At 36.7% G+C, this 65,430-nt stretch overlaps 1 protein-coding gene across 4 annotated transcripts; it reads left to right on the top strand.

Annotated features, from left to right (window-relative positions):
* The first annotated feature begins 16,920 nt into the window (after nucleotides 1-16,920).
* On the top strand, nucleotides 16,921-58,863 carry GABRA1 (gamma-aminobutyric acid type A receptor subunit alpha1). Of its 4 annotated transcripts, none has more exons than XM_083799092.1 (10): nucleotides 16,921-17,112; nucleotides 20,547-20,634; nucleotides 24,379-24,491; nucleotides 33,051-33,118; nucleotides 39,428-39,648; nucleotides 41,391-41,473; nucleotides 45,754-45,897; nucleotides 50,238-50,390; nucleotides 52,980-53,182; nucleotides 56,043-58,863. In XM_083799092.1, the coding sequence occupies exons 2-10, from the start codon at nucleotides 20,561-20,563 to the stop codon at nucleotides 56,349-56,351; spliced, it is 1,368 nt and encodes a 455-aa protein (XP_083655218.1). In that variant the 5' UTR covers nucleotides 16,921-17,112; nucleotides 20,547-20,560; the 3' UTR covers nucleotides 56,352-58,863. The 4 variants fall into 4 exon arrangements, with proteins under 4 accessions (XP_083655218.1, XP_083655217.1, XP_083655219.1 ...); XM_083799091.1 differs by lacking the exon at nucleotides 16,921-17,112 and adding an exon at nucleotides 17,989-18,355; XM_083799093.1 differs by lacking the exon at nucleotides 16,921-17,112 and adding an exon at nucleotides 18,441-18,531.
* Nucleotides 58,864-65,430: the final 6,567 nt, after the last annotated feature.

Genomic DNA, 65,430 nt, shown 5'->3' with positions numbered 1-65,430 from the left:
TGTCATGCTCCAGGCTCAAGGTCACAGAAGAATATAACTTTACTTTGATAACCACTCTTGGCCCCAGCTCAATCCTCAAGTAGGTGGGTGAGTAGGCTTCGTAATCCCCAGAGGATAGGTGTCTCCAAGCTAACTGCACAGAAGTAATGAAGTCACCAAGAAAGAGGCACAGAACAGGTCTTTGGTCCCCCCTGCCGCAGGGCCTGCTTCACTATCCCAGTCAGCACAGCAAGAGTGACAGACTGGAAGAGCAGATGAAAACATCAAGACACCATAGATGTCTGCTTCCATACTCATAGGTACTTATACTTGATAATGCTAAGCACAGAATAGGAATGAGACTAGCAGCAAAAAAAGAATAGAAGCTTAATGAACACTACATTTTAAAATACCCACTGATATCTTTTTTTTAAGTGTAATAAATATAGACAATACAATCTCTGGCTAGGCCCCCTTCATCCCCCCCCCCCCCCCCCCCTTCAAATCTATAGTTAGCTTAGCAAGAGAACAAGAGTAGAAGCAGAACTGAAAGTGGGTATATATTTTAAGAGAACTAATAAATCATTCATCAGCCTTTAATTATCATACTCTATAATCACAGAATCAAGCAATAAGTATTTCATATCCAAATTGAACACTTCTACCTGGCCATTGACTAAAAGTGGGAAGCACTTAAACACTTTTGTTTTAATTATAGGCAGCTCAATTTCAATCTATCCATTTATTATATCATTTGCATCTCATCCTGAAAAATACATATGCATTTCATCATCTTTAACTGTGTGATTAGACCAATGACACTACTGTCTGCAAGAATGTCTCTTATTTTTGAATAATATTACTCCAGTGCCAAAACAGATTCCTTCTGAAAATATTCACTCACATTTTACTGTATTTTAGGAATGTTCTTCAGTTCAAATTTCAGAAAAAATAAAACAAACCCCACCATCTCCCTTGACTCTTCCTTCTTGTGAAGATCTATTCTTTGAAGCATGTTATTTCTACTACAAATCAAGAACTCTACCTGGGACTCCAGGGAATCTATTCTGTTACCATCCCTGGAGTAAACAACCTGCTAACAAACCTGCATGCGCATGGAAGAAATGGCTACAGCTAAAGATCATTTTGGTGTCAGAATCCATGCTCATGGTTTTTTGACATGGACAATATTACATAAAGAGCTGGGTAATTAACATATAATTGGGACATTTTGTTAATTCCTAGAAAAAGTTAATTAAGGTAATACAAACAACAGAATTGTTTTAAACAAAACACCAAGCTTAAGACCTTTACCACTTCTAAGCAAACCTCGACCTGAGCAATTTTTCCTACAGACAGAATATATTAGCAATGTGTGGGTTTGACTATCTTACAGTGTATTTTTCCACTTGTTATTGTCATGCTCTGGCGCTGTAAAGAAATCCTTATGTAAAAGATCATTCAATTTTAAGTTTGAAAAAGAGACCAAGGCTTTACTCTAGAAGGACAAGAAATACGTGCAAGACCCCCCCCCTTTTTTTAAAAATGTTAATTTAACTATAGCATATAACATCCAAGACATTTAAAGTTTTACTAGCATAGAATTTGAATACATAATTTTGATTGCTTGCCATTTATAACATGACATACAGCTTAAATAAACAGACTATCAAGATCATATAACTATAAGCAATGCTTGATATCCGATTTAAACAATCGGAGTCAAAGCACTACAATTTCTGTAGTATATTTAGCAGGAGTATAAAAGTACTCTTTATTACAACATCTAACACAACTTAAAAATATTAATTTATTGGTAATTAGATGTCCCTTGTAACAGGATATTTTTTTTTCCCCAGGAACTTGATGAATACTTGCACCCCAAAATGGATTACATTACAGTGCCCTCACACATGACCTTGGTTGACTTGATATTTTAAGAAGGGTGAAAATAAATCATCCAAATCTGTCTTTGGTATCAATTAACTTTTTCCTCTTGGTTTCAGCTGTATTGGAGACATGATTGGTTGGAAGTCTTCAAGACCTAGAGAGTCACAAGACTATTAAAGTTTCACCAGTCTCATCTGAGAGACCACTGAACATCCAGCATAATGCTAGAAGCATCTATTGTGAGAGAACAGCTTTGGACCTTATATGCATAAGAAATATGATGCCTAGAGATGAATCTTGCCATATACCCAGAAAACTGTGCTTCCCTGTGAGCATGTCTAAGCATGTCAGATAAAAAAAAAGAACCCCACAGAAGGGTTCTTCTTTTCACAGAAGACTAGTAGCCATATAACTCAAAATTAAATACAGAAGCAAGCACAGAAATACAATAAAGTTAAATCTCGAACCACGTATTAAATTTCATCAAAAGGTTCTGTTCTCAGGTTCTGCTCACCGCTGCCAAATTTCAAATTAAATATGGTCCTGAAAGGATAAACTGGCAAGCCAACTGGGAGAGTACATGATGGGCTCCAGTTACACCCTTCAGGTTAAAAGAAAAAGCTCCAGGACAGGGAGGGGTCTGACTGTCATGTAGCTATGCAGCACTTCTCCACTGTTAAAACTTATGCATCTCCATGTGTTAATACAAAGGATATGCTTGCACTTCAGACTTCACAGACTTCAGGCAATGAACGGCTGGATGTGTAATTCCAGATCCTGATACCACAAGGTTTCAGTTCAGAGTTTGTTTCCAACATGTCCCCCCCCACCCCCTTTCTTATAGGCAAAGAGCCAATCTCATCAAGGAACAATAACAAACAGATTTCAGGTCCTTATATTTTACTAACAACAGAGAGAGAACATTTTTCCCTTCCTATTGAAATCTTATTCATATTATCTTAGAATATAGTCTTCATTCATGAAATCTATCCAAAATAACACCATCAAATAAGCTTGCCAATTCATGGAAGTTTTATATCCTGACATGCAAATCAGTTACTGGCAATCAATACTTTCAATTACGTATCAAGTTTTTTCCTTGAACTCGATAAACATACAGCAATCACATGGAAAGTCAAGGCAAGAAAAACAAAGGTCAAACATAATTGTCATCGCTGTTCTCTAGATGTAAATTGGCAAGGGACTGGAATAGAAAATGTTTTTCATTGCTTCCTGTGCTTTAACCCCAACTACTGACTGACTGGAACTTCAGTGGCTGGACCTCATGCAATAGGATGTGAAGGTCGGGTGGTCTTGTGGTACAGATGGGAAGAATCAAAAGGGCTATATTTAATTTTCCTCTTTTTGATTTCAAAGAATTCCTATAGGTTGTAAACAAATCTGCTTTACAAGACGATGTTTGTTTTTTTAAACTGTGGTTTACTCATTTGGCCAAAAGCTATGTTAGTAAAGTATAGATGCAGTGCAGTATTTTTTTACTAAAGATAAGGATTAAATTAATGCTGGTGCTTGTCTTGTTTAGTGTTAGAAGCTATGAATTGAAAGTGATAATACTGAACAAAAATAAGGGTATTTTGAGTGCATGTCTTTTCATAGGCCTCTTCATAGTCTTAAAAATAATTATAATACCTGCAAAACCTCTCCTGAAAGACACACACATTTTACCTGGGGAGATTAGTTCTCTCTAGTCAGATCTTATGCTAGTCTTCCACAGATATTTGAAAAGGGCTTTGAGATGGGAGAATGACAAGTTTCAAGATCCCAAACAAAGCTTTATTTTAATTCCTCTGAATTCTGACACAGGGTTTTGGAAATTTCCAAAAAGGACAAAATAGAGAAGACATAACTAGTCATTAAGATCAAGAACATATCCCTTCACTGCCTAATGAGTGTCCTAGATGAACAGAATTTATGGAGCTCTCTGAGTTATGATTTAGATACTAAATTACCTAGGACATGAGTTAAATGCAACTTTAATTATGCCATCAAAAAAAAAAATAATAGTGAAACCACCACCACCAAAAAACAACAAATGACCAAGGATAAAATCTTGATACTTTGTAATGGTTAGGCATACTCTGTTTTTTTGCAGTAAGACGTTGATTTTCAGAAGCCTTGATTTACTAATTTGAGTAGTTTCAGTTCTGAACAAACTATTGAAAATTCTGAGTTAAATGAGAAGCTTCACAATACAAATGTTTGCAATATTCAGTTGCTTCTTATGGTTTACAGTTACTACATTTCTAGCCCTGTATAAGAATGTAATTCAATGTATTAATAGTTGAGGAATGGTGCTGGGAGATTAAGATTAGTAGTTGAGAATATAATGCATATACTAAAGTTACATAATGCTAATGCTCTTTTAAAGCACAGTTTCTGTAGAGGAGCAACAAACATTACGTCTCTTGAAGATGATAGATGCAGAGTTGAAGATCAGACCCATTAACAGAGTGGCATTTTTTTTCCTAATTCATAATTGACAGCATTTCAGTGTTTCGTAGCTTTGGCTTTCAATTCTCTCTCTTTGGTTGTATCAAGATCCACAAGAAGTTTTGCTGGTTAGATGGATTCTCATCTTAGCTTAATTCAGAAGCACGTACTATCCAGGGATCTAGCAGCAGTGTATAAGGACCATGTTATTTAGTGCACGACTACCTGTATTGTCAAAGGATCAACAGCTACATCAGGACTGTTTCACCTTGGTTCCCCAGCTGTTGTGATACACCTCCACTTTCTGTGTATGTGTTGTCTCTTTTCTTGGTACACCTTTAACTATAAAATTTCTTTAACTTGGCAAACTCTCATCCCATGGTTGCGTGCTTTAAAAGTAAAAACACGCACACTCACTGTCAAAAAGTTCTTTCCACAATTGTTACAAGCTCAAATCTACACTGTCCACCTTTGCAAAACAAACCCACCTGAACAGACCAAGCTATGGGTTTTTGCCTGTGGTGAAACAAGAAAAAAGCATCCTGTCAAATGGTTGAGCATAAAGACTTCCTTTCATTCCCCTACTGAATGTAGGGACAGGTGTACATGACACTACAAAATCCTATAGAATTATTAAGGAGTAAGATACATGTGGGTGCTACAATTGATGGTCAGAGATGAAAAGGGTAACAAATGAATAGTTACAGCTTTCATTGACTTAAAATTTCTTCCTTCACAGCAGTAAGCCTGTGTTAAGTCAAGATGAAGGGATTTTGCCTATTGTGCATTCCTATTAATTGCCTGTCCCCTGTCACTTGACTGGGGAAGCTGTCTTACATTATTATAACAATGAGAGAATCCATCAAATTCAAAGATTCAAAGTAAACGTAATTCCTCTGATTTATTTTTCCTAGCTTTTAATGTAGAATAAAAACAGTTATGTGAAATACCTTTTCAGGTCTGGATTCTTACTTAATGGCTTTACTACATACTGTAAAGCACACTTTCCATATTACTGCATACAAAAAGCCTTCCAAGCTACTCCTACTGTATTAATGATATAAATTCCTCTGATGTTGATATTTAATTCTTACCATGATTACATAATCATCACTATCAAATAAGATGGTCTTAGATTATTTGTTTATTACCCTATATGAGGACAACTGTGTGCATATTTGTATTTTCATGTTAAATTTAGCATCAGGAATTCCACAAGGATGAGATGTTTTATGAACACATCTCACAGTTCTCCACAGTATCTTAAGGCTTCGCTCAGATTTCAACTGCAATAGTTGCTATATTATAGGTGAAAAGACGGTTCTTTTAAGGACTTCCTGGTTACACTGGATGATTCTCAGCCTCTGAAATCTTTAGGTTTACAGTTTCTCCCTCCTGTAAAAAAAATAATGAGGTCCCTTCTGTACTGCTCCAAATTGTCAGTCATTCTCCGTTGCAGTGGTCCTTTAAATAGCTTTTCTTTCAGCAATGTTACTCTAAAGGTTTTTTTAACTTGGCATACTGAAATAAAGGCATTCACTCTCCTAACTACAAAAACTGCTTCTTTTTATACATCTGCAAAATTTATTTGGTTGAATGATACTCTAAGTTACAATTTCATTTTAAACATGATTTTTTCCAATCAGTATTTTTCTGTTGGATGTTGGAAGCAATATTGTTCACTATATAACATTAATCATTTGACATACTTTTTTTTTCATTTTTGTGTAACATCTTTAATAACTCATGTTGCAAAAGAAATAGAATAGGCTAAGAGTTGTAAAACTGCATATGCCATTTCTTCACTAAAGACACTAAAACTAAACTTTTGACACATCTATTTCCCTCTGACTTTGTGCTAGTAACATTAATATTTAAGTATACACAAAATATTCCAGAAGGTATAGTTGAAGAAATTTTATATTCAAAATAATTTGTCGTACTGCAGATGTAAGGGTCAACTCGACTTCTGTACGAGTCCAAGGCTGTTTTTCAATAAACACTTGCTTTGACTAAGAATTTGAAATATACACACATACTGAAATCCAACAGGTAAGAGACTTACCTTGTGATGTAGCATCTAGCCCTATAAAACCTGGTTGAGGTCAAGAAACATTTTAAATTGTTCTACCACTTTTAAACAGTACTATCATCAGACTATTTTCAGTAACAGGTCTTACTCTAAGAATAGATTGTACATGAAGACATGTAATTTGCTGAAGTGTAAGCTGTGTTCTTCCCTCCCCCCCCCCCCAGCCCCCCCAGTTTAAATGATTTAAATCAGCTCACAGTATTTAAATGGCTAGTGCATGCTACATTTTAATTTATACATTTCAATATACATAGCTGTCCTGGTTTTAGCTAGGACAGAGTTAATTTTCCTCCTAGTAGCTGGTAGGGTGCTATGTTTTGGATTAGGATGAGAAGAGTGCTGATAACATGCTGATGTTTTAATTGTTGCAGAGCAGTGTTTACACCAGGCCAAGGACTTTTCGGCTTCTCGCTCTGTCCTGCCACCGAGCAGGCTGGGGGGTGCAGAAGGAGCTGGGAGGGGACAGACCCAGGACAGCTGACCCAAACTGGCCAAAGGGGTATTCCATACCATCTGGCGTCATGCTAAACAATATATAGGGGTGGCTAGCTGGGGTGGGGGGCCGGCTGCTCGGGGATAGGCTGGGCATCGGTCAGCAGGTGGTGAGCAATTGTATTGTGCATCACTTGTTTTGTGCATATTATTATTATTATTACATTTTCTGTCCTAATAAACTGTCTCTATCTCAACCCACAGGCTTCAGTTTTCTTGTTTCTCTCCCACATCCCAGAGAGGGAGGGGGGAGGGTGAGTGAACGGCTGTGTGGTGTTTAGCTGCCGGCCGGGTTAAAACCACAACAATAGCATACAAATGAAGGATTTTTTTTTTCCTTCTAAGAGTTGTTTTTTAGTTTTTCCCTATGTGTAAACAGTCACTGTCTCACCATTGGTGTCAAGTTCTGTCAACAAATTTCCAGAAAATAAAAATAACAAAAGGAGACCCTTACAAACCAAAAGAACATTTGAGAAAACATTTTGAAGTCCTAAACTTAACTAAAGAGGCACATGAACATACATCAGGCATTCCTGATTAATTCAGCAGCACTGCTAACATGCTTAAGATAGATAATTGCAAAGCATTTGTAGACCAGTACATAAGAGATGTTTCTTGTCAGGTGCTGGAGTTGTTGGGGCTTTTGTTTTGTTCAAAGTATTTTCCTCATTTCTAGTGAGACTAAAGGAAAATAAAAGGAAAGCATTCCATGCATCACCAGAAAATGAAACAACAGTTTACAGGAGGTACCCTAAATCACAGGATTGCATTCTAATTTATGCATTTCAATCATTGATTAATGACATAAATGGTTTTATAGATAAATTATGCAAATGTTCATAGAGAAAGAGCAGGACAATTCTTCACCTTTCAAGAGGGGCTTTGTATTTTATTCCTGCTAATGGACTGTGTTGTTTTAATTATATTTGAAGCTCATTCTTTCTTCTGAGGTCCTGATTCTCAGTACACACTGACAACCAAACCAGAAAATACTGATTCTACAGAAGGACCTTTTGTCCTACTCTGACAAGGTAAACTGAAAGGTCTGTTTCAGATAGAAAGTGGGAGTAAAGCACCGGATGGGCTACATGATCATTAATTCCTTGACTTGCTAAAGAGGATGAGCCACCAGTTCTGAGCATTCGACTTAGCTAGTTTAAGAAGTTATCCAAGTAGTCTCAGTTCTTAAAACAACAAAACCACTTTTACAATCAAGATGCAATGAATTAGAAAGGAGTCTTGCTTCAACTGCTTGACAGCACTTGCTCAGTAACTTCACCTGATTAACCTTATTTTTCCCCTATAATCTAAATATACAGCAGGAAAGGGAAAAAAAATAAGTGATATTAGGACCCTATTGAACATTCTGTACGTTTAATGCTTAGGACAGTGAGCAGATCTGATGATGCAGACAATACTAACTATTCTACACAGCCACGCTGATTTATGCGGGGAAAAAGACACAGACAATTCCTAAAATAGGCATACTTGCTATGGTATCAACAAAATAAAGACCTTCAAGCTTTAATGGGAAAATCTGAACTCCTGTGTATAAAGCAAAATATTCAGGGAAAAGTTTCAGTATTACATGGTAGAAGTAGCAATGCTGAATGAACATGCATTTTCCAACCTGGGAAAAATACGAGTGGCTTACATGACCAATTATTATTTCATCTATATAACTTAATTCAAAGGACAAGAAAACAACTGAAACAAGAAAGACTGTTAGAGAACTGGAGGGTGGGGAAGCATGCATATTTTGCTCTTTGAAAAAAAGTGGTGAAAAAAAGTATAGTAAGTTATATACAGAATTATTTCTATAAGCACCTTTGGCTAATTCTTCTAAAAGACAAAAATCTGCAGTTTTGTACAGCAGATATTTTGTTCTAGTGAACTTATTAACTTTATGTTACTTTCTTTACTTTTTCTTTCCATTTTACTTCTCTACAGGGAGTGGTAGGAGACCAAGGATGAGCCGGTTTTAATCACTACTTGCCAAGGATCTAGCTTTAGGAGGTTCCCGTAACCACTTTGTTCACTTAGCAGTTCTGTTTGCAGCCACGTGGTGGACTGCTGTCCCACCTGCTTAGTTTGGATCATTGTCTACAGAGAGCCTTCACTCCATGCTTTGTTTTATAAGAGAAACTCTGAAACATTTTAGCTACTGGAGCAAATCAAAACTGAGCTACTGGAGCAAAATTGTGTTATCAAGAAGTACCAGCAGCTTTGCAGTCATAGGGCTATTGCCATCCCTGACAGATGAGAGAAGTTCATGACACTGCTAAGAAGTAATTAAACATCTTGCTGCACACTACTAGGACAAGTACATCACATGCCAATTGCTTTATGATAGAGACTTAATCCACTTGAACATTTAGGCTTCTCAAATTTTTGCTTAAATTATGTATGTTTGTAAATAACACTGCATCTATAATTCACAATGCAGAAAATCTTTTCACCGTTGGCAAGTTCTCATACACCAATGTTCACCAATCCCCACCAAAGAAAGAACCAAAACAGAGTCACAGCATTGTACCTGGCTTACTATCAAAATATTGTGGTGCTACATATTTTTCTTTATTGTACCTTGAACTCTCAATCAATCAGATACAAATAACAAATTGTGGAAAAAGTCTAGACCTGTTACAGAACAGCAACAATATTCTATAGACCTGACTTTAGAACCCTCCATTACGTTTCTGTAACTAAGTTTTAACTAAATATTTATTAGTATTGTCTAGCAATTCACTATAGGACCTTGATTGCCCATTTTATTAAAAGGGAAAGACAGAAGCCATAGCATTTCAATGGGTTTAGACAATTCCATACTTTGTATATAATTATGCGCATACTATATGCTTATATGCCACACTTTAAGTATTTTTACGTACAGAAAACTGTATCCAAATAAATGGAAAGCAGACCTCTTACTCTTGTACCAAATGCCTTAAGAGACTAAGCAATAAGCACTCTTCTATATGATATCACTTGTATTGAAACTGACCAACTACTGAGGCCAACAGAAAATCTTTAAGTGACTTCAAGAGAAAGTTTTAAAAGCCATTTTTGAATCCACTACGTCTATCCTTGGATAAATTATAACTAAACAAGATATTTTATGTTTACTCCTGTTCAGATAGCATCTGATCGAATAAATGTCTAATTTCTAGTTGGTTATTAGGAGTTACGCTTCTTGGATTACTCTATAGCCACTAGAAAGTAAAACAACCCTATGAAAAATGATTCATTCCATTCCAACAATCTCTTAAAAGAGTAAACTGAGTCATCGTACCTCTCTGATTACAAATGGTGTCTAGAAAAAACCTTATGAATCTAATTAGTCATGGCTGAAGAGGTGTTAGATGAACTCTACCTTCAGTGACCTGAAAAACAGAGTTTTACTTTCAAAAAGAACAGCTGACTCCTTTACTCACTACCTTACCATGAAAAGAGAAAGTCAGACAACTTTCTTGGCAGCCTGTGAAATATTGTTAACAATAATACTTATTGTTAAGTATTAATACTGTTAATACTTACTGTTAAGTATTAACAATTAACAGCCTGACCCTGCTAATATTGTGCACTCTCGTTCCCTTCAGTAAGGGTACACAGTGGTAACTGAGAAGGTGGTTCCAAAACCAGGCTCTGAATTACTCTTAAAAATACAGAGACCGTTTCCTCACAGCAGAATTGACTCAAGAAAGGGGAAAAAAGGGATGTTTCCCTCTAACTCACACCAGTGACTGCTACCCTGGACAACGTTCTAACCTCAGTAGATTTTCTCTTGATTTGCAGCAGTAGGAAAAATTACTCTGATGCTTCTTTTTAAAGAACCACCACTGACTAAAGAGATACTGGCTGAACTCTAAAGCAAAGAGAAATTAATATTAGTACACAAAACCTCCAACGAGGTAAGAGTGCACACCAAAATGATTAGGTAAACATTAACATTTTTATGAAAGAAGCAAGTAAATACTATGAAAGTTAAAAACAGCCTCATATTAAATAGCTGACTTTTCACATATTACCAGAGCGAACCTAGATGTTTATAGTAATTGCTTCATTTGTTTAAACAAGGTAGTAGGCAGGGACCAGATCCACAGCTGCTGCAACAACCCAGCTGAACCGAGCACAGCTGTGCCAGTTTGTGTGCTGGGCACCCAATCCAGACATCTACAAAGTTGTTTATGCTATTCAACTTTAAAGTTACTGGTTTCATTCTAAAATAGCATTTGGATCATTATGGATTATCAAAGGCCTTCAGAAATGATATTGTTACAGCTTTCCCTTAGTGAGGTAAAGCACAGATTTTGATTACAACAACACAGTTTCAATTCTAACATCTACATTCACTGAGAGTGTATGTAAAACAAAAATAGTTTTTTTGTTTGTTTTTTTTTGCTTCTATAGCCCAGAAATTATTTCAGCTCTTTTTGAATGAAAACAATAGTTTCCCAATATAACCACAAAGCCTACTGTAAATGCAGATTTCATACAGCAAAGACTGGCATATAGATATAGCAATTGGGAGGGATATTTCAATGAATGAATTATGTAAAACAGGAAATGTTACAACAATTAAGGAAAAAATTAAGTTCATCAAGCAGCACCACTCACATCAAAACTTCAGCTCTGCCTAAGACTGGAGAGCTCTGCAAAGAAAATCAAAACATATAAACCAGGTTCTAATCTACAACAGTAAAAGCAAATGAACAAGCACTAAGAAACCAAGAATAAATCAGAAAAATCCCACCTTAGAAGCCTATTGCATAGAAACCAGGAGCCTAAGGCCAGAAAAGAGCTTGCATGCAACTCACCCTGCTCTTAGACTGCCTGTAAATGGATGCCACTACCTGGGCCTTCAATCATCCCAGCACAGCAGTTTTTAGGATATTGTCAGTGTAATTCTCAACAGATATCAAACCAAACATGAGTAATTTTAAAATGTAAGGAAAATACAAAAGAGCTGTGTTAGGACCATTTGGATAAGGACCTTAGAACAGACAAGCACAAAAGCTGTACATAAAATTGTACCATTACAACACCACCACTTTGTTAATGATTGTCCCAGTATATTCCCATTTTTTTCTACAGCAGGCTTCCAACTCAAGATCAAGACAGCGTATGCAAGAGTCCTTTGCCTGTATACTGCAACTGGGCAAGCATATCTCTGTGCAGCAACATCAGCAGGCAGGAAGCATATCGTGTATCCAGCTGAAAGGCAAAGTCATCAGAAGAGCCTCCTGGCCACCGTCTTTAAGTGGGAAAAGGTGTATAATAGAGGACAGGTGAATCAAACACGGTGTGCTTCTACAGCAGTGGGAGCCAGCACCTGACAAGCATTACAAGTTACATTACATTACAAGTGTGCATTACATTTGCTTCTCAAACTTTTCCACAGTTCCTAAACAGTATTTGCAGGAAAGCTTCAGCGTAGGACTACACTCACTGGAAAAAATCCCACCGAAATCTACAGGAATTTTGGCTAATTGAACTTCACAGGTTGCAGTGTTCCCATTTTAGACAAAAGCACCAAGAAATTAAATGTATCCAAGGTCACCAAAGAAGTCAGAAGGGTATTTGGTTTCCAAAGCAGCAAAATTCATCTCTGTATCTTAAACTCGTTTAAGAATACTTATGGCCTATTGGCATTACCTGGATTTTTAAGTGTTTGGCTGAATAGGGATGGATTTAAACGCATTTTAAGCATCTATCTGAATTCAGGCTGAGATATTCTGACACTGCATCTTTTAGTTCAATCAAAGGCAAATATATATACTAGGAAAACGGTGAACTGTGTTTTTCTCTGCTGTAGGTTTTTCTTCATTTAAAAAATGTATTTTACCGTTTCTAATCTCTGGAAATGTTTATCTTCTTTTCATGTTCACTGATTTTCTTTCCCTGCAAGTAGTAAGTAACAAGGGCCTATTAATGGACTGAATGTTCTATTGCTATATAAATTCTTAAAAGGAAAAAAAAAGTTTCAATTTTCAGGAACTTTGAAGGTTCTAGAACTGTCTAGTTCTTCTGTTTACATAGATTTTACCTGATCTGATTTTAGGAGAAATCATCATTATGGATTGATTTTGTTTCTTAAGTAATTACAAAATTACAGGGTAGCTCATTAGTCCGTAGGAATATGAACTGTTGTTTAGGAATATGAACTGTCATTTAGTACACCAAATTGTCAGTCATAATTCAAAGATTTGAGTCTCAAACAAACATTTCCTTCCAAATGTTGAGCTGGAAGGCCAATGAGCCAGAAAATCACTCACTTCTGAAGTATATTTGAACAGTAGATTGACAAGAGCACACTCTATACTCTGTGGAAGAGGTTTCTAGATGTAATAGGTTTGCTAAATTTACACTAACAGTTCTATGAAAGCACCAGGAAGTTGTAGATATACAGTAAATACTTTACCTCATCAGAAGCAGTGAGTTAGAGAACAGGGAATAAACACATATGGTGTTTGTATGCCAATACAGATAAATCCAGCTGTTGCAAGAAAAGCTTCCTGAAAAAGATCTCATCAGTGATCACCACTGGATTTACCAAGCTCTTGTAATACCTACAAGCTCCCAATTTTAACCTTTGTTGTTTGTGGTGGTTTTTGTTAATTCTGCAGTGGATTTTCTTTGTTTGCTTTGTTTCTTTGTTTTTAGAAAACAGAAGATTATCTCATTCTTCATTTCTGACATCAGGCAAGAATTCCTATTAACTAGGAAAGAATCCTTCATTTCTGGCTTTCCAGGTTGATGTTTGGCAACAGCAAGGGAAGGCATAAGAAATTGCTGTTTCTGTGGATTAGAAATTCTGAGAAAGTAAGGTTTTCCGTTTGAAACATCACATTTGGAGACTTTAAAAATCATCATCTCCAAGTTTCCGGGCATCAGATATTTTACATCTTTATTCCATTTTTAATAGATAATGGGTTCAAAGACATGCCACTTTCAATTTTCAACACAGATCTAGAAAGCTCATATTTCTTTAATGGGCATTGTATCTCAGATTGACTCTTTGAAAATAGTGCAACTTGGTTTTGTAAAGATTCTCATTTGTATTTCCCTGGAAGTCCTTCTCTTTCTACTCATCTTTTGAAGAGGAAAGAGGCACTGGATAGAACCCTACTGTGAACTAAAAGAGGCGTAATGAGAGTGAACTTCTGTTTGAGCTCATCATGTGCCTTTTGTAAAAACATGAGTTGACAATGATATGTCCTGCTTTCTTTACCGTGGCTGTAAAATAAAGGAAAAAATAAAGTTAAAGAGCACTTTTATTATGTCTACTGAAGGGGCAATAGCTATTCTTTGATATATTTCTGAAGCACATTAAATTACAAATCAAATTCAAATCATATATTTAACAAAATATTTCTGTTTAATCACACAAGCAAGACTTGTAAATAACAGAGTTCAAAGCTCTGGAGCAGATGGGCTTTCTGTTTTAATTCCTCATCTGATCTGCTGTGTGCCAGTAAATCTCTGAGTTTCATTTGCTTTATTCAAATCCCTTGGCTATTCAGGACACATTGTGTCCATTGTAGAATGTCAGTTGTTTTATATAGACTCCTAAACTAAAACAAAACATATGTATATTTAGCACACAAAAGAACAATATGAAAAACAAAATGTTGAAAAAAAAAATCCTGCCCTGGTGACCTGTATAAATCCTCTGTATAGGTGTTATGTACACCTATAAAGAGAGAAGATGCAGACACTCAACCAATAGGCCAGATTTTAAAAAGAGTTTACTAGAAATTCAAAAGCAAAAAATAGTGGTAAATTAGGAGTTAAATACTTTAAACTTTTTCACTACTATAAAAATCTTTTTCTATGCCAATTTTAATTTAATTTAATTTAATTATTTTGCCACAATAGGATTCAATCGGTTTAACTTTATTTCTAGTAATCACTTACACTAGCTTTAGGGCTCAGAGCACTGCATGTAGAAGTCGTGCCAAGTTAGTTTGGGCTGACTGTTTAGCTTTAATAACACTGTTTTTAAAGGATTTAGCTCTTTACTATCTTGTAACATCATAGCATCTTTTTGAAAACTTTCTGGAATCATAAAGCTGGCTTGGAAAAAAATAATCTTCTTGATCTCTTCTTTTCCAAATGTGACTATAACACTTTCCACTGAGATGCACATTAGCTTATATTGAGTTACCAACAGATCTGTAGTGAATCCCTAACAGTCTTGGTCTTGATAAATGCATTACCCTTATTGGTGTTTGGGTAGAACAGGGAAAGAAAATAAGCATCGTGCGACATGTGTCTTTCCCTTAGCACTTGTTCTTTGAAAGAGAATTCCTGTTGCTAACAACAAATTATATTTGTCTTTAAAAGACTAGGCATTTTCTTCTGTGCTTTTTTCCTGTAAAAGCTGGTTATTTTGTTACCACAATCCATAACAAAACAGCCTATTTGTTTGATTACATCCAAATATTTTTAGCGTTTACTATGGAATGACATGATAACTGTGATAACAGCCCTTGAAAAGAAAAGAGAAAATCTGGGTTACATGTGAGCACTGATGGACAGGAATCTCAGCCATGGAGGAAAAATAGTTTTGTCCTACTTTCTGAGCAGATGAGAATTAGAGACAGAATGAGCCACTTCCAATTTTAGGTCAATATTTTCACCCAGGGAGAACTCTGAAAAACATGTCATCCTTTGGCATGCAGCACTCATGTCCGTGGAGGCAAAGACCATCCTGTGTAACCCTTGATACTTTTCTAAAATAAAAACAGTTGCCATTGTTTATATACCAATTAAAATAATTCAAGAGGGGCAAATGTGGGATGCGAGGTTATGACTCTTTGGCTCTGAAGCTATTCCAGCTACCCATTTGCTCTTTATGGCACAGAGGTGCATGAACCTCTGCCATTGAATCATTCACTCTTTACTCCATCTGTCTGTCTGTCTCTCTGTTTACAGACACATAAATACAGCAAATATGCATAAAATTTATTTGTTCATACGAAATGAAGGGGAAAGTGAAATACTGGAGCTACGTTGAAAATGTATTTATTTTTGCGAACACACTGTTCGTTGAGACTAAAAGAGATTATGTGTGTATACACACACAAGGTAATTGTAGATAATGTAATTAACTCTCTATTGACAGGGCAAGGAATCTGAGCGGTTTTACAGTACACAACTTCCATGTACTTTAACAAAAAGCCTTGCACTGTTTTTGTAAACTCCGGTAAGGACCTCAGCATACTTGTTGCTTAAGCAAAACTCTGACATTTCACGACAAGAATAAAAGCATAGTAAATATATTAGCAAAGAATGTGAAAACATTGCATATTTGGAAAACACCTCTAGCCACTGAGAGACAGTCTGCATGTTCGTGATTTGAAAACTCATTACTTAAAATTCCCTTGGGAAGTCACTAGGTTTTCCTGTTCCCTACTTTTCTGTGCACTGCTAACAACCTTGAAGCAAACTAAGATGAACTACATTGGAGATGCCAGGAAACAAAGTAAAAAGTCCATTGCAGATCTCTTTGAAATAACCTGTGGCTATTTAATGCTGATCATAAGAACTGTCAGGACTTGGTGCACTAAGGGACTTTGATTTAAAAAAAAATAAAATCTGCTTTCCTTGTGCTTAGGGAAATCATTGCAGTGTTTAGCCTGTTATAAGTCAGGCATTCATCCAAAATGACTGCCACCTTGGAAGTTATTGCCAGCCTTAGCTATGAATGTCATTGGTTTGTAGGATTAAATCAAATCCTTCTCATGCTGTTACAAAGACAAACAAATCATGTGTTCTGTGAGGATGTGTAGACTGTGCGATATTTGATTTAAAAACCTGGGTAAAGCTTGCAATAGATAGGTTAAGTGTGACATAGGATACCAACTCAAGTTATCTCTGGCAAAATATGTGGATTTTGCATCCCTTGGAGCAGCATCATAGGAAGGAGCAGAAACTCTATCGGTGATGGCAACAGGAGGGGAAGAGGGAAAGTAAGCAGTATTTGAGATCCAGTAGGTGCATGTGATACGAGGATTTTTCTCCCCCCATGGATGCTGGCGGTGCCTTATAAGTAACAGATAGCGAGAAGTTGGTATTATCTTTACTCCGAGCGGAGCTGAGGCAGCTGACCATGCTGCGCTCCCGGCACTTCGCAGCGCCTGCCACTTCAGCAGAAGGCTGGGAGCAATGAGAGGTGCCTAGAGCCCGAGCCCCGGTGCCCGCAGGTGAGCGGCTGCGCGGCGCGCTCGCGGGGCGGCTGCACCCAACTTTCTCCTCGCTTCTCCGCACGAGTAGCGGCGCCCTCCCAGCGCTCCTGCTTTGCTCCCGGAGGCCGGCAGGGTCCCGGGGGGGTCCCAGCCCGGCCCTGCTCCTCCGAGCCCACGCGTGGCCCGGACAGAAGCGGGAGCCGGGGAGAGCTGTCCCGGCTGCAGCGCCCCGAGGGGCTGCGGGGGGCGTCCCCGGGGGACACCGGGGGTCGAGGCGGGACACGCAGGGCACAGCCTTGGGGCCGCTCCCTGCAAACGCGGCACCCACCGGCAAAGGGCGTGCGACAGCGCCGGGGGGGGGCAGCAGGTCCCGGAGCCGGTTTTCTTGGGGTCTGGCCCCAAACGCAGGTTACCTGTGGTTAATTAGGATTGCAAAGCATCCCTGGCCCCATCTGGCTACATGCATAGGCTACCGGCCCGGCTCGGTAGGCATATGCGGTCTATAGGCGCACACGCGTAGTGCTGCATCTTCTACGTTTCCAGCTAGCCTTCATTCATCTTTGTGCCGCGATTAAATGTTTGATCAAAGGTTGAACGCTAACGCGAGCCGCTTGTATTTTTGTAATGCACGGCCCTTAAAATAGTATTTTGTAAACTGCAGGTGTCAAAAGGTTCCCAGTCCAGCCCCCCCCGCTCAGCCGTGCGGCTTCCCCCCCAATAATAATAATGCTGCAGATTGGAGAAGGATTTGAGGCTGCAGCCAGAGAGAAAGGGATTAGGGCGAGAGCACTGGAAGTTAAATTGTGCTGCATATAAAAAATGGGCGGATTGGTCTCTAGATGAGAGCTTGGTACCACCTTCCTTTCTAAAATAAAATCTCTCTGGCATGAAGTCACAGCCTATTTCACATCCGGTTTACCCTGGGACGTATTACTACTGTCTTGCTAAAGAGAAAGCTTTTGTTGTAGAGAGCGGCGGCCGGAATATCGGCAAGGGAGATTTGGCTGCTAAAAGCCCGGAGGAGCGGAGCAGCGGCGACGCCGGCGATGGCCGAGGCGGAGTGAGCGGCGGGGCCAGAGCCGCGCATCCTCCGCGGGCGGGCGGGCGGGCGGGGACCCCCGGCAGAGCCGGGCAGCGGACCCGCGGGGCTCCTGGCAAGGGCGGCTGCACTCGAGCGCGCCCCCGCGCACCCCCGAGCGCGCCCCCGGCTGCTGCTGCGGGCTCCGCGGCCAGGCGCGGCTCCTCCGCCCGCTCTCCGCAGGTACCGGCGGCCGCTGGCGTTTGTTTTTTTGCCTCTCCCCCCCTCTCCCTCTCTCCCTCCCTCCCTCCCTCCCTCCCTCCGGCTGGAAAAGCCGCAGCGATCGATGGGCGGTTAAATTTATTTGGGGTTCTTTACCTTTGAGCGTGGACGGATTTGCACCGCTCCCCTTGGAAAAGGTTTATGGGGTTGGGGGCTTTTTTTTGCCTTTTTTTTTTTTTTTTTCTCTCTCCGAGGGAGGCGGTGGGAGGGGTGGCTTGCTCAGGGTGAGGGGGAAATACAAAGTTGAAATGCCGGGAGGAAAACAAGTCGCGATTTGCACCTCAGAACTGTGCAAATCTCTCACCGGGGGTCACAATGCATCAAAATGCCTATTCTTTTTTCTTTCTTTCTTTTTCCTTTTTTCTTTTCCTTTTCCTTTTTTTTTTTTTTTTGCTCCTTTTTCCTTTTTTTTTTTTTTTTTTCTTCCTTCCAGTGGGCGCTGCTGGAATTCTCCCAGACGCGTGGCTTTCTCCCATTTTGAAGGGGAAAACCAGCGCTGGTTGCACAGGCGTTGCGGGCTTGGGGAGGCCGGGGGCAGGGGCTGCTGCTGTCTAACGCTCCGTGCAAGTCTTTAACGTTTGTTTTTTCCAGCTGCAAGAAACTTTCCTTCTCCGGGATTTTCAGTGCCTTTATGGGTTCATTGAAGCAGGGGCTGGTGTTGGGGGGCTTGGAGGGGAGCGCACGCGGAGCTCAACAGATCAAGATAGTTCAAAATAATTCACTTTCCATTCCTTATCCCAAGAAGGCTTTTGCAAAGGCAGAAGTTAGCAGGACTCGGAGAAGGCAAATTTTGAAGCCACAGATGTTGCCTCTCTCTGTAAGGGGCTGATCGCAGCGCAAGTTGAGATGCAGTCTCGTCCCTGAAAATCTTTATTCCTGCTTTCCTGCCACATCTACCTCCTTCCCACCCAGTTAGGTTAGCTTAGCCCCACTCAATGCTTATCTGACGATCATTTGTCTGTAAACGCATTAATTATATCTCACTGCTTACATGCAGCTTTGTAATGATATTTTATTGATTTAAATTGTCCCTGAGAGCGTGCAGTGAATTGGGGTAGCTTTATTTAAAGATACAAAACATTTCCATGAACAGTGCTTCATATTCTCAGGCACTTGGAAAACTCCAGTTCACTATCGGGGGGAAAATACAGGCTTCAAATTTTGTTTATTTAGTGTAATGAATGCTAAAAATCATCTGGATTCCTGCACACAGTATAGATATGTAAAGAGACCTGCAGCATCTCCTGGGCAATCAGTTGAATCTGGAACGCCAAACCCACAAATATCAGCTAACTTTGTATTTTATGATTTGTTGGAAAGCAAAAGAAACGTTCTGGGTTTTATTACTTTCTACTCAAAGGTAAGCTGAGAGTAACTCACTCTGGGGAGAGAACAGGAAACGTTTGGAGAGGAGGAAAAGGCTGCTAATGCAAAAACACTTCCCTGCAGCCATCAGAGACTGGTAGAGACTTAGGAGATGGTGTGTAGGCTGTCAGCACATGGTTTCTTTATGAACTCTGCCCTTTAGCCTGACAAAAATGTTAGTGTGCATACCTAGCAGCAGATTACAGTCAGAATCTGGTGATTGTACTCCTTCTCTGACACAAATATTTCAGGGAAGGCGGAGTGGTATTACCTGTAGAAGAAAGTTGCTTCCATCATACCAAAGCGAAGAAGTGGCTGAGAGGGAAGCACCGCTCTCCTCAGTCACACAGCCACATGCTGACACCTTCCAAGAGCTGTGGAAGGACTCAGGCTGGTTCAAGTCAAACAAGAAACAATTACACTTGTTCTCTGGAAACATTAGGGATCTGCCTTGTCGCTTTTGCAACACTGGGAGAAACTGAGTAAGAACTCTCACAGACTTTGGGGACAGCAGCTTTAACTTGTAATTGTTTTTGTTTAAGTTCAAGAATAATGCTGACAAGAATGCTTCTTTACCACAAAATAAATCCCACCCAAGGCTTCCATGTCCAAAAGCAGAAAGTAAACAAAACAGCCAAGGCCATGCTCCCTTATACTGAATGAGATACAGTATTGTGAGGTCATTGTCTGACATCAAATTATTCTGTAAAAGTTGCGTAAATTGGATGTTCTTTTTCCACAGTACCTGTTTTAATGCAGGAGTCATTGATGATTATTTTCCTTCCAGTTTCAGAGTCCACCATGAAGAGAATATTGGTGCTTTGTGACTGCCTCTGGGCCTGGAGCCTCCTCCTGAATGCACTGACTGAAAGAAGGTGAGGAGATACTTTTTAATGCACCTACATATTTTAGGAACCTTGCATTTAATACAACAGCATAAAGCAAATATTTCAAGGGCTGTACTACTACTCAGTGTATTGGGGAAAGTTAATCCCTGTTCAAATCCCAGCTAAATCTAAGAGAAGATTGAAAGAAAACTGCAATTTGTTTGCATAACATTTTTTTTTTTCAAATTGAACTACCTTTAAAACACCTAGGCAATTCTTTATACTCTTATGGAATGACTGCTCAGAAGTAAAAGTTTCTTTAGAAGAAAAAAATGTAATTTAGCTGTTTTTTATTTCTTTTAAAAATTAAATTTAAGTGCTACATATTAACTTTATTATCCCTACAAGCAAGGAAAAACTTCATTTTTTGATTGGGTCAGGACTGTGACCTGACTTAGTACCTATTCTTGCAAAGCCAAAGCAGACCTTCCTGGGGAAGGGGGACTGCTTGAATAAGGAACAATTTCAAAGCTCAAACACCCAAGCAGTTGATGCATTTGAAAGACAATGCTGTACTGAATCTCTATGAAATATATGTTGAAGTCACAATCTAAAAGTGACTATCATTCGTAATTGTATGACAACTTACCTAGCAACTAATAGATTAACTAAAGACTACAAAGCAGTTCAGAGTATACTTGAAGTACTCTATTCAATTCAAAATTCAGTAAAGGGATTCAAGAAGGCTCACAAACATATTTATGGATTTTAAAAATATTAATGTCCCGCCAATAAAGATACGTAATGACCAAAAAGCACTATCAGTTTTGTATTGTCAGTAGTGATACCTAAAGGATGTATTTGGCCTTGATGTCCATAGTGTCTTCTTATACATTAGTGGCTCTAGATAAACTTACGTTCTGGCTACCCTGAAGTATTTAAATAGAGTGGTGTGGGCAAAGGGGCGAAGGTTCATCTGCACAAGTGTTTTCTCTTGGGGAGAGGAAAAAAAAAATAAAAGCAGGTGATTCATGCAACAATTGTCATCTGGAATAAACATAACATTTTATAAGAAATACATTTATCCTGGTAATATATTAAGAAAGGTGAGATTTGAAGTATTCACGAAGTATTTCATTTGGCCTACCTAGAGAATTTTGTGAAACTGTTTAGCTGTATCTGTATGTGTACCTATATATGTATTATATCTGTAATGTATGCAAGTCCATTCTTAATATGAGAATTTAAATGCATTTGACTAGTATTTAAAAATGCTATGGTGTGTCACTATTATAATGACCTGTAGATGGAGATAGTGCACAGTGTTTTATTACACTATGGTTTAATATGAACACAATCATATACAGTCAATTTTTCCTCAAAATGTACACAATTTACATTAAATTTATCTGTTTTAAAGCCATTTTGTCATAGTAACATTACTTGCTTTTTCTTCTGGATCACTGTTAATTCTTTAAGAAAAAAAATCATCAAATTAGATAAAGTGTCTGTGATGCAGGAAAACACAGTCTTTCCATATTCTTTCTTTTCATGAAAACAAAACAAAACAAAAAAACACCACAAAACAAGCACACAAAAAAACAAAATGGCATTAGGAATATTTTAACATGACTGTTTTGACTGAAAAATCACAGTCCCTGTGGAGTTACAGTATACTTTATACGTATACAAATGTTCAGATTCTTCCTGTTGTGAACATATGTCAGTTAAAAGCAGCCCTAATGGTGCTTTTTGCCTCTGAAAAAATGGTGAAAGGAACAGGTAAGGGTACTGACAAATGTGTCAGCCAGAATGGAAGCGGCGTATTGTATTGCATCCTTTCACATTGCACTGCCACTAAACTATCTTTCTGATGCCGCTTCTGCAAACATACGCATTTATTTACCCCTAGAATTTCTGAAGTGTTATTATATCCTTTTGCTACCTTAATCCTGATGACCTTCTGCTATCCTTGAGATATGTATGTGCAGCAGCTTGTTGACTGGTGGTGAGTAGTAATATAGAATTTAATCCTGTGAAAAGTTCTCTATTGCAATTCTACGTAAGATGTATGAGAAAAGATGCTTTGAGAGATACTGCTCAATGGAGACAGCAGGAGAACTTGTTATTTGGTAACGTATAGGAAAAATAAAAAAATAACATCTGTGACTTAAAATGCAACTGTGGGTATAAAAAATAAGTATAGACCAACCTAATTTTTATTAAATGAAATTATATAATATGGCTAGAAGGAATTCATAGTATTTTTATTTTTTTAAAACTGTTAGAGATTTTGTCTTCTTCATTAGGAACAGTGATGTATATGCATTAAAATACCCTGAAAACTGTTCTCAACAAAGTCACATACTCTGAGTGTCAGTTTTAAAATTTGTCTAAATCTGTACCGTTACTTATTCAAATCTGAACTGCAAAATAGCTTGGAGGCATTGCCAGAATACCTACATTCAGAGTATCAGAGTACCTTTCTTCCTTCTTCCTGGATTTGATATAAGTAAGATGATTTGATACACGCGAGATACACAAGGATACCTGACTGATGTGGTTTCCATAAAATAATTTTGCAGGTATTTTAACAGAAACATATTGTTTTGCATATCAGTAATATCCCTTGCAAGATGGTCTTTGCTGGTTAGAGCAGGAGTGACTGGCAGAGCACTGAGACCCATGTAGCACCAGAGCCATACGGATAACAGGCTGCCTAAAGAATCGCTTGTGTGGCTAGACCTGATCCTAAAAGAAGCTTTTGGTATTGACCTGTTCATCCAGTTCAGCAGCAAGTGTGAGAAAGCGCTGTTTTGGAAGGCAGCGTTTTGTATTTCAGTCGTGATGACTACACGTGGTGATAATGGAAGTCTTCCCAGCAATGAACGAAAAAATAGTACCGGGTTTGGCTTTAAGACAACTGTAATCTATGATTAAGGGAATTATCCATGACAGGATGTTTGGTAAAGGTTTCAGATTTACAAAAAAAGGTTTATTCTTATGCCATTTACAGCAGACAGAAACCAGCAAGCCCAAGGACTTCATTCTGATTTCTACTGATGGAAGTAAGATTTTGGTAGCTGAGTTCAAAGAGCTTAATTCTATCCTCATTCAAGGAAAATTTCAGTACCTTTATCTGACTTAGAGATGTGCATTAGGGATTTGTAAGTGAAGCTTTATGACAGATTTCCATATCAACAGATGATTCCATTACACATTTGTAAGGAAAAATTGGAGGCATTCTTCCGAATGAAATCACTACAGAAAAATGGGAAATAAAGCAAAATTATGTATTGTTCTATGAAAGTATACACTCAAAATGATTTACTTATGTACTTGTAAGGATATCTTTGTGGGGTTTTATTTTTGTTTTAGCATTTATTTTCAGTACTTAAATATCAGTGTTCCAAATTACTGTATCTTTCTTATGCAAACCCTTTATGACTATAATGAATTAAACACATTGACTTTTGCTGGTAAATGAGCCTTTTACTGAAGAACACATTGGAATATTGTAAACATTAATGAATAATGTAATAAACATTAAGCAATTTAAGTTATATTTGCTCACCATTTATTGAAAGGCACTAGTTTTGTAAGATTTTGCTAAAAATATACAATTAAAAAGAAAATGTTTAAATGAAAAGACTCTATAAAGCTCTATATTGTAGTTTCATGGAGGAGATTTTGTGACCATAAATCAGTAAGATTAAATACATTTTGGAATTACTGTTTTGTAAGGTTATTGGTTGATTACTGTTTTTCAATTTTAACTGTTCTGTATTTCAGCTATGGGCAAACCTCATCACAAGATGAACTTAAAGACAACACCACAGTGTTTACCAGAATATTGGACCGTCTGCTGGATGGTTATGATAACCGCCTGAGACCAGGACTGGGAGGTGTGTTAAAATTTTCAAGGTTACATGCTTGAGAAAAATCAGTTAAAACAATGTTATTTTTCTAAGATATACTTACTTTCATTCAACTTATATATACATAAAATAATGCTGATACGTAATATCCATTTTTTTCACAAGTGCCATGCTGTCTTCTACATACTGTTTTCACCCATTTATGCACCCAAAAAGAAGAAAATGGTTCACAATTCAAGAAGACCTCTGAATACTTACTAAACTTTCAAATGTACAAAGAATAAAAGATGTGATCTGACGAACGACAAAAGTTTATGAATTAGGCCTAAACCGCACATCTAAGTATGCAAAAATCCTATTGAGTGTCTTCATGAGAGGATTTGGTTTTCAAAGAGAAAACATCAATCAATCTTAGTCACATAAATGTCTCAGAGAAGTTTGTAAGTTTTTTGGGGGTATGTCAGAATTTGTTTCTTTAACATTTTGTCTTCACAGGTTGGTAAAATGTCTTTCTTCTGCTCTTGGAGCTGAATCCATAAAAAGGTATAAAACCACATAGCAATTACATCTTTATAAAAATGTTGTTACAAAGCCTACTCTATCAGCATCTCTACATTCCAATTGACTCTGATATGTTCTTCAGTGATATCAGCCCAAAACCGGGTCTTACAAAGACATTATTCATAAAGTTGGATGTTTTAAATGTCTGTTCTTTTAAAAATCTGTTCTTTCCAGTGCATGGAAAGGACAGCTTTATTTCTTTTTTCACACATCACTTTTTTTTTTTCTTTTGGATTGTCCAAGTAAAACAAAACAAAGCAACCCACCTAATCCACAAAGTATAGTTCAACTGATTTCATATACTAGTTCTCAGGAGAACTGCGTTATAAGAACAACAGGGCATTGCATTAAGAATTTTGATATCATCTCCTGCAGATGAAAAGAAAGATAACTACAAGTAAGCTTATTCTGTGACTCAAGGCTACCATCATGCAATATTTCTTGAACTGTGAGCCAACTTCTTCCATAGTTTGATTTCATTGACATCAAGGAATGGCTAGAGACAAAAATCTGTTTATAAAGTGTCCAGTAAGAAACACACTTAAAAATGGGTTGGTCCGTAATTTTTTTTGTGTGCAATTTCAGATAATACGTAAAATAAGTATCACTTTTTATCTACCAGTACTTTTGCCTGTTTGCTTGTAAACCTTCGGATTAGTGTAAAAATAAATGCTCCTTAATCTGTGATTAATGCAACAGTAGAATTCAGTAAGCTACTATATCACAGTAAATAAACATAGCACAGAAGGCAATAAATAAATGAAACTCTGTAAACTGTGTAAAGTCTGGTACATGTCTACAAGAAAAATCTGAGATCACAATGATTTCTTCTATGAGTTTTGTAGCTGTTATGATTTGTGTTATAGCTACTAGAAAAGCAAACAAAAGGAGATGCAGGGAAAGGAATTTCTCTAATTCTTCTCTCATTCTCTGGATTGCAATTTAGAGAATTCAGCACTTTAGTGTAGACCCCTAGGTATAGGTGTTTACAAATATGTTTTATGAAGTCGAACTTCTAGGGTGTATTGGAAGAATAGGTCTGCATACCTCATGAAAGGATCACTCAGTCCAGTTAAAATTCACTCCTTACTTAGAGACCGTATAATGTAACTGCTTCTATAGGAGGAAATGACTTTCTTCACAAACTTTAATAGCCTTTTGCGTCATTAGAAGTTAAGAGCAAAAATGAGCAGAGCACGGGGGATACAGAGTGGAGGAAAGGCATAATTTGAATGGTTTCTATGAGCTAAGAACCTCAAGATGATGCAATTTTGATGTATTTTATTTAGACACTTTATATGATGGGGGAATATATGCTGAAACGTTCAATACATAGAAATATCCAGCAAGAAGTCTAAATCAATGTATCAGTATGGCATGTTTTTTGGAGGTGGAAGTTCAACAACCTTCTGTTATAGCTTGATCTGTTGCTGCAAGTTTTAAATATACATGGAAGAATAGTGGTTTCCTTTTTGCTCTCAGCAGTGTCACCGATGGCTTCTTATTAAATATTTAATCCAGACCAGGATTTTTATTATTTACTAATACAAGAACATTTTTAGATTTACAGAATTAGGCCTAAAACTCATTCATTCCATATTAGCTATGATGCAGCTCTGAGAGAAATTAAGAAGCCAGAGACCCTCATATATACATATTATGTTGATGAATTTTACACTGTTAGGCACAGTGTAAATCTTTTTACTCTTGATTACACTGTAGCAGTCTTCTAATTATCCAAAATTATCTACTCTCTATTCCCTGTGCATTCTGAGAATCAGTAGATGAAACAAAACAATGCATGGTGTAGCTACTTTCTCCTAGAGAAAGGGCCAGATTGCAATAAGCTCTGTGCTTATCCCTGTAAGACCTCTCCTTACGTACTACAATACTCCAAATATATACACCCACAGAAAACCGAATTATGTGCTTGAACAGAAACAGAAAAGGGAACCAATTTCTCTCTTTTTCATCTACAGCAGAAAAGGTATATGATAGAATTTCTTCAGTCTGTTTGTTTCCCCTTTCTTATTTGTATACATGAAGAATTCAGTGACAAAAAAAGGTTTGTTTACCAAAAAAATTGTAATGAATTGTGAAAGGGCTTTGATCTTGATTTTGCTCTACTTGCTTGCAAGAGTAATTTCCTCCTTTTTGAAATAAAACCCCATGATATTTCTCTGTCCCAAGTTCACAAACTTCCTGTTACTGAGTGGGGTGAACAGTTTCGTTGTTACGTGGAAATACCATGGTGGAGCAGATCGTAGTGGCAGCATGAAATCTGTAACAAGCTCCTGGTGAGATCTTATTATAAAGATATATTATCGGAGCTATACTGTATATTCATTGGAAAGACAGGTTAAAAGGCAAGGTGTTAAGATAATGAAAAATCTAGAAGAGTTGAATTTTGAACCACTCTTTCACCAAGCGTGGAGTCAGTGCTGTATTAATTTTAAATCATCCTTTTTCTTTTTTAACATCTTTTGAGGTATCACTTCAAAAGGAAAATGAAAAAACACATATGGTCCATAAACATTAAGGTAATGAATATTAGTATTTGCCAGATTACCTAGTAAGTTAATACCTGAAATGAAGTGAACAGGTCTGAGCATTTTGCCATTAAACAAAGAAAGAATTACTTCTCATTAGAAAGAATATTAAAAAAAAAATGAAGTATGTTACCCATGGGGAAAAATATTGAATATAATTGAATATGCTCATTTAGAAAATGACATTGTGGCTAAATTTAATCTGATTTTACTTTAAAGTACTTTGTTATGCATTGACACATTTACACCTGTTATCAATAATTATTGATATAAATTATGTTATTTAGATGCTCACCACCTCCGTACGTGGGCACAGTCACTTAGTCAGGCATCGCTAGGAAATAGCATCTGTTGTATCCATCCATAAACACGGACAAATAACTACATTTACAGTTACTTGTGCTTGGAAAATAGAACTTTTAAAATTAATCTAAAAACATTCTGAATCACACTAGAGAACACCTATTAACTCTACGAGAGGATAATCATTTACAAAAATTAAGGAGGATGAATTTTATAGAGTAACGTATTGAAAATGAAAAAGAGGAAATCATGTTAGACATTAAAGTATAAATAAACAGTGAGGTCACTTGGGTAGTATAATTTTCAGTGCACTATTTAGGTCGTAGAACTAGGAGTGAAAAGATGCTGTCCCCTTTTCAAACACAGAGTCCTGAAGAAAATAAAGGATCAGATAGTAGTGGAAAGGAGTCAAATAAAGAGGAAAAGTGAAGTCGATGTTTGGTGACCTCTCATAGTAAACCACTATATCTGCAGTGGGAGTTTAAAAGAAATGGAAAGAAACAAGAAATGATGGAAAAAATAAGTTTTGTGGATAAATGAATGTTCCATTGACTTTTGTTCTGGATTGTCTTAATGTGGGGAATAGATGTGAGCCCTGGGTTGCCAGTGAGACAGGTTTGGAATGCCACAAGGCAGAGAGGGCTTCAACAAAGGAGATTCTTTGCACCTGGTGTTTGAGATTCAGTAACATGAAATCAAGTTTAGCTACAGTTTTTTTTATGCTATCCCCTTTGTAGTGTACACATCCCATCTATAAAATTAAAGGATATCAGGTGCTCTGTGACCTCTTAGAATAACTACATATGCAGTCTATCCCTTTGAGAACGATTTTGTAGTGGAAAAAACTGTTTAACACAGAACTAAGAAGAACTAGAGTGGGTTTGATTAGGCAGATCAGAGTAAATCTTTCTAACTGAAATTTGCTTTTATAGTTTGGTTGAATTGCCATTAGGTCACACCAAATAGATTATAAATATTACTTTAGTATTGAATGGAATTATATTTTTTCGTGCTATCAGTAAGAGCAATTCCATTGTAATGTATATCAAAACTGGGTGTGACTGTCCCTAAGTGGAATGTTGGTCCATCTTAGGCAATTCATTACTTCCATAGAGTGCTCATATTTAAAATGATGGGGAATAAACCTGACAGTATTATGTTAATTAGGTTTTAAAATTCAGTTTTATGAGAACATTATATATTAATGTATAATAAACTTATCTTTTGATGATTGTGGTCTCAACAGAAATTGTTGAATTTGAACTCACATCTGAACTAACTTAAACTTTAGTGAAAATATGGTGTTGATCTTCATGTGCAATAAAAATTTAGTTATACCCAAATGTTTCTACTCTAAATAAAAAGAGAGACCTTTACTGGGCCCTTACTCATAATCTGGTGAAGAAGCACTAGATACTACACTTAATTCTGTAAAAGTTTAAGGGGCTTATTTTGGTCTTTTTTTCCACACCATAGGCACCACATTGATGTAACGAGAACAGTAAAAATCCGTAAGAAGACCCTAGGAAAATTGCTTTGATACAACAGTAAGGAGGTGGGGAGGATATGAGCAGCTTTGAGCTGTTAATTGCTGTGCTGATAGCTAGCATGACACTGCACAGCTCTCAGTCATCCCTTCATAGTGGCATGGACTATGGCTGACTAATCACAGGACAGCTCACCGTTCTCCCTTTTTGGTCTCTGCTTCTGCAAAAGCAGCAGCACAAAATTCTTCTTAGTGTTTTTCCTGTGGTTCTTCAACCAAAACTCTTTGTAGGACACAGCCAGCACAACTAGAGTGTGTGTTGTTTTCTTAGTAGGAATGGCGTCTGCTAAACAGGCATCTATCTTTTTTCATCCAAAACAACAGGAAGACTCTTCACCATTTTAACAGTTACAGCAAATGCTTAAACAAGATGTGCAGGGGGAGCAGGTGCATTATTAGAAAAAAGGGAATTAATTTAAACTATCAAAATGAGTAATTCTAATAAACGTTGTGCTCAAATTCCAGCAGGTGAGAAAGGGAAATAGTTAATGTATAGTTTTCTATGATTAATGGGCTTATTTCATGCTGTTAAAATAAGTCTTCTCATTTTTTTCTCAATTTGTAATCCAATCACAATTCTAGAAATAATAAGCTCCCTGGGAGTTTAAATCAAAACACTTATTGTTTTTACTTATTAATTTTGAGAGTTTACGTTAGTCTAGCATCATTAGAAAAACACAGTACTTGCAAACAGTGACACTTCAACAGTTCACTCTGACTGATGCTTTCATAGCCATATGTGGATCAAAATCATTTTCCACTGGTATAAACTAGTTTATTGCCTGAGGTTGTGTTCCAGTGTCTAGGTGTTGAACTCAATTGTTATTATGCTGATTAGTAACCACTCGGACCCTATGGTTGCCTTATAGTGTACATCATTAAACATAATGTAAAGATAGTAAGTCATTAATTTACTTTTCTATTTTTTATTTTTATTTTTTAAACTGAAATCCTTACACGTTCTATCCCTATTCTATTTCTGGTTCATGAGATAGATGGTACAGTCAGGAGACATGGTTAACGTGTCTTCACAACCGATGGATTTATCCTCGGCAGTAAGATCTGCTCCTGGCCTGAGCTTGTTTTGTTCAATGGCTTACAATTTTCCCCAGTTCTCAGGGACATTGTGATGGTATTGAATGTAGCTCAGGATTTGAAGTTCCTGAAAAAAATCTCAATGCATTCTGAGCATTTGAAGCAGAGTTTCAGCTTTGCCATGGTAATCAAGCTGCAAACTGAACATGGTTAACCTTTATTCTAAATATATCCCAACTGTATGAGTAAACGTATGTTCTGTGCAGGAGTGACTCAACTTTTGTAGCTTTTAACAAAGCACAGTTGAATCATCTAATTAGTAAAACAGTAAACACAAATTTCGAAACTTGTACACATATTTGGACGGGCTAATGCTTTTCTGTGTACTCATACACGTTTTTTCACAGCTTTTGAAAATGAGGTACATACCAAAGAAAAAGTAAATCATCTGGTCATCTTCACAGTGTTTTTATTTGGACTTGATGAGGACTGGTATTAGATGGTCTGCAAAAGTCTAACTGATATGAAAATAACAGTCTATTGTGAGTTCAGAGTCTACATTTTCTATTGTCATTATTTATGACTTATATGTCACTTAATTATCTTTAATGCTATATAGAAATGAAAGGCACCACTAATTTTTCAATTTCCTCAGACATTTTCCATCTTACTGTGGAATTCTATAGTTTCCATTTTGTTTCCTTAACGAATAATTAACATTTCCTTAACAAGTGATTTCCTTAAGCTTTAACTTCTGTACTATGACCATATCTCTTAAAACTAAGATTCAGGATACCACTACATGATTCGCTGCTGATTCAGTGTATTCTGTGTTGGGGTGAGGTAAATAAGATGGTCACATTACATTAAATAGAGGGTCACCATTTTGCTTCAGCTGTGACTCTGAGGCTGTACCATTAAGAATGAATGCAATGGGACTGAAGATCTTTCACCATCTGTTGTATCCTAATGACACAGGAGTGCCTCAGTGGAAAGGAGATAGGGAGACTGGAAGTTGGAATGAAGGACCTTTTAAAGATCATTTGTTTCGTTTTTCAATATCCAGAAGGCTAATAGATTTCATGATAATGTTAGTTTCTCGGTCTTAAGAAGTGATAGAGTATCTGGAACTTAAAAAATCTATTCAGCAATGTCTTACCGGACGTCATGAAACCTCCATCTTCTTTTTCTGCTAGCTAGCTGTTTCATACAAGAGCACAGTCTTCAACTCCTGAACTTTGTAAAAGTGATGGTCTGAAGGAGAGAACACTCTTCCAAGCCAAGTAGCTTCTGGACAACCACATGCTTCTTCCTGTAATAGAAAATTAAATTCTCACTGTGAACTTCCTTAAGTCCAGAGTCAGCTGTCAGGAAAATACTTTAATTTCCCTTAGTCAGTTGAAAAGGTTGTAAGCAATGATAGGGTCGTAGCTTCATTTCACTGGACAGCAGAGGAGGAAATGTCACCTATGAGACATTTTTGTCAATATTCACTGTAATTTTAACACTTCTTAGTCATGGATTCAAAGAACCAAAAGAATACAATTAGTCAACTCAACCACACTGTAGTATCTTACTTTCTATGGTTACAAATAATACATTAAAAATTTCATCCTTCAGTTTTATTTATCCTTCAGCACCTATGGTGCTGTTTTTAGGTGTCTCGTGTTCAACATTTGTGACACCTGAAATTGTTAGGTTCTTCTGAAGTGGCCAAGGTCATTGTGCCACTGAGCAAATTAACATCCTAGAAATCACAGAGAAGCCTAGCTTTGTGAAATAACATACACAAATGATGTATGTTATGTACACATTATAGATTACAGAATTATTATTCATGCTAATCTGTCACTGAGGCCTATAAAACAAATTTGGTAGTTTAAGGGAAATCTAACATTAGTTCCAATATAATTTAAAACACCTAGACTTACACCTAAAAAAAAACACCTAAAACTTACAAAATAGAATGTTTATACAAATGTCAAAGAGACGTAGAGAGGTTTAAATTATATTTATCTGGTAAAGTTTTAACTTGTTTTTTCTTTATTGTAGTTAAGAATAATGCAGCTTTTCATGCCAATAAAATATTTTTTATGTTTGTATACGGCATGATGTATTATCTCTCTCTCTTTCCTCTATGTTCCTGTGTCTCAATACTATATACATAATTCATAAGCCTAGGGTTAATTACTAGAGACCTGCAATCAGCTTGCCCAGAAACACTGAGTACCCAATGAGACTTTTTGAGTACTGTGTAAAATATTCAGCACTGTTTATAATGTCAGACAAGAAGCTTTATTAGTCAGAGTGACAGGATTTATACAACAGCAGAACTATGGCTGCTGTACTTCAGCATCATAAGTCATGTCTCAAAAAGTTCTGTGGAAACACTGTAATAAAAAAGTGTTGCTGACAATATTGACTGTGAAATTACATCTCAAAGCAATAAATTATCAGGACTGTATTGTAGACCAATTTTAGAATGGCTAATCAAGGCCAATAATTTTTCTATTTATTGTGAGAATTGGTAGTGGTTAGACCTAATGAAGACGGTTGATAGACACTCACTGTCCTAATTTCCTGCTTCATCAGAGCGTGTAACTGAAGTGAAGACTGACATCTTCGTCACCAGTTTTGGGCCTGTTTCAGACCATGATATGGTAAGTGATGGCCTATTTCTATGGCATTTTTTTTCTCTTGTCTTTTCAATTTGAAGGATGGAAGATCTATGCAATAACTTATTTACTCCTTTTAAAGCTGTTGTTGTTGTTGTTGTTGTTGTTGATTCCAAAATGTTGATTCCAAAATGTTGTCAACTTTTATGCACAATGATTCCTGTTAACTGTGACTGCGTTTAAGTGCCCTGAAATTACCATCTTCAGTGACTTTAATGATGTGTTTTAACAGACCTTATAATTACTACGTAACATATTATGAAATGCATTAGGGTTTGGATCAGTACTCTTCTGAGAATGATTGCTCAGGTCCTTGCTGGCACCTCACTGATCCAATTTGCTGAGAAAGATCATCATCTTAAAATGCAATTAACACTTACGCTTTACAGTGTGACATCCATACAGTCCAACCTGTATTTTTATATTAAAAGCTACTGATCAATGGGAAGTGAGTTTCCTAGAACTTGGCTGCTGAATGAGAAGAGAAGATTAATGAGCGAATTAGTGTCACTTATTTATGGCATGAATTTGAAAATCAAATTGCTAGATAACTGCAGGGGATTCAGAGGTTCAGAAGACTGAATGAAGATGTTGTGATCTCTGGTCTTAAGAGATAATAAAAAATGTGTAAAAATATGGATAAAGTACTTTAAATTTTGCATATAAATGAGGCCATCACAAGTAGGTTGCTACTGACAGGGAACGCCTGGTTTGATTACTAGTATCTACTGGATCCTGTGTTAGGATGAATGCTGAAAACATCCTCATTAACTTAAAACAAAAAAGAAAACACTTCAGTATTTTAACTGACCACATTAAACTAAAGGTATTCACAAAATAAAGAAGAAAGAAAAATAAAAGGAAAAATTATCACAAGAAAGAAAGCAAGTTCCATTTACCACTACAAAATTATCAGTTATTTAATTAAAACTAAAAATGTAGACAGGTCTTAAACACTTTTAGTAAAGTAACTTTTACAAGATAGTTTATTTTCCTGAATGAACTTTACACAAAGCCACCATTTTCCTGACTGCATGGATAACAACAGTTATAAAACTGCAGTCAAATTTATATTTCCAACCAATGGCATCATATTTAGTTGAGAGAGAATAGCTTGGCCAACACAGACTTTTTGACTAGTATTCTGCTGAGAAGTCTTACAATTGAAAGGCAACCCAGGGAAACAGCCACACTGAAGACATCTCCTCAGCTCATACACAGAATGCTGTCTAGATACTATACCACTATACTCTTAAGAAGAGTAATTCCAAAAAAAACCCAATCATTCAATAACTTCTGCTTTTTTTTTTTATTATGGGATAATCCTCTGAAATTAAAATGCCTACTTATTACTCTAAATTATACATTAAAAGATGGGAAATTTCTTGGATTAAAGATTGCCACTGATATCCCCCGTTTGTGTTCTGGTGATTAGCTGAGCAAAACATTTCATCTTGCTTTCCCAGTTCTGTCTGGAAATAGTTAACTGACCACCATTAGACCGAATGAAAACTTCATACGCAGTCATGCAACTAGTACACACACACACATATATATATATTTAGTTAATAAGTGTTGAATTAAAACGGTAGCAGCTACAGTTTGTGGGTGATCTGAGGTTCCTCCGTTTTCTTAGAGATCTGTCTTTTGGGGAAGTAGACGCTGAAAAGTTCCTGAAAATTAAACTCCTTTAAAGTATAGGGCAGGACACGGATGTTTGTGAGAGCTGAAAAAAAAAATATTACATATATGCTGGTGAAAATACAAAGTAATACTTGTTAGAGTTGTTTTCTGAGTTGCCTGTCTAAACTGTTGTTTGATTGGTTGAGTCAGATTTACTAGGAAACTCCAGTACAGAACAGCAGGCTAAATAAACAGGCTCATATGCTTTCCTACATACAGACATAAATTGAGAGCATCCAATAGGCCTGCTGAATTACTTGGTATTATCTCACATATAGGCTTCAATGTATACTTATCCCTGATACTTTCAGATGATTTAATTATGAAGTAGAAGGTAAACCTAATTTGATGTTCCTGGGAAAAACTGATATGTGCATAGGATTTGGTTTTTAGGGATAAAATATTGAGGCTCAAAATCATCTACTTTCAAAATCAGGAATAGGTATGTTTTAAAAAAAAGAAGACCTCAGTTTAGCTGCATTAATATAGCATAAGCATTAATGACCCATGAAAAAAGGCTCTCAAAGATACTTAAAAACACATAACACATTGGCTCCCATTTTCATTTAGTTAATATAGGAGAAAGAATTTATCTACGTCTTAATAAAGTGTGACCAAAAAACACATAGGCAGGTGTTCATACATTTTGAAAAGTAAGAGATTACAGAAAAGTATTTCGTGTAATACTCCTACTCACCTCCCAGAAAAAGTAATGTGTGTACAGCCTACTCATGCTAACTCTTCTGCTTAAGGAAATGTGTGAAATACAAGAAAAACAGATAGACAAAGATCAAATGTAGTGCTTATCAGAATAGAAATTTAGATTATTATCTATGTACATTTAGTGCAAAGTCTTCCATACATACTACAGGTTGGTTATCGATACTCAGAATCACAGAATTACAGAATCATCTAGGTTGGAAGAGACCTCCAAGATCATCTAGTCCAACCTCTGACCTAACACTAACAAGTCTTCCACTAAACCATATCACTAAGCTCTACATCTAAACATCTTTTAAAGACCTCCAGGGATGGTGACTCAACCCCTTCCTTCCCTGGGCAGCCTATTCCAATGCCTAACAACCCTTTCCATAAAGAAGTTCTTCCTAATATCCAACCTAAACCTCCCCTGGTGCAACTTTAGCCCATTCCCCCTCGTCCTGTCACCAGGCACGTAGGAGAACAGACCAACCCCCACCTCGCTACAGCCTCCTTTAAGGTACCTGTAGAGTGCGATAAGGTCACCCTGAGCCTCCTCTTCTCCAGACTGAACAACCCCAGCTCCCTCAGCTGCTCCTTCTAAGACTTGTTCTCCAGACCCCTCACCAGCTTCGTTGCCCTTCTCTGGACTTGCTCGAGCACCTGTATGTCCTTTTTGTTGCGAGGGGCCCAAAACTGAACACAGTACTCAAGGTGCGGCCCTACCAGAGCTGAGTACAGGGGGACAATCACCTCCTTAGACCTGCTGGCCACACTGTTTCTTATGCAAGCCAGGATGCTGTTGGCTTTCTTGGCCACCTGAGCACACTGCTGGCTCATATTCAGCTGACTATCAACCAATACTCCCAGGTCCTTCTCTGCCAGGCAGTTTTCTAACCACTCACCTCCCAGCCTGTAGCGCTGCTTGGGGTTGTTGTGCCCCAAGTGCAGGACTCATTTGAGGGCTACCCTAAATTTGCACCAGCAAGCAGACCGACAATCGATGTTGCTGGCATTATGGGATATAGGCACAGGGAAGCCTCACTAGCAGCTGTATTGGCACACCAGGGGAAGGATGTGTTGCTGTCTGGGCCGAGGACTGACGGATGGGAGCTGGGAATGAGCTATTCCAGCTGACGCCATATGTTATGAAACTACAGCCACAGTGAGACACCAGCATACCTAGACCATCTGTTTGCAGGAATCCAATGAGGCAGTTATATAGATAGTAGGTTGATATATCAGGCAGTACATGGTGTTCCTACCCACTCTCAAGACACTCTTTTAAGAACAGCACAGACATAACCTGCTACTCTATAAAGAGAATGCCTTGGCTCTGTCTTAAACCTGGGAATCAAGTTAAACAGGAGAAAAGCACTTTTTAAAATAAAAACATCTAATTTTGGAAGAACTTTGCAAGTTTTCAGGTATGATCTCTCAGATGGTGGATAGAACTAATGATCAGATAACTGTCTATTCTCAAGTCACTATCATTTTGTGAAAATTTTGATATATATTATCTGAAATAAGAACCATATAAAAAATACACACTTTTTTCATAAGGACAAAACGATGTTTTTCTAGTAAGCTTTCATTCACTGTTTCTCTACTGTAAGCTCTTCAGGAAAGAATTTCTGTCTTTGTACCTTCCTGTACAGCACCTAATAGAATACAGACCATGGTGTGTTCTACCCTGTATATAAACAGTCTCTGGGCAGAGAGAACAGATGAGTGAATTAGAGAATGTATAAAATACTAAATTATTTCCTGCCTGGATCTCACATGTAAGACAAAATGTTATAAATATTCAATGCTATACAATTTATTGCAGATAGCAATCTTCTTTCTTTACTTGCACACTAAGAGATGAAAAATCTCCTCTGTGGAGAATTTATCTGAATTTTCTCTCTCTCATCTGCTTGCACATAGACCAGTGCTATAATACATGGTTTGTTCTGCATGGCAGTCTCCTGTAGAAGAAAGCTCTAATCAGAGTAAGAGATCTTAAAGATCATCCATGTGTCAGTATTCATTTGAGGGGAATTACTGTACATGTTAAAGTGGGTAGTGAAAGCTAAGGAGGTGAGAAAGCTCAGCCAAAAATGATGCAGTTTGTGTGCAGTATGACCTATCAGCTAATTTTTGAGTTTTGTCTTCTGCTGTCATATTCCTTACCAAATGTCTCAGACTCTGATCTTTTCCAACCTAAAAATTTTGTGTTCATATAAAGGGAAGAACCAAACTCCCTTCTTTCAACCTGTATCACTTTCCACTCACCTCCTACTTTGCAGTTGCTAGAAATAAAAAGGGAATGCACACTGAAGTGATACCACCTTCTGGGCTTGTCTTTTACCTTTCCCACGTGTGTACGAAGAAATCTTTGGAGCTAGCAAAACACTGAGAAAATACAGTATTTTAACGCCCCTTCCTCTGAACAAATCCCGGTTCCAGAAGCACACTAAGCACTAAGAAAGTAGAAATGCTATTATGTTTGCAATTAAATATGCATCAACATGATTCACTGGTCTCGGATATAAAGAAAAAAAAAACACGACAGCAAAGACCATCGCATAGAACTACTACTATTGTCCACAATAAATTTATTTAGTCACTACGTGCCTTGAAAACCGAAAAGCCACTGCCAGACTCACTATTGTTGCTTGCTGATAGTTGCACGAGTAATAAGCAGCTCACACTTGCTTATGTTGTACAGAGTGTTACAATTTGTTAAAACAAAATTCATGAGTCTGAAGGAGTCTGCTATGGATAGATTTTAAATGTTCATTCCAGAATGTTTCTCTTTACTAGCATATTCCTTGGGGAAGTCCTTTTACTTGTAGCAGTGTGTGCCAGAGCCATTTTCCTTCAGGATTTGCCATCAGACATTGGCACGAGATCTCAGCAAAGGTTCAGCTTCTCAGCCAAATGATTATAATTCAGAGTAATTTTGAACATTGTTTGGATAGCTGCTTTTGATATTCATCACAAAATCTCGGCCATGAGTGATAGAAGGAATAGGATAATCCCATACAGCACTTCCATGTTAGAATGGGATTTTTCTCTAGGTAAATATTAAATTATACTGCATCCACAGGAGTTTTCCACATTTTTACCACATCAGAGTGGGAAAGTATTCTATGTTTTATCTATAATACACCAACATATGTTTCCTAACTTCACTGTCTCCCTCTTAACTTCATTTCTATTGCTTTGTAAAAAATAATTATTTCATTTCATAGCAAGTTTTTTGTTTGTTGGTTTTATTCTCCCTATATACACTGATTCAGCCAATGCATCTCCTCCACACTGCCTCAGTCCTTGCATAACCAAACTATTACTGTTGGTCCAAAGCAATCCTCAGCTTGTGCTCTCTTGAGTCCAGTGATATGGACCAATGAGCCATTTCACGTCTCATAAATAAGACCACATAATTCTAGTGGTGTGAACTTTTCACAGGTTGACTACCTCTTTATGCTAATGAGACACCTAAAACAAAAGGCTCTAGTAAGATCCTGTCTCACCAGGCTTATTTTATTCTAAGATACATATTCTTTGCAGGCTATGCAAAATGGCTGAATTTCCACAGCTTCAAATCACAGTTTTATGGAAGGTGAAAGGAAAGGGAGAAAAGGGCAAAATATTTTGTTTCCATTATATTATACCTCAAATTCTTGTTTAATTTTTGATATGCTATTCTTCCCAGCATTTGCTCTATTGAACACAGCAATGATATTGTAACTGTTAAATAACCAGCTTCAGATACATTGTAAGTAATATAAAGAATAAACGTTCTAGTAATTACTAATTTCATTAATAGTCTTGCTTTTACAGAACAGTAAGAATATAATTTTCAAGTTCTTGTATTGCAACATATGACAATATTACCTTTTTTTTTTTTTTGAATTGGTGTAGGAATACACTATAGATGTATTTTTCCGCCAAAGCTGGAAAGATGAAAGATTAAAATTCAAAGGACCTATGACTGTTCTCCGGTTAAACAATTTAATGGCCAGCAAAATTTGGACACCTGATACCTTTTTCCACAATGGAAAGAAGTCAGTGGCTCATAACATGACGATGCCAAATAAATTATTACGAATTACAGAGGATGGGACATTGCTGTACACAATGAGGTGAGCCCTAAAATATTATATCCTTCATTTAGTTTGGCAATTTAACTTGGTAAAGCAAGATATTTTCCAAACAGGAAACAGGTTCCTTTTTCAGCATAATTTGATTCCTGCTTAGTAGTTATTTTCACAATAGGTCATAGAATGATGGATAAACAGACATCTGCAGTGTTCATTTTTTTCCTGCTGCTGTGCCACCTTTACATGTCCTGGATGCATCTCAATACTTGATTTTAAAAAGGTACCTAGAGTATTAGGAATCCATCAGTTTGCAGAGGACCTTAATTTGGAGCTGCTTTCAAGTATTCCATCAGCAAAACAGAATTACAGGATGGTTTGGGTTGGAAGAGACCTTAAGAACCATCCTGTTCCAATGTCCCTGACATGGGTAGGAACACCTCCCACAAGATCAGGCTGCCCAAAGCCCCATCCAGCCTGGCTTTGACCACTTCCAGTAGAAGTAGAATAAAGACTGAAAGTTGAACATAATCTGGCCTACTAGATCATATATAAGGGTCTCTAATCTTTGCTTCCTATAGAAAGCAGATTCTAAGAACTAGCAGATGACCAGAGAATTCATTGCACATTCTCATTTCTTGTGCTTGTTGATAATACAGAACATGAGAATCTAAAAATGGTCATTTCTTATTCCATTTGTAACAACAATACACTATAGTATTTGAAATTTTAGGGGTATGAAAGATTCCTGTACTGGCATCATTCTTACTGGAAATGGGGTATTCTCTCCATGACAATAACAAGTTGAACTAAACGGTTGTCAGCAATGGGGTAAATATATCCTTTGAAAATAATGATGGTACACAGTGGTGGAAACATTCTGGATTAAAAAGACCTTGAATTAAACAATGAAAGAAATGGTATATTGTCTCTACAGAGCTACATGTTCGTGAATCTTTTGACTCAAAGTCAAGATGAATAGTTCAGTACGTAGGTGAATATTGAACTTTCTTTCTTTTTACAATTCTAAAAATGCTTTTAAAAGCAATACAAGTATTTGGAGAAAAAAAAGCCTCCAGGATTTTCGGAAGTTTGTCAAATGTGTTCAATGTATCTGAAACATCATTCAAGGCTCCCTAGGCTAGAGTGGAATGCGGTTGGCTAGTGCTTAGACAAGTCCAGGTCTACCTAAATGCTTGGGCTGCTAGGGATTTAATCCACAAGAACACTACCATGGCAGCACGTGGTTCATGTCTCCATTTTTGACCATAACCATTTCTGTTTCTTCATCTTTGCAAGTGCTTTAATGCAGTCTTCTGCCTGGTATTCAAGTGTTACTGCCCATTCCTTGCTGATGTTTGATACACGACTGTTTCAGCGAATGTTTCTAGTTTACTTAACCTCTCATACTAAGCAACATCCTTGCATCCAAGCCAATAGCATCATAATGATTTCAGCAAATGTCCGAACAACCAGAGTGGGCCAGTTGAATGACAGCAGCAGGGAAATGATTTTAGTTTCTAAGAGAACTTAATCCTCACACCAAGGTACAAGTCTGAGTGTGTCTCTGCTGTATAGTAAGCCAAGGTAGAGGGCAGACTCATTCCCGCTACTGTGTTTACATATGTAGCCTGTCAGCATGCCTGTCAGCACCCCTAGACAGGGCCTGTTCTAGCTGTTTATTAATCACAAAAAAATAGTATAATGCCTGTTAACGTGTCTTCACAGAAGTCTATTTGCTATTTCTATGAAACTAGGATAAATGTGTCTTTTTGCTCACATTATAGATTGACTGTGAGAGCAGAGTGTCCAATGCATTTAGAAGACTTTCCTATGGATGCACATGCTTGCCCCTTGAAATTTGGAAGCTGTAAGTTTATTTTTAAATTGAGGTTTCTCCATTTTAAGGCCACTTTACAAAAGTATTTTGCAACTGAGCAAACTTCAAGGTTTTAATTGTGTATTTTCCTATCTTCAATATGTGTCTTAAATATCCTGCAGTGTCATACTTGGACATTCACAAAGGAGAAAAATGGTAGCACTCAACTTCTGGAAAAATAGCTTAGAAAATATTAATCTTACAGTTGATTTTTTTTAAAGTCCCGAAATCAATTTTAGAGAGAAGTAATACAGACTGTGGATAACTCAATTGGTTTAGGTAAAAATAGTTTCGCTACCATAGTCTTACTATGTTTAGAACGAAATTTTGTCTTAGACTGCAATACCATTCATATTACAATCGTGACACATCTGGAAGTGGAAGATGTCACAAATCTCCTAAGAGAGTCCTACACTTGCAACATTTTTTAACCTTAGATTAGGGAACACATTGAACAAATACAATGTAATTGAAATCAGAGTAATAACTGACAACACTTACAATAAATCAAGAATTTCTCCCAAAAATTTCGATTTGAATTGTAGCCGACCTGTAACCGATACTTTGAAACTTAGCTAAACATATTATTTCCATAAATTAAATATAATCCCTGCTACAACTCTTTAAGATTAAATAAATAAATTGAAGAGTTGTTTTACTCTGGTTGATTCAACACAAACATAGAAGAAAAAATGTGTGGAAAATGTAATAGTGTACAAATTGTTTCCTCAGTGGCTATTTTTTCTAGTAGAAATGGGTCATTTCACTGATAATAGGTACTTAGTGGCTTGATACATTTTAGAAGTCAACAAACAGAACACCCAATTCATTCTTCAAGTGGTACCAGACAGGGTGATAATTTACTTTGGGCTGAATAGCTCTATGTTTACAATGAGAAAGGACTGATATTTTGTCTTTCAAGACCTACTAGCCTCCTAGATAAGATTTACAGAACAAAAAGCTCATACAAAGTTGGAGTATAACTGACAGGAACAGTTTACTATTTGAATGCTAAGTTTTCTTACAGCACGTGTCCAAAAAACCTTTCCAAATCTCCCGTGAAACAGAAGAGGGGAAAATGTTAATTAATATAGGGCAGTGGGTCCTGGACCAATAACAGCAGATCTGTGCACCTGGAATCACCCAGGATCCCAGTTACGTCAGAAGTGGTTGCAGAGCTGAATTTCTCTTGAAATGCACTTTAAGGAGTTTATGCTGACTGTATGTTGGATCTGGAAGATAGGAAGACGGGTACTTGTGCATAAAACCTGCTAACATAAAGTTAAACCATCAACAGGTTTTGTATAAATGTGAACTAGCAGACTGAATTTTACACTTCTATCTAAATTTATTCTGTAAAGTATTTTTTTTATCATTATATACATTAGTTTTCTTAAATCAAAAAAAAAAATCAGAGTTATTTCTAACTGAAATATCATTTTCTGCACCAGAGTCAGAGGTGAATACTAACATTCTAATTTCAGAATGCAGGTATGGGCCATTATATTTTACAGGCTATTTAGAGTATTTTTGTGCTTTGAACACAAATGACCTTCAAGCCAGCTGTTCTTAGCAGGACCTAACAAAACAAGTAAGTCCAAATGCTGGGAAGGGCCATGAGACAAGATCAAGGCCTTTTCAGGGAAACTCTGCTTTCTGCTATTAATTTAAAAGGAGCTTCTAATCTGGGGGAATGCCTTCTGCAACATGCTTTTACTGCAAACACTGCTTGGGGACTTCACTGTCCAAAAGAGGACCTTAGATATGGGTCTCTCCCATCCTTCCCATTACATTATATAACAGTTATCAGATTATAAAATATTTCTGTCTGAATACTTAGGTATTGATACAAATAGAACTATCTCCCACTGGACAAATGGCTAGACTCAGGCAAGTTGTGAAAATAGGTCTCACGGTTGTACATATAAAAAGAGAACAGTTGTAAAATTTAATTGCTGCTTTTTCAGTGGGAATCTCCTTTCAATACATTTGGGACATTTTTATCAAACAACTAAAGCAATTCGTAAGATTCATCTTAATGGACTGAAGAATTTACTGAAAAAGACCTTCAATTGTAATGAAAGACACTCTTTATGTACAGATTACAATACCAGACTTAGTAGCTCCCCAAGGTAGTGTTTGCCCAGCAGTGTTTGTTTTGAATTAAATTGGATAAGAGTTTTTCCATATCCTCCACTATTTCTCATCTCTTGTTGAAGCTGGACTCAGAAAAGCCTCATATTTGAAGGAGTGGCATATCTCCCAAGGACTCTGCCCATACTGTAGAGGCCAATAAATGCTTGACACAGCTCCAAGGCTAAAATGATTTGCCAAAATAGCAGTTTGAGCTAGAGGTTATTCCAATGTAAGTACAATGTGACAAATGCTAAAGAGGCTTCTGGAACAACAAAACGCCATATGTTGGCATAACAAAATCAGAAAGGCAGCTGCTGTCCTCAACTCTTCCTACAAAAATCTGATTGTCAGTTTAAAACTAAGGCCACTCTGGAAAGCAGCACTGAAAGGAGCAAAAGGGTATGTTGAACTTACGCAACATGTCAACCGGATGCTGTGGGTAGGAGGGAGAACAGACCATCCGTGATGGAAATGGAGAAGTGAACCTGGTGGGGTGAGCTCATTTCCAGCGCTGATGAGCATGCTGCCTTCCCTCTGACTCCTAATCCACTGTTGCCCAGCAGCTCAGGAAATCAGTTCCTTCTCTTCCAAACTACTCATGTGATCCAGAACAAGTAAAATGCTTTAAAGTTAGTATCTTTTTTTTTTCCCCTTTTTTATTTTATTTAGCTAGATTAGCAGGCCAGTTCTTGTACTTACTGTGGCCATTATTTTTAAGGCCAAAATTATGAAGAAGTAGATTTGCATTTACCACTGCTTCCAAAAGAGCTAACTATGTGTTATAGTGCTTAGGGAATAAGAAGTCTGAGGGCAAAAGTAACCTTCCACTTCAATAATGCGGGATCAAATGCCATGCAATTAATTTACCAGTACACTCCACTCCATTCAAAACCACCTCTTTAATCATTGTTATCTCTTACACTGATACGATAAAATTATTAACTCACAAATGAGGTCAAGGGAATCAGATTGTTCCTTTCCCTTTCCTGCTTGCCTGTTCTGAAAACGCACAGAGAAAATCTCATCCTGCAGGTAGGAGTCAGTTAGTCACCTATACACACATTTATAGTACCATTTTAGGTGTCCTAAGATGTCCCATCTGGTTTCCAGCTGCCTCTGGTGGGTGCAAGTTTTATGTAGGTTCTAATCACACATTCAGTCCCATACATGTCTTGGATACTCCTAGGTGCCAAGAATGACACTCAATGCCTGTATGTAGACAACTTACTCCCACTCTGAATGCTCAAAGCAAGAGCTGTCAGACTGCAGACTACACAAAATGGCAGAAGAATATTACAGTACTACGATAAAAAATGTTATGTATAGTTTAATTCATGAAATAACAGAAATAACACACTAATAACAGCACAAAACACCTGGATGATATATGTAGGATACTACTGAATTATCTATATAACATGCTAGACTAATTGGGTCTGGAAAATACAGTGTTTTTCTTTTGCTCTTTTTAGGACTTTGATAAATGTGAACTTGAATAAGTGTGAGCATTCCCCAGAAATAACCAAAGAGGAAAATAGATTCACTGTGATTTAAACTCATGTGAGCCTAGGCAGCCTCAGAACTATCTGCTATACTTGTTATACAGCAAAGGCACCATGAGAGGGTGATGACAAAATGGAGAGCTCTAGCCAGGCTGAAGGAGAGGTCACTGGAGCTACTCTGAAAAGGACTTATTTTCTGACAGTGGCCCAGACACCACCAAACCACCACAAATTAAAAATACTGGGGCTCGTCTTTCTTTATAGTAGTTAAAGATTAGAATAAGAGCTGGAGTCCTTGCATGCCCATGAAATTCCATGTCTAACTCTCCCTTCCGGTTATTCAGATTTTATATAGGTGGGAATGATGTAAGGGAGAGAAAGACTTTCAATGCCATTGAGGGCAAACCTTAATCCAGCCCTACAGCAGCTATTTAGCTGATCATAATACAGATAGACCTATAAAATCACTTATATTCCCCATAATCAGAAAGTTCCAGTATGCTGATTGTGGGTTTTCTACAAGTGATTACAGAGTATTAAGTATTCAAAGTACTGCTCAAAACCTTGTTCTGTTAAAGACATATGGCAGTAGATGGACAAAAGCTGAAATGCAATCTATTTGTTTTAAATTAGATGCTTATACCAGAGCAGAGGTTGTGTATGAATGGACACGGGAACCAGCAAGATCAGTGGTTGTGGCTGAAGATGGCTCTCGACTGAACCAGTATGATCTGCTTGGACAAACTGTGGACTCTGGAATTGTTCAGTCCAGTACAGGTTTGTGAAAAAGGTTTACCAGTTTATAGCAAAATGAGACCTCAAAGATCATATTCTTGGAGGCAGTGAAATAAGATGCTGAAAAAAAGCATATAGTCTCTTAAGGAGGTATTTAGAAAGTGAAAAAAATGTCACCAAATTAAAAAAAAAACAAAACATTTGGAACATCCAAACATAGTATTTAGGTACCTTAATGCTGCCACCAGCTTTTACTCCAAGACTGTTAAAAGTGAGATACACAAATATAGCCATATAGCCCTTGTTTTCAGTATTAGTTAAATGTAATGTTGAAGCTGGCTAAAAAATTTTGCACCTCGCATTTTCTGTTTCAAGATTTAACCTTTGGGTGTGTTTTGTTGTTGTTTTGTTTGCTCGTTTGTTTTTTATTACTTTGGAAAGGCACAAAAATCTGAATACAGTAATAAACTGAACTTTGAGCATGAACAAGATCTTAAAGTGTTGACTGGAATTAATGTTCTATGAATCAGAGGGAAGCACTCCTTCAGACGTAGCTGTATTGCTCTGAATGCCCCTGCAGCTGTAATGGAACTAAAGAAGTACACTTGTACCTGCCTATACCAAACTTTCTAGTCTGTCATTCATTAAATGAACAAATATTTAAAGCAAAGTGAGTCATTTTAAGGTGAACCCTAACTTGTGTCTAATTTTTTTATTTAGCCTCTCAGTGTATGTTCATGTGGCCTATTAAGCTAACAAATTTTCTCATAGACTAAAATTTCCAGTGGACCACTATTCAGGTTACTGCTTGGAAGCTTCTGTTGATGTAATCATAAAAGTAAGTGGGATGGCAGAAATAAGGACTTCGCATAAGAAATATCAACACAACTGCTTCCACAGATTCACTACATTCATTATTGAGCACTGAGGTCTGCATTGGTCAAAGAGAAAGAAAAGCAGAGAGAACTTTTGGCCTGGCCACAGACAGAAATATTCCTGTTGATTTCTTTGGAGCCAGTAATTCACCTCACCTGCCCTTTCCTGGCAAGTCAGTGTGATTTGTGAGGGACTGCAAGGATCCTGAGCTCTGTGCTCTTTCTCTTCGGAGGCTGTTCACTCAGAGAGACCGCAGCAACCTGCATGGCTGCCCTTTTGCGCTCATTGCCAATTCCCTGCTTACTCGATGCATTTTAAGGGCAGCAGGACAGTCAGAAAAGACTCATAAACTTGGGAACATATTTAAACTGAACAGATAATAGCAGATATAATTCAGGGTAGTTAGATGGTATTGTGAGAAGCACCCTTTAAATTCTTAAGACAGTCAGATAATAGATGTTTAAATAGAATTAAGGCAAACCTAAGAAGTGTAAAAATTCTTTATATATTTCCATGAAGTAACTAAATTACATTTCCTTTGCTCGTGATATTTCATAGGTTTGAATTTTGCCTCCTTTTTTCTGCCTGAAATTTTTACCATGCTAATCCATAAAGTTAATGAAGTGTTATTAATATTTACTAAAACAAATATGCTATTGTTTAGATGCAGAAAAACATTCCAAAAAATTAAATACAATGATTATCAAAACTAAATCCGAGCCTGTTAAATAATCTTTTAGTACCAAACTTGCAACTCTCTTAAATTAATACCTGATAAGAATATACAGTTGTAGAAACATTGATTGTTTTCAAATTCAACATCTCAAGGAAAAGTGCTTCTTGACATTTGCCTTCACCAAAATAACGGTGGGGTCAGAAGTGGGTAATGGCCACCTTTCTCCCCATTCAGATAGCTGGGCCGCTATCTCAACACAATCCTCCGGCACACCTTTATCCTCTGATCATCTCTGTTTTAAGACATGACATACGTAATTAAAACTGTGAAACCCCTCCCTGTTTTTAGAGGGGTGGAGATTGACTCATCTGACAAAAAGACAAAAGGATCTTTTTTCTTGTTCGGGGTCTAGAACAAGATAAATACAAATTCTGATTTTTTTCAGGAAAAGAGATCTGCAATTGTCGTTGTCTTCAAGATAGTCTTTCAAAGACTAAAATGCTTTTACAATCTAGTTATTCAGTCATCATAGAATGCCTTGGGTTAGAAGGGACCTTAAAGATCATCTAGCTCCAACCCCCCTCAGGTTGCCCAAGGCTCCCATCCAGCCTAGCCTTGAACACCTCCAGGGACAGGGCATCCACAACTTCTCTGGGCAACCTGTTCCCATGCCTCATCGCTTCTACAGTGAAAAATTTCTTCCTAATGTCTAATCTAAGTCTATCCTCTTTTAGTTTAAGACCATTCCCCCTTGTCCTCTCATTATCTACCTGAGTAAAGAGTCCTTCTCCATCCTTTTTATAAGCCCCCTTTCAAGTATTAAAAGGCTTCAATGAGGTCTCCCCAGAGGCTTCTCTTCTCCAGGCTGAGCACCCCCATCTCTCTGAGTGGAAGAGGAACTGGTTGGAAATTGGACAGTGGTCAGCAGCTGTCATGTCGCCATGCATTTTAATTAAAGACAAAATATGAGAAACTGAAGATTCAGTAAATAACTGGAGTGTTTTAATCTCTTATAGTTATTTAAGTAAAATCCATTAAAGATCTATTGTATTCTAATAAATGACTCCAGTCCATTGGTATTTTGGAGACCTACAAAAATGTTTTTGATTTATAACTGAACTGTAAGCATTATTCTAGGCCTATGTTTTGCCTGAGATGCTCATGGCATTACCTTTAACTGACTTCTAGCTCAGAACTATTGTCTTAACAGATGAGAGTAATCCCTGTCTTTTAAATTGCCTTCATGCTTCGAATCTCATTCTCATTTTCCAGAGGTTAAAAATACTTTCATAATTTAAGCAGCTAAGTAAAGCTTCAGAGCAGAGTGGTGTGTTCACTCTATATTCTTAGCTTGCCAGCTACAATCACTGAATTAATTCTGACACATCATTGTGAACATTTTATATCTGATTGCATTAAAATAGTTTCCTATGACATATTGTAGTAGATGAAATTTAATTATTGGTTTTTCTAGCTAAGACTGGCACCCTTCAGAAAATTATAATCTCTGTTGTAGGTTGTTCTGGTGAAAGTTACAGAACAACAGGTAAAAATTAAGTCAAGGCCCCCCCTTACTGTTCCTGAAGTCCTATTTTCTGAAAGAATATTTTCCTTGTATATCCTTTGCTCTAGCTCTCAATTTTTAATTGGTTCTCTTTTCTGTCCTTTGCTACTGACTTCTATTTTATATTGAAACATACAGTGAGTATTGTCACATCTTATTTATAAGATTTCCTCAGGGTTATATATTGAGAAAGATTGTTCAACTGAATGTTCTTTTACACTCTGAATTAAAGAAAAGGGCATTTGACATGCTCAGTGCATAAGCAGTCAACGTCTAGACATAGTTTTTCGATCCAATTTAAGCTTTTCCTGTACAAGTGCAACAGTCTCTTTCCAGTTGCCTACGTTTTAAAAGAGAATAATGGTAATTTCACATCATCTCTAATCTAGACAGAGGTTTTCATCCAGTCACATTTCCACCTGTTTCTTTCCTAAGCTAATGTCTATTGAATAAAGAATCAATCTACAGTGAACAATATGTCACAAGTATAGGTTTTCCCGTCTATATACTGTTTTTCAAAATCTGTTTTCAATGATGTTGTCAATAATGTCTGTAAATATTTGCTGTCCTCTGGAAGAAATGGTTTATGGAGTTATATAAATACTTAAGATGCCTTTTGTATGTAATTGGAATACCCAGATCATATATTCTTGTAGCACCTTAAAAGTTACTGGTAATGAAAATATTATACATTATTCTTGCTTTGGCTATTTACTATGGGAGAGAATATTAATTTAGTAAGGAACTGAATTAGTGGTATAGGGATGCTTAGTCTTCAGAGCAGATAAAGCACAAATAGTGATAATACAAACATAATCACATCAACAATTACAACTACAGCTTGGCCCTACTGAAACATTTCTGACTTCCTGTCTCCATTCAGTCATTGTTTGATGTTTACATGTGTATATTACAGTGTGTTTCTTTCCATCTTCTGATAGAATTAAACCTTTCACAAGAGGCCTAAACAGCCACCAGTTAATGCAGACTTTTATTCACTACTCAGTGAAGAAGATGAAAAAGATGCAAATTTAATTAGCATTTCCCAGAACTGTCTAGTTTTGTGTTATTAGTGGAACTTGATTATTAAATGGTGGAACCTTTATTATTAAATATTTTCTTCAGAGCTGACCCAATTTGATGTGAGGACTTCTTATTTTTATAATAGTAGTGATTATAATGAAAAGTGAGTTCCTGTAAGGTCTTTTAATTTGTTTATTTATAAAAGCTTTAATGTTTTTTGTTGTTGTTTGTTTTGTTTTTTAGGAGAATATGTTGTTATGACTACACATTTTCATTTGAAAAGAAAGATTGGTTACTTTGTCATTCAGACTTACCTACCATGCATCATGACAGTGATACTGTCACAGGTGTCCTTCTGGCTTAACAGAGAATCTGTTCCAGCAAGAACTGTATTTGGTAAGAAAGACCTATAAACTCCTTGGCAATCACATGCCAGATAATTTTAAGAAATTTTGTGATAAAAGTGGTTATGTGTAATGTGATATTGGAGAACAGCAGGAGCCTGTACATAGTGCAGTACACAACAGTTAATGTGTTTCATTGTGAAGATGCATCAGAAGCTGATACAAGTTCAAAAGCTTTTAAACTGACTGTAAAAAGAGACCTGAAAATATCTCAATCAATCTATTCCAGTTCTACTTTTCCAAAACAATAAATATATGAATAAAACATTGCCAATAAATGGCAATGGCTTCCATAGTGGGGATTGTCAAAAAGTATTAATCAATGGGTGTTGGTCCTTTGACATCCTTAGGCCCTTTGAAAATTCTTATCCTGAAAATCCCTTTTGTAGGCTGCTGTCTCCTGTTGAAATCAGAGATCATCTATTGTGCTTATAGCAGTGAAAAGATGCACTTAATGAATGCAGTAAGGAGGGAGTCTGTGGGATTCTAAGTTTATACAGTTGGTCCCTGGTGTTTTAACTGCTGCCTGCAAACACTTATTTTAAAATTAGAAAAAAACAACTAGCATGTTTTTTGAAGCTATTAATCCAAGTCAAGCACATGGTTAAAAAAAATATATATAACAAATCTGGTTAGGGAAAATAGAACCTAAGATTTTTGGAATGTTACCTAGCCTTTTTGTGGGACATCTGAACATCTTTGGCAGGAGGAGGTGGAAAAACACACAGCCAAGTTGGCCTTTAGACCCATTTCCCTGCCTTGGGGCAGTGCTGGGGCAAGATGCCACGGGCCCTCCTGCTTTGCTGAAAAGAGTTTATGCATTTACACTGTACACAGCAAAACTGGAGAGAATAACAAGGCCTGATGTTGAGAAACATGCAGACACTGTTCAACTCTTGTTGAACAAGAGCTGCTTTTATTGACCTTTTTCTTGCTCTCTTCATAGTTTTGCTTTAGTTTCCCAAAACCTCTGGAAATAATTTATAACATGCATAACCTTAGACCTCATGAACCAAGTAAAGACTTCCTGTAGATGTATGGATTTGCATTTACAAAAGAACGGTTTAAAGCACAAGATAATTAAATTTGATTTACATAATATGATTAATGTCTAAAATTAGTTCAGGAGTTTTATTACTGAGAACTGATCTGGGACTTATATGAGCTTCTGTACTCAAAGCTACTGAAATTGTAGCTATTTTATCTCGCTTTGCACATGCCATTTAAAAAGAAATGTCAGATCAGCATTTTGCAATGCCGTACTTCATTGTCCCTAGATGGAGAACAAAATTTACTAGTCTCATAATGAATAAAAAATAATACTGTATGATGTTGCAGCTGTTATCTTGAGATATCTCAAAATTTTCCTCTTAGAAGGCACTATTTAGTAAATAGTGTTTTGTTTGCTTTTTCGTAACATAACAGGAAAGTTTTTTCATTTCCTAATGGCAGTGAAAAAATGTCACAGAATATTTTGCATGCATGTATGTATACAGAAGCACAGCTTAGATATTTTAGCCCACTTACTAACGCAGACCATATACATTATAAAACCTGCTTGGCTACTACATAAGAGAAATATAAGCTCACTAATAATGAGTCAAAGATGAGATTAGGTTGTCTCTCGGGGAAGGAAATTGCTTCCTCACTAGGCACTAAAAATTCAAGTTCTTTACACCAGTGCATAAATACATTGTTCATTATTTGCCCTATTTTAGACCGCTGCACATTTTCAATAACACTTAGTGCAGTGAAGATGAACTAGCAAAACACATTCAATACGTGACACTAGAGTTGTCAAGGTAACTTGTGGAAATACAGTTTGATGTATATGTCTAGCTTACGCTTGTAGATTTTTTTTCAAGCTGCTATAGGCAGAATGAGTTCAATACAGCCCTGCGACTCAGTGAAAGCTCCATGGCCAGCTAAGGAAAAAAGCATCATTGGCAATGGGACAAGCGGATATCAGAAATACAAATGCATTCTTACATAAGGTCTTTGCTATTTTGAGTGCATCAGTAAATAAAAGGACAGAGATCTCTAAAACCATCAACTTAAATATATGGAATATATCATGTAAAGCTTAGTATGTTTGAGTATAGGTTTGAAGGAACATATATAAACTACTTTACCATTAATCAGGCTGAGTAACATGAAAACAATGTTTTTAAGTTTTATATCTTATTATCTTAGAACTGTTGCAACAATGAACTAAAAATATGAAATTTTCACATCTGCAGTGCAATTCACAGGGCTTGGATAAGGAACAGGAACAATAATTCCTCAAATTCCATGAAGCATAAAGTAGCATCCAGTCCAAAACTCAACATATTATTTCCATCCCCATTTTAAAAAAAATACCATTGTACTAAAACAATGTCAGAGAACAAAGGTATAAAAGAGATGTTACAAAGAACCTGCAACTTCCACAGGAATTGAAATTTGATTTTAAGTGAATTTAAGTTGAGAGGTCTATAAAAATTAGGGGTAGAAATAAGGGTTTCACTTCTATTGTAATAGTTGAGAATTGAAACACAAAATATAGCCACTGATATAAAGACCTAAAAACTTTGTTTTTCAGGAGTAACAACTGTCCTAACAATGACTACGTTGAGCATTAGCGCAAGGAATTCACTACCCAAGGTGGCCTATGCCACTGCTATGGATTGGTTTATAGCGGTTTGTTACGCCTTCGTGTTTTCTGCACTCATCGAATTTGCAACAGTGAATTACTTCACAAAGAGAGGTTATGCATGGGATGGCAAAAGTGTCGTTCCTGAAAAGGTAACACCACTTAATATTTATTGCAACAGGTCATATTATGTCATGCATGATCTCTGTATATTTTAGCCTATTAGAGCTCCTGTGCAATTTAAATAATTATTCTAAAAGTTTCCTCATGCTCACCCACACAGCATTTCTACACACACACACACACACACACACACACACACAGAATAATTGCTTAGACACTGAGTACCTCAATATGTTGTCTTCTTCTCTGGATGATATTTAATGCTATTAATAACATAAAAAATATGCATAGTCTCTGATTTTTCATAGAGGAAAAAAACATTTTTGCAAACAGGCTCTGGGATTTTGACTTGTGCAGGTAAGCAGGAAGGAGACACTTTTTTTTTTTTTAAAGGGAAGGCAATTCATTCTCTAATATTTTAGCAAGAGAAAGTGTACGTCTCAATATATATGTAGAAGAAAATCTTGTGACTGCAGTACTTGAGAGTTTTCAAATTATATTGCTCCCCAACTTAAACTTCAAGAGAGTTGCCATGTAGCCATGATCACATAAATCACTACAGAGCCTTTTCTTTCTTTTGCCTCCTGTTTTTCCCCTATTAACAAAAAAAACATGTTATTCCTAATTCTTAGCATATAGGAGAAATTGAATTGTTTTGGGGGAAGCATTGACAGTCATTTTGGGAGTCTGTAATCCTGTTCCACACATCCCTAAAGGAAATGAAGGGCATCACATTGACTCCTTTGGTATGGGATTAGACTGTCTGTAAATCACATATGCATCAATAAACTGTTGAGGGTGCATACGAGATGAAAGAAGAAGTTTCTGATTTCCTATGAAATATCATGTGAGCTCCTTCTGTGAGGAAGCTAATTTTGGTTATTTTTTTAAGAGATCTTGAAAGAGACTTTTAACTTGCCTAATTACTTATTACGAACATTCACAGATTAGAGATTCAGCAGAATAAATATTTGGAGGAGCAGATGTTACTCATTGGTATGCGAATATATGTGTTTAATTCAGGAATGTATGCCTATATATAAATATTCTTTATCTTTTTTTTTTTTCTATTTTAGTTGCATAAGACTCTCAATGAGAAAATAGAAATAAAATTAAGACATTTACAAGATGAGAACAAACATAAAAGTATTGCGGAACAAAGTGAAATAACTTAAAAGTACGGTATTGAGCTTCACGACAGTTTGTCAATATTGAGTTTTCAGTTACTGATGATACTTTCGTTGAAAGTCATTTATTTGCTTCTTTGTTTTGCCCCTTTCTTCATGATATCTATTTTTAATAAAATTGGTGGTATTAATAAAACATAATAATTGAATATTAAATATTGCCTTTTGAACATAGCCTACCTGGTAGCATAAGTTACTATAACCAGCTACTTAATTTGTTTCAAATAAAACTATTACTTTCAGAAACAAAAACAAAAAAACACAACAGTAAATACGCAATATTCAGCCTACGTTTCCTTCCTGCGTAGGACTCTATATCATGCTTCTACAAGCCTCTATCCACTTGTCCAGATGCTTTTGCAGCTTTTCTGCACGCTCTCAGGTGTCCTGCAGGAACCCTTCTGCTTCCTTAAACGTTCATCACTTGAACAAGATTTTTTTTTCTTTTTATACTAAAGCCAACCTACTGGCTTGTTTATACAGCTATAAATCTATAGTTGATCTGTTATAAATAGTAAAACAAAAAACAAAAACCACTCCCTCCCTGGGATAGCTGCAGCTTGAAAACAGAATTATGCTTGCTGTTTAGTGAAATAATGTAATAAAAAATCATACCTGGCATTATTATTTGCCTTCTAGAGGACTAAACGATCAACATTTGCTTTAGCTTTTTGGGGCAATCACTGCCTAATGATTTTCTAAGCTCCCTCTGTTTTTTTTTTTAATCTGTTTTCTCATAAATGGTGCTTTTCTTTACACCTCCTTATCAATCTAGTATATCTCTTCTCTATATTTATCCTTGTGCAGTGCCGGAAGAAGGGTTCAGACTGTCTGCAGACTGGACAGTTGAATTCCAGCTGACATCCCCACACAAAACTTTTTTTTTCTCTCACAAGTAAAATACTAGAAAACACAAGGACCCATTTGAAAATCTAGATACTCTTTCCAATAAGTTCTCCACTGAAAGCTTTTCAATATGTTCTTGCTTTAGCAATACAGGTAGGTGTACTGGGTCTATACCACACTAGGTAGCTAAAAAATTGAACAGCTATTTAGGGCCCTATATTCAGAATGACATTTCATCCATTATGAACCAGTGGTAACACTCAAACATGAACTTCAATTTTGTTTTCCTTAATTCATATGCTTCTGGCATGTATCCTTAATGTAAAAAGACTAGTAGATTTGCCTATTCCTAAATAATTCACTTTTTTAGTGGATGATCACATTATATATTTATTGCATATTTTTATGTATGAACTGTGTTAGAATGCGTTATAAAAAACATTATTTGTCTAAACAATGGAAAGCTACATTTAAAAACTAAGTGTCTTTTAAAGCTTTTGGCCTGGTCAGGTAGCACAGTTGATTAAGGCAATGTTGAATTCTGAGTTGATCATCACTGCTAATTACCATTAAAGGTAATTTTGTGTATCAGTAAGCCTAGCTACCAGTACAAGTCCTCATTATAGTTTACCAATCACATACGTCGGTTTAACTAATACAAGTAATCCAGAGTGATGATTCTGTCCATGTCTTCATCTAAATATTTTGCATGAGTTATGTGCCCAAATATTAGCTTCTTACTTAGAGCCTATCACAATTTGTGGTATAAACTTCTTTTGTTGCAAAAGTTCATGGTGCTTTTTCAGTTTGTTATCTATCAAGAAAGTAAGAATAAAATATTTTCTTCTTTTTTCAGCCAAAGAAAGTGAAGGATCCTCTCATTAAGAAAAATAACACATACACAGCTGCAGCTACAAGCTACACCCCTAATATTGCAAGGGACCCTGGGCTGGCAACCATTGCTAAAAGTGCAACGATAGAGCCCAAAGAAGTTAAGCCAGAAACAAAACCTGCAGAACCCAAGAAAACTTTCAACAGCGTCAGCAAAATTGATCGACTATCAAGAATAGCCTTCCCATTGCTTTTTGGAATCTTTAATTTAGTCTATTGGGCTACCTATTTAAACCGGGAGCCCCAGTTAAAAGCCCCAACTCCCCACCAATAACCTCATTTATTCATCTAGCTCTGTTTTGTCTTTTGCTCTGGGAATTGCTTCCCATTTTCACACACAGTAATTCCCATTTGCTTCATTGCCTCTGTCTTAAAGAAAATAAAGGTTTCTTCATTTAACCAGAAGTAAAATATATCCGTATATGTAAAAACCCAGTGTCCAAGGGAGAGAAGGATATATGCTATATAATTTAACAAACTGATTCTTAAAAAGGGAAAGATCTAATAATGAAAAAGGAAAGCATTTTAGATACCTTAAGTACTGACTGTCCCCAATAGATATTGTATATGGACATGAAAAAGATATTTTTATTCAATGGATTGTGAGGAGCAGGATAATATTCTTTACAAAGTCCATGTTGCATATACTATGCTGTACCATTCAACCACTGTTTATAATCTTTTCAAGGATGTAAAGCTTCCCATTTGCCGAATCCTTGCCAAAATAACATAAAATGTTATTTTCCTAATCCTTTGTCCCTTCTATACTCCAAACCACCTGATTTATAATATTAAATGGTCTTTAAAGAAAAAGGGAAATTATTCACTGTAGGTACAGTTTATCACTGTATAGCACATAAGATCTAATGGTAACAAATGCTTTAATCTGCTGTCTTACTGCAGTCTTGTTCTAAGCATTAAGTTGTCACTAGACTAGATTTAAAATGAGTTGCACAATCAAGTGCATATCCCAAGTCCCCTCTATCTCCTGTGTAATCCAAACAAATCCTGGATGCTTTTACAGATAGGTTTTATTCATCACTATGTTTTAGAGAGTTAAAAAAATCGCAAGCTCTAGATATGTTGAATGTATTCTTTTATAAAATGATACATTAAAAAAAGCTTTAGATTGAAATTTATGGATAGCAGAAAGACAAAATATAGTATTTAAATAATATATGTAAATACTCAGCATGAGATTGTACTTTTTTTTTTTTTTTTTTTTTTACTTTTTTTAAAGTTTTGATCTTAAAACATTGTTTAGGATTCACCTCTTAGCTCTTAATATGTTACTTAATGCTCAATAAAACATATTTAGAGCCTAGATGAAAAAAAAAGTATTGGTACTGGAAAGCCTAAAAAATACATAGAAAGTGCTTGGAATTATTTCCATTTGTAAAGTGGTTAAGTGTACAGTAGCTTGCAATTTGACAATGCCATCTGATGTTTACTATTAGATTAACGACTGGTCTGCTCAGGTCATGCATAAATAATAAAGAATGGGATTATATTTGGTAGGTAAAAATGATGAAATATTAAGACAGAAGTTCATCTGTATATTACTGCTATATTTGCTGATACATAACTGTTACAATAAGTGATGTAATATATGTAGCATTAAATACAAAAAAAGTCATACAGAAAAGAATGTACAGGAAAATAGATTTTATTGAGTAAACTTATTTCATTTTTACTGTAGCAATATATTTGTAGGAACAATATGTAAGGGCTTTAAATACAAGATGTCCATTTTGCAGGTACTGTGCTCCCTTAAAAAAATCTAGACAGTATTCCTATTGCTGATTCTTAGAAATAAAACTTCAGATAAAGATTTTTCAAAGAGATGGGAAGAATGGTGGTGCAAGCATCAATTCAAAAACCATAATACATGGTACAGAATGAATTTTAAAACAATACTACATGGACCTCCAGAGAAACTGCGAATGAGAATCAAATTTCATAGTCATGTTTCAGGCAATGTTTTATAAACTTTCTCAATAAATCAGAAAGTTGACATTCTCTACGTTAAAAAAAATGGAAATAGTTAATGTTTTATTTAGTGTTTTTTTGTTGTTTTTTGTTTGTTTGGTTGGTTCTTTTTAATGCTTCACTGTCTAACATCTAGTCCTGTCTAAACTTGATAAGTTATCTGATTGGATCTTATTAAAAGGGGATGTTTTCATCTTCTGGTATCATGTGTAGATAAATGTATAGAAAAAAATAAACTATGGCTCTTTAACTTCAGTGTACTTGTTTATCTTGTTATTTTTGGCGTTAAACTAGTGTGTTCATTTAGGGCATTTTATCCTCCTAGTAATTCATAGCTACCTTTTGGTCTGCATTTTGCACATTAGATGTGAATATTACTTAATTAGTCTGCTTTTTGCTATGCAATGACTGCATAATATCACCTCTTAGTTTGTTAGTCTATGCCAATAGTATTATACTGTACAAACTTGATTGCAGAGTTTATCAAAGACAAGGTATTCTATGTAGCTTTTTTACAGTGCTTTGCTAAACCATGTAATAATAGTAAGTCTTCCTTGAAAATAATGATACACTCTTATAGAGGACAGTTTCTGTTTACTCCTGAGATAATTTTAAAAAGATGACATTGAATGTTTATTGCACCTCAGTGCAGTGATGTGGCAATAAAACCTAAATCTAATAGAGGTTGTTTATGGCAGAAGCATGTATTGCTTTACAGAGTTTAGCAAAAGCTCTTTATTTTATGTCAGACTGTAATTCTATTATAATAATAAAGCTAAAAATGTTCAATAATGAAAGTGAATGTTTTACTTTGGTTTTCTTTAGTTACTGCTTTTTACAACGCATTGCTTTATAAACTGCTATTCATTCAAAAACTTTTTGTAGATTTGGTAATGAATGCAGTTTAATGGATGTAATTTTCTGTTCAGTGTTTTCAACAGGAATATTTCCAAAATCTGATTTGACTTTCAAAAAATATCATTCAGTCTACATAACGTATTTCCAGTAAAGCAATAAATTGAATCTGATGAACAATTGGTGAGGTTTAGTACCACAACAATGAATATGATATGTGGTAGGAAGAGAATAAAATATGCTCTCTCCCACCTAAGTGGCCAATAAACCATTAGTAAAGATGTGGATCTTTTTATTGTAGATGTCGTATAAATACAGATCTAAGGTCTAAGAAAGACTGTTAGGACAGGACCTCAGGTGGTATAAAATAACACTATTTCACTTATTTAATGAGTTATGGGGATAGCATTTAGACATGTGCATGTATAGCTTAAAAATACTCCAGTCTTTCTTTTCCACATAGAAGAATACCAGATACAGGAAAAGTAATTCAAGTGCACTCAGCCCTCAAATTTTCTTGGGCAAGGTCCTGGGAGTAAGCCTCATACTCTTATGTAGAGAAAGAGAAACAACCAGTGGCAGGCATTTTTCAAAGGATCCAAAGCAGGAAAGACTCTCATAAACGTATATAACAATATTTATAGCATTCTTAAGAAACTGAGTCTCACAAAACGACTTATCAAAATAGAAGGAAAGATAGCATTAATATGGGCTCACTCAAAAACAAAAAACACAAAAGAAAAAAACAAAACGAATTATTCTGCTTTCCTCTATATTGAATGAGGATAATGCAGTCTGAATCCCTGTTCCTTGCCTCCTCCTAACTACGCAGAGCCAAATCCCTATGGAAACCCACACAGGATTTTCTGGAGGAGTAGGGAAGTGGCAAGTGACACTGAACATCCACCTCCTGTGTTCACATGCCAGATGCAAAGCATACATGAAGACTCCCCCATCTCCTTTATCACCGCCCAGACATTCTTGGATAGAACTTGAGTAAAATGAGTGAAAAATACAAAGATGAAACAGGACTTGACTCAGAGAAAAACATTTAGCACCATTCAGCTTCACAGAGTGGAAGAACAGCTCTGCCAGATGGCAAATTCAGTCACCAGACAGTCCAGCACAACACCCTGACATGGCATTGCTCTATGATATTACATCAATAGGGGAAAAATCCTCTGTTTTTTCTGGGATTGTCCCTGGAAGCTACTGAAAAAATGTAGAAGAACAAGATTAGCTCAATTTGAAACATGCTTGTGCCTCCTGTAACCCTATTTATTGGCAGAGGATAAAATGTTTTATCTCTCAGTCATAAGCCACCTCTCGTGGAAATGTAGAGATGATGAAGGAGTCTGTGTCCACAGGCCAGGATAACCTAATCATTAGGTTACAGAAAGAAACCTTTTTTGATATACATTCTGCTTGTTTTGATCTTCTGGGGTCGATCACATTATCAGAATCACAAGTGGTAATTTGGACTGCTACACTTAATGTCACACTAGTACAGCAGGCTGAACAAGTCTGGCTGAGGGAATAAGTTTCACTCACTGTCAAGGCGCATACCTGTGCTTAGCTGAAGCATCTGTCAGCAACCTGGTAGCCATTTGGTTCAACAGCCCAAGCAGTCAGTGTCAAAGGGCAGCCATACTTCATACAGCCTTAGTCACAGAAATGCATGTGCATTAGCCACACCTATTGACAGGTTAAACAAAGGTGAAGAACATCTTTGACATTTTGATGGGATGTTTAATATTGGGAGAGTCAAGCAAAACCACAAAAAAAAATGCTTTCTAATTATATTCTTTTGCTTGGATTGACAGATGGGTAACCTGAGAAAAACTGATTTCCTTTTCTCTTTAACTCCTCCTATTCTCCACCAATATGGCAAATAATAAAAGCTTATGAAACACTAACAGTCAGAAAATGGGGCACACATGCTTCAGGGAGCAAATAATAAAAGAAATTCTTTCAGCTTTGGCTTTGTATCCAAATGACTGTCCAAATAAATTAGTGTGACAGGGGAAAGTTTAACTTTTTCTTAGAGGCTGGCAAAATATCAGCCACATTTTAAAAGATAAAAAACTCAAGATCTCAGACTTTCTGTAATAGATCCACAAGGGAAAAAAAATAAAGACTTACTATGCATAAAGAAGACAGCTTAAATATAAATGTGTTTGCATTCCTAGCACATGAATTTTGCTAGTGAAGTGTATTATCAGCTTGTCAAGCTGTTGCTGTCAGGTTACATCTGATTACAAACTGTACAATACAATGAGAGAGGTAAAAGCCTCCAAATGACAAGTTTCTGTAGGCTCATTCACTCAGCCTACAGGCCCATCCCAACAGGCAGGATGACTTCACAGCTGCTGATAAACTCATTTGATTCAATTGCTCTAGGGCATTTGAAGATGCTGTGAGTAGATTCTACACTTGCAGCACAGCTGTCTGTTACAGGAATTTTACCCAAAAACTAGAGATGTGACCTCCCTAAAAAACCTTCTTCAGACTGACCATATGACACTGATTTTTCAAATGTAGTCTCAAGGGAGGAAAGATGTGTTTGGTGGACTCTGGCTCCAAACAAGGACATTTGAGTACAAACAGATAGGACAAATTTCTTTCCAAGTGCTTTCATATACAAAGGACACAATTAAACTCAAGTTGAATAAGACTACGACCTGAACTAGGCCTATGATACTGAATTTGGCTAGAAGTAGTTTGCTGATTGCTGCCCAAAAAGCACCATCTGATTGAAAGCACAATCACGATTGCTTTACTACATCATTTTTTTTACACCCCCCTGCTAGGGAATTAATGTAAATTGCTTAAAAACAGAAAAGACACCAAAAACTTAAAGCTCCTATTTGATTACTGCTTGCAACGGCAAAACACCACTTCTAAATAAGTCATTTATAGGCCTCTAGGATTTTTTTCTCCCTTGTAGACATTTATTAATGTAACAAGTTTTCCACAAGGATATGAAAAACTCCATCAAAAAGAATGAAACAAAAAATATTTCATGGTCATCTAAAATCACAAATAAAACGAGTCTACAATAGAAAGATCCTTATTTTTGTCTGTAATTTACCTTTTTAAAAAAGAAATATCTTACAAAAACAAAAAAATCATAGTAGACAAGGCTCATTTTAAATGAACGCACCTTTTCAGTAAGGGAAAGAACTAATAGAGAAAGAAGTAAGGTATCTCTGCCAATTCTTAGCACCAGCCATAGGGGCAAAAATTTAAGCAAATTAACATTTTGGAACAGGTTTTAAGCAACAAAAGACACCACCTACTTTTTGGATGAAAATGGTATATTTTCACTAGTTTCAGTAGCCCTTTTAGACTTATTTTTTTCCCCTTTGATGTTGTTTCTCTAAAAACAAGCAAAAAATCCACCCATGAAATTCAGCTTCCTTTCTTTCCTGTTGGGGGGCTAAGGCAGGCATGGAGATATGAAGGACGCAGTTCCCAAAAGGTAGCTGTGCGCATCCCAGGAAATAACAGTGTGGGAGTCTTACATAAAACAGCTCTAATATGGCAGTATGAAACAATTTTTAACTACTTATAATGTTCAGCTAAGCCTCATGGAGACAACAAAATAATATGCAGATTAATGTAAAAGCGAGGGCTTGATAGGATTTTGCTTCTTCATTTATACCAGACAGCTAAAGCAAGCTTTGAAGAAAAAAATATGCTATGCACAGCTATTCTGAAAACAACACCTACTGTAAGTCAGCCTGCTGATTTCTGCATATTTCCATCATCTCCTCCCTAGTTTGCTTGATTTGTAAAAAGCTGGGCTAATTTAGACCAAGCAAAATGGGTCCTTGGGTCATCAGGGCGTTTACCAGCTTGTTTGCAATTATCTTCTCTCCTAAGTGTCTCTTCTGCAGCAAGGCACAGAAAACAAATGAACACAACTATTTCAACAGTTTAAAAGGATACGCTGTGTATTATGAGTAATATACATACACTGGTATATTTAGATAGCTGCAAAGCTAGAATTTTCACACCTGAATATGCTTCTTTTACATCCATACGTAAATGCCAGATTAAAAGATACCGCCAGATTCCCAGCAGAGGAAAGTCTTTTTTGCAGTTCCACAAGATAATTCCAGAGCTTCTCAGCCATGATTTTAGTAGCACACTTCTAAGAAAGAATAGGAGTTGTTCCCCGGTCATTGAGTTACTGAATCTCAATGGTTATGTTTATTTGTAAATGCCTCTAACCTTCCTTGGCCGCCTTTTCCAAGGGAGGTAGCAGGGCTGAGAGTGTCCGCTTCCATTCTGGTTTTTGAATGGAAGGATTTTTTGCTTGCAACTCCCGTCATTAGAAGTTTAAAAGTTGAGCAGATCAGTTTTTATAATATTGAAACAGAACAGAAAGATGATTGTGGATATTATAGAAACCTGGTAAACCAGAAATTCACATTTAGATGTTTGTTCCAGCTTTAGTCCTGACTATCGACAGCTTCACACACCTCCTAGACAGAATTCCTCCTAGACAGAATTGGTCTTGTCCTAGCAAAAGTATTTTATAACATAACAAAAATCCTTTGAAGTGGTAAGAGCAGAATAAAACCAGCATTGAGTGCTTTTGAAAACCTTACTTGATATTTCTAGCCATACACAGAATGACTTTTAAAGCATACTATGCCGCTAAATAATATTTAAGAGAAAGCAACAGAAAGCAGAGAATTTGACATTGCAGCAAGTTCAGCTGATGATTTTCTTAGTTTGTATTTTGCCAGGGCGTGGGCTAAAAATCTTATTCAGGTAGGCACAGGAACAATGCCATGAATACTACACTGGCATGCCACAGAAACCTGTGTCTCAGGAGTCTGAAAGAGAAAAAACTCTAGTTGTGTTCATGCCACTCTCAAAGTTTTTTTAAATTATAAAGCAGAACTGGAAGACTGATATTGAGGGTTGCCATAGAACTGTGCGGAGCCATAGATCAAATTAGAAACACAAGTTAATCATAACCTTCCTGCATCACACCTTGATAACAGAAGTGGAAGTAACAAGTTAACTCAATTTTGTGAAATAGGCCTTTCATGTTACTCTAGACCTAATATTTATACTTCAGTGCTTCCCCCCTCCCCTCAACATAAAGGGCATTCTCGGTCCATTGCAAAGTAGGACTTATAAAAAGTAAGAACGTTATTTTTTTTTACAGCCTTAGGCTCAAAGGGTAGAAAGTAGTATATGGTCATATTTCTTGAAGCTCACCTGAAGAAATGGGATTCTATCTGGCCACTGCAAGAACTAAGTGGAAAGAAGTCTATAAACAAACATGATTCATTTATTTATAAATGTATAGAGATAAATAATAATTCTCTGATATAGCAGGATCTGACATATTTATTACTAAACCATGTACTTGACAACATGTACTTGACAACCATGTACTTGACAACAACAGTTGTAAGACAACAGGCTGTTTTACTACTGCCTCTTAATGGGAATTACATGAATAATAAGTAGCAGGAGACACTTACCAGTGATAAAGGTAAATATTGGCTCTAAAAAATGTCAGACAAGCAATTATACCTCTGTATAGCAGGCAAGCTAGATGGGTTATTAGCTATTATTTTATTATATATATATATTATATATAACATTTAATAGCTTGGAAAGTATGTTTAAAAGATATAAAGACTGATGGTATCTGAAACCATGGTCAGTGCAAATAATCATCCACTTCTCTTCACATCATAACTGTGTCTGGACAGTATGAATCAGTGAAGTAAGGAAAACTTGCTTCAAGGTCAACAGCTTGAACAGAAAACCAACACAGCAGAAACTGAGTTGTAATATGTCTTGTCCCCAAACCCAGACCAAAAATATACCTTGTTTCTATTATTACTGGTTTTTGTACTGTAACAGAGAAAAACTTGCCTGAGATTTCAACTCCATTACTTCAAGCACTACACAAAGGGTTCTAGCCCTATGCACAGTTATAGGAATGGACATGCTGTTCTCATAAGTGTTCATAGCGGGGCAAAAAAACAAAAACAAAACAAACAAACAAAAATGACATGGAGAAACTTGGCCTATACAGGACCAGAAGGAACTGAAGACAAGGAGGCCGCAAAGTGAGAGGTGAAGCAGCGCAACACAGGTCAAGCAAGGTTGGCAAACAGTGGACACATGCGTTTGTATATCAGGGCAGGAGGCAATGCCACAGCTGTCAGATCTGCTTCTTTGTGATTCCGGGTCTGGTCAGGGCTTCAGCAGTAGCCAGGAGCCCAGAGTGGCGCCAGCCCCCACACTACCCAGCTTCCCCTGGCCATGGCCAAACAGAAGCAACCCAGCACAGGGCAGGATCACACCAGCCACAGGTTTCTGTGGAAAATCCTAAAACCTGGCATGGGGCTGCCTCTGTGGTCTCATCACAAGGACACCATTAAAAAAAATAAGGCTGCAAGAAACAGTCCTATTCCCCCTTGTGGCCCCAAACATGGGTCAACAATCCTCACAGAAGCTATTGCCCCACATGG

This window comes from Anser anser, assembly GCF_964211835.1.
Source record: "Anser anser genome assembly, chromosome: 14".
NCBI lineage: Eukaryota > Metazoa > Chordata > Aves > Anseriformes > Anatidae > Anser > Anser anser.
This window is presented reverse-complemented; position numbering and strand designations above follow the sequence as displayed.

What these genes read in the sequence shown, in the direction of transcription:
- GABRA1 (XM_083799092.1), top strand. Translation starts at nt 20,561, where the DNA reads ATGAAGAGAATATTGGTGCTTTGTGACTGCCTCTGGGCCTGGAGCCTC. An exon ending in AATTGTTCAGTCCAGTACAG is followed by an intron (nt 45,898 to 50,237) that starts GTTTGTGAAAAA and finishes TTTGTTTTTTAG; the next exon opens with GAGAATATGTTGTTATGACT. An exon ending in TCCAGCAAGAACTGTATTTG is followed by an intron (nt 50,391 to 52,979) that starts GTAAGAAAGACC and finishes TTTGTTTTTCAG; the next exon opens with GAGTAACAACTGTCCTAACA.